This window comes from Mytilus edulis, chromosome 12, assembly GCF_963676685.1.
Source record: "Mytilus edulis chromosome 12, xbMytEdul2.2, whole genome shotgun sequence".
In the NCBI taxonomy this organism is placed as follows: domain Eukaryota; kingdom Metazoa; phylum Mollusca; class Bivalvia; order Mytilida; family Mytilidae; genus Mytilus; species Mytilus edulis.
Genome location: NC_092355.1, coordinates 12,841,750 through 12,913,838, shown reverse-complemented (window position 1 = coordinate 12,913,838; position 72,089 = coordinate 12,841,750). Strand labels below are relative to the sequence as shown.

At 32.6% G+C, this 72,089-nt stretch overlaps 1 protein-coding gene and 1 long non-coding RNA gene across 3 annotated transcripts in view; both read left to right on the top strand.

The window, feature by feature from the left end:
* LOC139498272 (uncharacterized) overlaps nucleotides 1-1,398 on the top strand; it is a 2,274-nt gene extending 876 nt beyond the window's left edge. The window contains exons 2-3 of the long non-coding RNA XR_011657872.1: nucleotides 997-1,056; nucleotides 1,320-1,398. This is a non-coding gene — a long non-coding RNA (uncharacterized lncRNA). The remainder of the gene's footprint in view (nucleotides 1-996; nucleotides 1,057-1,319) is intronic.
* Nucleotides 1,399-14,676: 13,278 nt separating this feature from the next.
* On the top strand, nucleotides 14,677-68,570 carry LOC139497177 (VWFA and cache domain-containing protein 1-like). Of its 2 annotated transcripts, none has more exons than XM_071285268.1 (24): nucleotides 14,677-14,861; nucleotides 17,555-17,732; nucleotides 23,326-23,388; nucleotides 25,294-25,455; nucleotides 29,976-30,184; nucleotides 31,859-32,018; nucleotides 34,408-34,630; nucleotides 42,833-42,958; nucleotides 43,446-43,525; nucleotides 46,631-46,766; nucleotides 47,397-47,676; nucleotides 49,130-49,241; nucleotides 49,993-50,158; nucleotides 51,003-51,142; nucleotides 52,451-52,623; nucleotides 54,562-54,672; nucleotides 55,972-56,091; nucleotides 60,260-60,362; nucleotides 61,654-61,749; nucleotides 62,174-62,299; nucleotides 63,839-63,948; nucleotides 64,792-64,917; nucleotides 65,776-65,918; nucleotides 66,665-68,570. In XM_071285268.1, exons 2-24 carry the CDS (start codon nucleotides 17,583-17,585, stop codon nucleotides 67,075-67,077), a joined length of 3,528 nt encoding a protein of 1,175 aa, XP_071141369.1. In that variant the 5' UTR covers nucleotides 14,677-14,861; nucleotides 17,555-17,582; the 3' UTR covers nucleotides 67,078-68,570. The 2 variants fall into 2 exon arrangements, with proteins under 2 accessions (XP_071141369.1, XP_071141370.1); XM_071285269.1 differs by having other exon boundaries at nucleotides 14,775-14,861; nucleotides 31,893-32,018.
* Nucleotides 68,571-72,089: the final 3,519 nt, after the last annotated feature.

Below are 72,089 nucleotides of genomic sequence, written 5' to 3'. Positions count from 1 at the left end.
GATTTACTCCTTCAAAATCAAAATCAGTACAATTTGCAAACAATAACATACCTTAAATTAACTATTTTTAGTCATTAGGTCGCTGTCTGATTGACTTATATATCTATTATCATGGCTATTTGTTTTGTTCAATCATCGTTGTCAATATAATGGAATTTAATTCGACTGCAGTGAGAGGTTTAGCTAGCTTTTAAACCAGGTTTATTGTACTTTTTTATATCAAAATATCGGTATCAAGTCAGGCACATGACAGTTATTATCTATTCGCTTGAAGTGTTCGAGCTTTTGATTTTGCCATTTGATTAGGGGCTCCCCGTTTTGAATTTTCCTTGGAATTCAGTATATTTGTGACTTTACTTTTCATTATTTTGAGTCAATATGTCGCTGCCTAATTGATGTGTATCGCTTTTTTTCTCTTCGTCATTTGCTTTATCGTTTAATGTATTGCATTTATAAAAAGGAATTGAAATTATTTTTTAACCTGTTACCTTTTGATGGCTATTATTCGTTTGTTTTTCTGTCCTATATTTTCTCCCATTTATCTGTTTATTTATTTTAATCATGTCGTGTAATGTTGTCATGTTAATGTTATAATTAACACTGCCATTAAAGTGGGAGGTTTGGCATGCCACAAAACCAGGTTCAACCCACCATTTTTTCATAAAATGCCTTGTACCAAGTCAGGAAAATGGCCATTGTTACATTATAGTTCGTTTCTGTGTGTGTTATGTTTCGGTGTTGTGTCTCTGTTGTGTCGTAGTTCTCTTATATTTGATACGTTTCCCTCAGTTTTAGTTTGTAACCCGGATTTGTTTTTTCTCTATCGATTTATGAATTTTGAACAGCGGTATACTACTGTTGCCTTTATTTATACTTGTTTGTCTTTATAACTATTTTGATACTAGCGTCACTAAAAAGTCATATGTAGACAAAACGCGTATCAAATTATAAGCCTTGTACCTTTGATAACTAATTATGTTTATCAACATCTTTCAGGAAAAAGGAAATTGTTTCATCATTCAAAATCCTGCTCTCGTGGAAGTCATTCTGGAGCAGGTATGTAACAAAACAGTTTACATTTTGTTTAGATGATTATTAAAAGCATATCAACACATGAGATTCGTTCCAAAATAAAATCCAATTCTTACACATGTACATGTATACGTAAACTTGAGTGATGTAGATTTTTATCCGACTTAGCTTCAATCTAATTGAGTCATTGCGAAAATAGATTGATCAGGTATAAAGAAATGTACGGTAAAATATTTAATGCATAATAAGTTGTTTTAATGTACCAGCTTCATTTCTGTTTATTTTAGACAAAACAACAACATCATCTACCCCAATGTCTACCGGAAGTGAACCGAGTATGACTATAATACCAGTATCAGTACCAGTACAAGTTCCTTGGTAGATACATCATTGGATTCCACTGAATGTTGATTGCAATAAAAATAATCAATTAATAGTTGATGCAGCAAACATAACCATTTCTTATTTAATCAAATATACCTGTACTTGGCAAAACTTTCAGGAATGTTGGCACTCAATGCTCTATAAATTTATACTTTATTTGGCATTTTTAACTTTGTTTGATTCGAACGTCTTTTGTAAACGAAGCACGCGGAGGGTGTAAATATCAGATTTCAATTCATGTATCTATGATAAGTAAAAAATCATGTTGAAAGCAATTCCAATAATGTTTCCCTGTTCACCAAGACATGTAATAAAATCGAGAATGGAAATTGGGAATGTGTCAAAGAGACAACAACCCGACAATATAACAGACAACAGCAGAAGGTCACCAACAGGTCTTCAATGCAGCGAGAAATTCCCGCACCTGGAGGCGTGCCTACTTCTGATTGAAACAAATTTATGACTTCTTGTATTAGGCAGCCATTTAACTTAAATGTGTGTGTGGGGGAAGGGGGGTATGTTTTTTTTTGTCTGAGACCAAATTTTTTCATGCAAAACGCAGTCAATTTTATAAAGTTTTTCAATATTTTTTTCAATATATAACAATATACATGTAAGGTAAGGGGGGAATCTGAATTCACACAATCCATAAGCTATAAAGGACTCTATATGTTAAACAATTCAAACAGAAAAAGGAACGACTAACAGATATACAAACGGAGAAAATTAGACCACATAAACATATGACAAATCCACTGAACAACAGGGTCCCGACTCAGGACATGTGCATAAACATGCTGCGGGGATAGATAGCTTTGTTCCGCGGGCAAACGGTATTGCAGTTGAAAGCAACACTTCTCCGTCTGCATACTTTATTCTAATAATAAACATCCGACAGCAATTTTGTTGACTTTGATAATAAATATGTGTCAATGAAACAGTTCAACGGGTTGCATTTGACGTTGACTAAAATGCTCTTGGGATCGTTTTTATTTTTATTTTTATTGTCTATAATTTATATGTTCCATGACATGTTTATGTTTTGAAAAAGAAAAATTAGAAATTACCAAATTGAATACAAAACTTAAGTTTAAATACTGTATGTGCATCATATTTAGTCAAAATACGGTTGACATGTTTGCACCCTGTACATTTGTCGTTATGATAATCTTAGCACATGACATGGGTAAAATCTCTTTGTTCTTACTGTGCTATAATCTGGATAATGCACAGCCAATGTGTGCATAAACTACCTCAGATATACTACACAGTTGAAATCTATGTTTACCTTCAGGGGCGGTTCCTAGATTTAAAAAGGGGCGTTATTCTATATTTTTTTTTAAAAATCACCGAGTGAAGCGAGACTAAAAACAATATTGACGATATTATGCTAAAGCACGATACTTTTTCCAATCCAAGGGTGACTGAACGACCTATTCGCCCTCACCCCCAAATCCGCCATCTGCCTTAAAATAACGACAAAGTTGAACTTTGTACATCGTAGTTTCAAAATAGGAAAAAAGAATGATTTATCTTCCCTTTTTTTTAAATAAGCTGGGACATCAAATATGTTAGTACATTTTGTGTACAACGTAAATCTTAAATCATGCAGTGTTTAAAAGTCAGAACGATAGTTCTTCTGGTAATTTCTATCAAAAACGAAATGTATCTAAGAATATCCGAATAGATAAAAATTTGATTAGTTTTAGACTGAATGAAATTTATAACGACTATTTGAATATCAATTCCTATAAAGTGACTATATATTTGGATCGAATTTAATGAAGATCATATTTTAGTTTGTTTCAAAATGGGGATTTGGGGGAGGGGGAGCTGCAAATCAATCAGACTTCATTTAGATTGATTGACGTGTCTTAAAAATTAGTGCAGTAGATAAAAAGAAATTGGGGGGATGGTAAAAGATTGGAAAGAGAAACCGTGTTTTCTGTTTATTTAACGTTTTAAATTTCGTTAATATAACATCTTCCTCGGTTCATATTTGTCTAAGCATATCATTGAGGGAAAGAAATTCAAAAGCAATTAAGGAATAACTTTAACAGAAATGATAAAAAAAAATCTACTATTAAATCGCAATTTTAGAATAAGTTTAAATATAAAAAAAGTTATTAATTTAAAACTTAACAAAGTCGTATTTCCCCCTTTCTTTACCCTATAAGAAACTTTGTAGGAGCCGTGGATTTGCGGAATATTGTTTGCATATTTCCATAACGGTTACCTGAATTGATGGCGTCATGTGTTAAAACAGTTATTGGCCAATCAAATCGGAATATTATATTTAATCTGCACGCTCGTGTGACCCTTTAACCCGAACTCCTACGTCGTTCGGGTTAATCAGGGTCGACCAAGCTGTGCAGATTCAATCCAATATACCGACTTGCTCGGTCAATAACTATAACATAATGAAGATATGGGGATAAAACGTATTCAGACATCATCGTGTTTTATGTCCTCCCAAAAATAAATTATTAGAAAGTATATGGTTTCGAGTATGGTTAACCGGCTTTATCTATACATGTTCCATTCATATATCAGGTGTAGGAATAGTGTTACAGAATTACAAACTTACAAACTCATGTTTGCTTGACCTTTATAAATGTGGGATTTCGTCTATGCAATCAACAAAAAACTTGGGTGTTTTTTTCGCTAAACAGTGGAAACTAATTGTACACATAATGTACTGATGATTCGAGTTTATTTAAAAGTGATGTGTGTCGAAGTACGTTAAGTACACATTACGATTAAAGTGTACATTTTTTTACAAAGCAAGACTAATCTCAAGAATTAGTTTTATCTTCACATCGTACACATTGAAAAATTGTTGACATTATTAGATTAAAAATGCGCATGGAAAAGAATAATGCACCAAAGAGACAAGAACCTGATCAAATAGAAGAAAACAGCTGAATTGGTCTTCAACCCAGCACGAAAATCACGCACACGAAGTCGGGCTTCAGTTGGTCCCTGAACGTATGTGTACTAGTTAAGTGAAAATTGACGTCATACCTAACTCCGAAATATAAAAATGAAATAAAATTAAAAATCATACAAGACTTACAAATATTAGAAGTTCCTGAATTTTGACAGGCGCAAAATTGCGGCAGGGTTAAACATGTTTTGTGAGATTTGCCTCTCGCCTATACCTCTAGCGAATGTCGATAACAAACACCAAACATTACATACGGTAAAGCTCAGTTAAAACAAGTCGATGTCCGGTGTAAGAATAGGTAACAAAAGAAACTAAAGAAACTGACAACGATTCATAAATTAACAAAGAACTACTATCAGTTGCTGACATGCCAGCTCCAGACCTCAATTAAACTGATTTAAAAAATATTCCTTTTCCAAAGGAATATCAAGTGAAATCCCTCTCGTTCGGGGTTTAGTATTATATATTCATATACTTTTGTGGTTTGTACATGTTGTTAATGATATGTCATATAAGATTGGATGTGAAATACCTGAACGTATATGATTTTTTTATGGTAAAAATGTCCTTACTTTGTTTAGACAAAGAAACATCGCACGAAACAACCAATGCGTGATGGTGTCGTTAAAATTGACGGAGTGTCATTTTTAATCTGTCCGTCTCATAACTTTGTTGGAACAGTTTTTGCGTTAGGAGCACACTCCTGTATGAAAAGGTCCAAGACTAAACAAGCGTAATTTAGTGATGGTTTAAATGCTTGTCCCTTAATTGAGTTGGAGCTGAAATTAAGTTTTTATCGGAGAAAACCAAGTGTGCTGGTAACCTTGTTACTGATGTTGGTGAAACAATTCATTGTTAAAATACATTTCACTCCATGTTTAGAGTTGTATTTCAGTATCAAAACGAATCATCAAACGCCCACATGAGTTCCATAAAGGTTAAATGCGGACTAGAAAGATCTTTGACGTTGAATGATTCGAATACCAATCGTATGGCATGTTTATCTTTCGACAAGCCAACCGAACGGTATGGACCACCTCGTTACTATAATGTTTACGGGAAGATTGTGTCTTGTTTCATCGAAAACCGAGATATATCTGTCCTGTCTTTGGTATTTCTGTAACTTCTTTCGATAAAAATCTTAGATTCGATTCCCTCTTCTGCAGAAAGCACTGAACAAATTGTTCCATTTGGGACCGGTTCTTACAAAAGGCTAAATCTGGAATTTCGTCTGTAGTCTAAGCTCCAGTTATATATGCCAAGCCTCGGCATGTATGTCATTCATTTGCTGAAACACCCAAAAGCGCTGAAGGTGTTGCACAGTGGTTTTCTACTTTTAAAGAACATATGTTGCCATTGTTTGAAGAACTGAGAATACATTCTTGTAAACTTTCACCAACCTTCGCATTTTGGGATATGTTTCGTCGTGCAGTTGAGATATTGTTACAAAACATTAGGGCTGAACGAAATGGGTTGTGGCTTTTACATTTGAAAATGGTAGCTGCAATGTTGCGATGCTTTTTCATTACCAATCGGACGAACTATGCTAGGTGGACACCAGCCTACATATTGGATATGTTGAATCTGTCCGAAACGGTAAAATCAGTCTTTATGTCAGGTGAGTTTCCAATCAGACATAAACATGGAGCCTTAAATAGTATCTGGAGTGGTATGGCTACAGAGAAAACTAGTATTAAAGATTCTAAAGGTTATAGAGGCATCATAGGACTGACAAGGAAAATAACGCTGTACTTCGATGGGAGCTTACATCCTCACACATTTTAGTTCTGAAATGAGATCAAGATCGGGATTAGCCACAGATGCAGAAATTGAACACAAAGAAAACAAGACAACAGCAATGACACGAGACAAGAAGAATGTCTCTGATTTTATAGGGTATATGCACTCAAATATGACCAATCCATTTAACGTTGCCGATCATCCTTAGCCATTGATAAATACTAGTATTTCTACAGAAATGAAAGCCTCAATAAATGTTCATGATTCTCTTCATAAATCTTTTGAACGTGGCAACCAGATGGTAAAATCTTCTGTGGAAGGCTGCTCTACTGAGTCTGAAACCCATGTCTTCTACAGTTATAGGTCGAGGTCTCCTCTCAATACTTTCGATGATACGACCAAGACCTCAAAACTCAAGTGTATATCAGGTGACTTTGTTAAGGCACATATAAACCCAGTAAAAATAGTTCGTCGTGCTTTAGGTCTTGCTAATGGTCGTGAGTATGAGACTGTATTCAGGATATTGGCATATCTTATTGGTCCCATACCTTCATTGGAAGTGAATGTATCGTCTGATTGTATGATCCGAAGGGAAAGTTCAGGTATCTTCATGATGAGCTAAACCAGCGAAGGGTGGAGTTTGCAGCCACAAAGGATGCCAGTCTTGTGAAAATTCCTTCACCTCTGGAGGTTGCATGCTGTTGAATAGCTCAGAAACAGCTGAGGATGGAGGCTGCACCTGATAACGGAAATGGACCAGCATTGTTACGACGTTTACAAGGTTAATCAATATATGATTCTTGAAGTGCATTTTGTTGATAGACACTATTTTACAGGCTGAAAACTTCCAGGAGATCGTGCTTTGCAACATGTTTGCAATTCTTTTCTAAGTATCATGAATCCAGAATAGTAAAATTATTGACCAAATATGTCAGACAGACATACACCTGTGATAAGGATCAATATCCAAACAACTAGTTGATTCCTTCTACAATTCTGTAATTATAAATAGCGCGACAAATTCCCGCAGATGTATGCTTGTATTCTGCTTGATTTTTATTTTTTTTATTTTACATAACTTTTTAGCATCACCTTTGTGTTTATTTTTACTTTTTGAAACATTTTATATGTTTAATGTCAAGATGTTTCCCGTTGTAGTAGATTTTGCTAGGAATTTTCGAATGCTGATGTTGCGATATGAACAAGACAAAATATACACTTGCATAAAATGTTTCTGAAGTGAGCATATTGAGGAAGTTCACTTGTCATGTTTTGGAATTTTTGTCAGAATTTCGGAATCCTCTGGTTTAATCCATTTGAATGCCTTAACATGTTTTGCCCATTGACCCCCATTTTTCCATTTAAAAATCTTTAACATGCAACATTATAAGCCATCTGTAAAAGTAATATGAAATCGTTGTTATTTTTAACAGTTTTTGAGAACTTTAACTTGTCAATGATAAAACAATGAAAAGTCAAGAGAAAACATTTTTCCGCCAAAATTTTAATGGCTTATCTCGAAACAGGCACATTGACCTATATTTATTTTTTTTCGGCTCTTTTGGTTCCTTTATCAGTCTCCTATCAATATATACTAGTGTTATGAAAAGCTTGTTATTTTGAAACTAAGTAACGAACCTTCTTAAGAGGAAAAATTTATGACGAGAATTCTTTAAACATGTTAAACATAAATATACGAACTTAGCAAAATAAACATTCTGATTTTAAATCAATGTTGTTTGTATTAACAGTTGTTTTGCCAATCATTGTGTTGCCAATTTGAAAATGTAAAACAGAAGAAGTGGTTTGATTGCCAAAAAGACAACTCTCCACCAGAGACCAAATGACACAAGAATTAACAACTATAGGTCACCGTACGGTATTCAACAATGAGCAAATCCCATTGCGCATAGTCAGCTTTAAAAGGCCCCGAAATGACAATGTAAAACAATTCAAAAGAGAAAACTAACGGTCTAATTTATGTATAAAAATGAACAAAAAACAAATAAACACATAAACAAACGACAACCACTGAATCACAGGCTCCTAACATGGGATATGTACATCCATACAGAATTTGGCGGGGTTAAACATGTAAGCAGGATCCCAACCCTCCCTAACCTGGGACAGTGGTATAACATTACAGTACAATGTAAGAACGAACTATCAATATCAGTTGAAAAAGGCTTAACTCATCAGATACATAAAAATACATATACTAAAATTACAATTGAAGGTGGCCTGGTACTTGTATTTCCTAAAAACAAACAAAAAAGACTCTGAGTACAGATCTTATAGTACTCGCAGTACTGACCGCTAGTTCAAAACCACTAACAACTAATGAAAAAGTCATGCATCTAAGAATAAATTATCAATCAGTACACACCCGACATCCAATTGATTTAGTGTAAAGACGTCATAAACAGTCAGAAAAACATGACCTTTTCAATGCCAAGATAAGGGTATCGACAGATTGTAGATTCATGAAATTGTATATGTATATAACATAAAAGTGATATTTAGTTTGCTTTTAATTTGCTGATAACAAAATCGATATTGATACCAATAAAAACAATATACAATGATCTAATTACAGTGTTGATTTGGTAAACTTTTAGAACAAGTTTATTTGACGGATCGATAAGTTTACCAGGATCTTTTCTAAATTTCCGGACACGGTAAAAAATATTTCCGTAAAAAAAGGATCTGCTTTCCCGTTAGAAATAAGTTTCTACAGACACAGCAAAACTTCAAAACCAAATTTTTATATCTATGGAAGAATTAAGTATAGTTAATTTGTGGTAATGAAATCCCTGGCTTAATAATTTTACCAGTAGAACATAAATAGAAAGTTTTAAAACATGTTTTGTCACATAAATCTACAGTTCCATACTAGAAAAGAAAAACAAATTATTATTATCAGCTTCATTAATAACATGTGTTTTTTTTTAGTAACAAGAATGCTTAATCAAATATACGGGGTTATTAGGCTAACTGGACAATAATAGTTCAAAGTTATATTTTGTATTAATAAATACACATTCCCTATCATATCTAATTTGCCCTACAGGGTCAGTGTGAGCTTTTCACAAAAAATTATGTCTGTCGTTTGTAATCCGTGGTCCTCCGCCGTCGACATTTGTTTACTTTTACAAAAGACTTTCCTCAAAAATGAATCGCTCATTAAGATCTACAGTGGCGGATCCAGAATTTTTCCTAAAGGGGGGGGGGGCGCTGACTGACCTAAGGGCGGTCCACTCCAGTCATGCTTCAGTGATTCCCTATATAATCAACCAAATTTTTCACACGAAAGGCGTAAAATAGTTCCTAAAATAACTTTTTCTGTAGATTAAACGTAAAAACAATGTATAAACTTTTTAGACGATCACCTTTCAAAACAAAAGCGATTGAGAAAACTTACATGTGTCGAAAAAGCAGATTTTAACCTCCTTTTTGCTAAATGACTGAGAACTATATTATGTATCAATGTAGGGTGCGCAACTTTGTTGTTAAATAAGGGGGATGGTAGGGTCACCCGACCCCAACTTTGGACCTCCAAAAAAAAAAGTTCCGTAACTTTACCCACCTGGGTATTTGGGTCCAGGCAACCTTAGGCAATGCTTCAAACGCAAGTTTTGATAAACTCTCATATTGCTAAACCAGTTATCATACTTTCCAAAGACTCTGGTTGGTAAGAGGGTAAAAACGGTTTGTTCACGATTTTTTTTTTAGGGACCCATGTCAGTAGATTTCCTTCAAGACTTTGCTTTTACGTATACGAACAAGGGAAAACAGCTTGCAATAACAACTGTGTATGCAACCAACAGAAATCCGCGTATACCAATATTTGTTTATGTGAAGGGTCTGATGGTTGTAGAAATTATTTAACTCACCAAGCAATATTGGAAGAAGACGACCATGAAAACGATGACTGATGTCAGGTTTTCGAAAGATGTCATGCCCTTTGTTTGTTAAAATACCCCATACAACCACTCTTTCTAAGGGGTCCGTCCATGTGTGCTTTTGTTAGGCTAAGGCACATAAAACCTAAAAAGTTCAAAGAGCTAGAATATATGCTGAAACTTAAGTCCATCAATAAACTCATTTGATTTAATTGCCTTGTGAAATATTTGTAACTGTCAATAACTATACATAAAAGTAAAATCAGATTGACTTCGATTCTTTTTATAAATGCCGTAAAATCAGAAATATATCTTTAGAAGTTCATGCAATGCAAAAAAAGAAATGAATTGAGATTCAGTTGTTCCATCTATTTTGTTGCTATTCTGAATTCCCATTAAAATGTGCGTTTGGTGGTTTCATTATTTTCAAATTAAGTTGCAAATGAAGTGGCACAGTTTTTTTCCTTATAAATTTCTTGTTGAGTAACAATTCAGAAATTTTTTGGTGACTTTTTATAACCTCTTGTGAAATAAATTGACAATAGTGAAACACTCTAACCTTTGACCTTATTTTTTTTTTTAAATTGCACCATATTTCATTTTTACGACCAGGCGAAAATTTAAGAATAAACATTTCTCTTTCCAAAAACTCATAATTTAGCCTGCAGGTAGGGTGGTCCATTAAAGTTAAAATTGTTGGCTTGGTCACTCCACTAGTAGTAGATGGTTAGTTTGTACTGTCTCCGTGTCATTGCTCATAATACGTCGGTTAAATATTTCGAAACATGTATACAAATAAAAAAATATTTCATTAAAATAGCAAAAAATTATTCAAACATTTATACATACTAAGAATTATTATAGCTTGTTGTATGCATATCCAATACAATGTATGTAGGCTTATTTGACATTGAATCATATTAAATTTTGTGATTGTACCACTATACCATCGGGAACAATGGACCAATGGATTAGTACATATGGGCGCCAATACAACACACATGGGGAGCTACCATTTGATTTGTATACATAGTTGGTGTGGCTAGGATGACAAATGTTGTCCTGAGTTTATTGTTTAGTTGAAATCTCTTTCCTGCTTTTTTATTTTTGCCCTTTATTCGGTACTGTCGTTTTTTCTGATGAAAACAGTTCCCTTCTCTACTTGGAAATCCCTTTTACGGTAGTTGTCTGTAATCTAAATGTGTCGGGGTAAATAAAATCGACAACAGATTTATTTAGTCCTACCCTATTGCAAGCAAAATCAGTAGAATAAATGACGATCCAGCTCGCGAGTCTTCCCTGATCTATTCACTTTACCATTGGATCGGGTAAATTATTTAATTGTATGTGAGAATAATTTCTAGTATATGAGGGTGTGAAAAACACATAACAGTGGGGTGTTTCGGATGACCAGGTTCATTATTCATTTTTATGCCCCATTTATGGGCATTATGTTTTCTTGTCTGTGCGTCCGTTCGTTCGTCCGACTGTCCGTCCGTTCGTTCGTTCGTCCGTTGCGCTTCAGATTAAAGTTTTTGGTCGAGGTAGTTTTTTTATGAAGTTGAAGTCCAATCAACTTGAAACTTAGTATACATGTTCTCTATGATATGATCTTTCCAATTTTAATGACAAATTAGAGTTTTGACCTCAATGTCATGGTCCACTGAACAAAGAAAATGAAAGTGCAAGTTTCATGTTAAAGTATTTGGTCAAGTTAGTTCTTGGTAAAGTTGAAGTCCAATCAGCTTGAAACTTAGTACACATGTTCCCTATGATATGATCTTTCTAATTTTAATGCAAAATTAGAGTTTTACCACATTTCACGGTCCACTGAACATAGAAAATGATAGTGCGGATGGGTCATTCGTGTACTAGGGACACATTCTTGTTTTCAATTGTAATATATTCAGTGAGTCGGTTTGTAGTTTATACTTTGTCTAAATTTATCTGGATTTACCAGAGGTCTCACATAATTATCCGTTACTGTTATTTTTGGAAAGAACTTAACGTGATTCGTCAAAATCGGTCGATTTTTTTTATCGTCATACAGAAATGTACATTTTATCGTCACGAACCAAAAATTACCGTTAACGTCATTTGACAATATTATTTTACCGTTTTTCGTCATGAAGTGACCCCCATCACAATCGAGCCTTCTCATAGGGTTTCTGATCATGTGATTACTTTGCCATTTTTATTGTGATTATTTGAATACAAGACCAAACATTTGCGATTATGTGACTACTTGGACAGCCTCATTACAATCCATATCGATGGATTGCAATTTCACTAAGATAAAACAGTATTTTTCATCTAACTATAAAATATCAGTGTAAATGCTGTTTTATCCTTTGAATCAAATAAATTATAATTACAAATATTTTATTTTTTAAATGAGGACTCCTGGGGAGGATTATATGCATATATCAAATATGATATTTATAACATATAATATGTGACTACTTAGACACCCCATTACGATCCTCATCAAAGGGTTGCAATTTCTCAAAGATAAAATGTCCATGGATCAGTAGTTTTCATCTTTCTATTAGATATTATTAGTTACATAGTGTGCTAGTGACCTAATACGGTATATATGGGGTCAGTAAATTCCATATGGGGTGAGAGCGAAGCTCGAATCCCCATATGGAATTTACTGACCCCATATATACCGTATTACGTCACTAGCACCCTATGTAACGAATTTATCTTACCGACTATCTGAACGTGTGAAATTAAGACTAGTGATTCTCAAAATGAGCAAGTCTTCAATACTGTTAGCTATAACGAAAATACTTCCATTGATCCTACAAAAGCAGATGCCAACAATAACGACTTGTTAGGTTTAAATGTGTTTTATGATTTTTTTCAATCTTAATCATCAATTTCTTCGTCTGTTGGAACTTTTAAGATTTTTTCTCAGTACCGTTTTGTTTTTATAAAGGGACATAACACCATTACTAACCGTGTATGAAATAAGCCCGGCCCCCTTCTTACCTAATATGGAATATAAAGGGACGTAACTCCACTACTAACCGTGTATGAGATAAGCCCCGCCTCCCTACTAACCTAATATCAAAATACACGGTTTGCACGCGGACGCTTTTAACCAATCACATTCCTGGAAAGGTATAGGAGGTAAGATAATCAGTAGTATGCTGCTTTATCATATTGAATCAAATTAATTATATACATATACGATGTTTAAATTTAGTGTATAGGATAAAACTGGTATATACCTGTTTTATCCTATTGAATCAAATTAATCATATACATACACGATGTTTAGTGTATTATATATTTGTTTTATCCTATTGAATCAAATTAATTATAAACGATATTTTATTTGTCTGAATTAGGTACCCAGAGGGAGGGAGCATATATCAAATATTATCGTTAACAACATACAATATTTTTACCAAACAATAATATAATAAACCTAAATATTTTGATAGACCTATTATTCACACAATCCTCTTTGTGTCTGACGGAGACAACAAATCCACACCATTATATTTATTAGATTTAAAATAACGTACATATCTTATAATAAATGAGAAATATATAAACGGGGTTACGATTTTGGCATGATGTACATTTATGGCTCGTTGTGTGATTTTCAATTGGGAATGTGTTTTGTTTTTTATCTAAGCTGCACATCTGTATCCTATATCCCATATTACTGGATTACTACCCTCTTCCTAATATACTATGTGTAATTTTGTCGTCTACTACAGATTTGAAGATATTTTCAATGAAGATTAAGAACTATTAATTTTAGTTGCTACACTTTGTGGTTGCGTAATTTTAATTCAATCTGCGTTTATGCTACACTGTCCTTTTATGTCACAATTCAGTATTTGTTAAATATTATATGTCTTGTGTTGTCCTGTTTTGTCTGCACGCTTTGTATATAATATGCTTGTTTGTATGTCGGTTTAAAAGCAGCTCGTTCAAACTAATGTAAATTTGCCGATTTGAAAATAAAACTAATTTGATTTAATTTGACTGAAGTTGATATTTTAGATTGAACTAGTTAAGTCAAAACATATGTATGTATAGTGGATTGGGTAACAAATTATTACAACTTATATTAATTCCTTTCCACTTTTCGGGTGCGAGCCCTGCTTTGTAGCGGCATTAACCTGCTCTTTTTCGAAATCTACAAGGATGTCTATAACGTGCATGCGATATTACACTCTCTTAACTAACATGGGGCAGCCAGGAATCTTTGTGGTTGTAGTCCGATGCATTACACCACGGCTATATAAATAGATTGAACTAGATTAGAGAAATGACAGCTCAGTACAAAGACTGATTACAAATTTTAGTTTTAAATCAATGTCATTTGTAGTTGATACTAAGGAATTAGAGACCTTAGATACAAGTATTTATGTCTCTGATATATAAATCATAAACATAACGTTGATTTTTGTTTTTTTTTTATATAAATATACGGTACTATATATATTGGATTCATACTAGTTAATAGTATATCAGTACTTTGATTTATCAATCAGCTCGAATAGAACCTAAAATATACGTACATTTGTTTTGTCTTCATACCGGCTAGAATATGCATGTACTATTTGCCACTGTACATTATCATCCTGTTTTATTTTTTCTTTACCTGAGGTGTCTGCGTGACACGTATCGATTTTTAAAAGCAGATCCTTGATAGCTTGACTGAGTTATTTTCCATTATTGTCATTAATTAATGAAGCCTATCATGGAAAAATTTGTTTACAAATAATTAACATTACATATCCGGGTTGTTCATCAACATGGAAAAACCAAAACATTGGGAAAAAAACATTCATTTATTGCGATATTACAACAAACATAGTCAATCAATGGTATGTACGTATATTGTTACAGAATTTAATTTAGAGGGGGGTGGGCTATGCACGGGTAATTTGAATATGTTGAATTTCTGTACACTTTATATGCTTAAATTTAGTTTTTAATTGAAAATGCAGTTGTAATTGTTTGAATAAAATTTTGTAGTATTTATGAATCGGAACATCAATGATACTATTAAGATCTATTTTGATAAGATTAAAATATATTTTAGTTCGATTTATTCTTACTATAAAGTGCGTATAGGGTCAGGGTAACATATTTCAAAGGATTTGTTTTTCTACTTTTTGAGTGCCTTGATATCTGCAAAAGAAACTGTTTGAGAACGTTAATAAAAACTCTAACGAAAAATCAAAGCTTTCTTAATAAAATTTAATGTCATTCCCCATGCAAAGGTAAACGAAAATATCAGACAAAATTTATGTAATGGTATACAATTAGAGGATGAATATTTCATTGATTTCCTTGATAATCAAAAATTATTTTATATATTAAACCGTGCTTCCTTTAGACATGTAAGAATTATTGGATTTAAAGGTCATTAAAACTGAGAACAGTGTAACATGGATATTATATTAAATATTGCAATATTACAAATTTATCACTTATGTTTGTGTGTCTATTGGATTAACTTTTGCATATCACTTTAATTTTATTTTGTTGTTTATTATTTGTTTAAATTTGTATTGCCACAAACATTGTTAATGTTTAATCACAATTAATAAAATCATAATTATTATATGTAAAGTTTTTTCTGTACAAACTAAATCAATCGGCGTACATAAAATACATGTCTATCATGCTGCAGGGGTGGATCCAGCCATTTTTAAGGGGGGGGGGGGTCCAACACAGTATAAAAGGGGGTACCATTTTATCGTGTCTATGCTGTTACATGTACATGTTATACCAGCAAATTTGTTGACTATATCCATATCATACAATGTACTTGTAAATAGTGCAATTTACAAAAAATCTCAGCAGAAAAAACGTTATTGCTGCATCAAAGGGAGTAGTTATTTTAAAATAGCAATCTTAAATGATGAAATGTGTCTATCATGTTACTGTGGTTACTGTAGGTTCAGAAAGAGGATAGACATTATCTGACTTAAACGTCTTTAAAAGCATATAATTACATAAGATTTGTAACATGATGAAATGGTTATGTATTTTAACTAATTTAAAGGTAACATTTTTATCTCCTCATTTCAGCATTTACGTTCCTGTTACACCCACCCCCCCCCCCCCCCTAAAAAAATGACAAATAATCTACAACAACATGTATCATTGTTTAGAATAAAAGCATATAAAATTTAAAAAAAAATATGCTTTATTTTAATTTATTTCTTCACATTTTAACCTGCGTTGCCAAATGCGGAAGTATGTCTAATTATAGCTGAGGAACCGTCGCTTTTATGTCCTTTTTTTTTTTTTTTTTTTTTTTATCTTTTTAGTATTTGACAGTCTGCAAATAGTCCAAACATACCTAATGGACCTATGAGCTACGGTTCTGCAGTTGGTCTATTTATGGCTGTCAGTCGTCCGTCCGTTTGAAAGAAAGAAAATTTTTATCAAAATTTGCTTGGCTTGTTTGTAACATAGGATGACATAGGAATGATTTAACATTTGGTATGCAGTTTTATATGTTCAGATGTAGTGAATAGGCATTTTTTATATCTCCCGTAAAACAACTTTCTGCTTTTCGATATTCAACATTCATCGTACAAAGAAATTTTTTGGTCAAAGATTTCTTGGCTTTAATGAAAGGAAATAATTTGATATTTGATCTGCATTTTAATAATGTTGAATTGTAGCTAGTAATCAATCTATACATCTGTCGTGTCATCACTTCCTACTTGCCAAAAGTTTGAAATTTTACAACACTCATTATACAAGGAAAAAAATTCGACAAAGTTTTCTTGACTGTATGCTATTGACGTGAATTATTTTAACATTTATAGTCAATGAATGATAAGTTATGCTCCGATATACATGATACCTCAAGTGATGCAATTGTAATGCTCGTCCTGCACGCAATATTTGCCACTGGACGTTAAGCAACAAACAATCAATCAATTGTAACGCAAGGTCCTGTTTGTTATCTGATTGTTAATGTCGCTTTTACACTAAAATCAATAGTATCAACTGGATTTTGATATATAAGGCTTAGACGCATGATTTTTTTAATTATTGTTATTGGCTTTGAACTAGCTTTCAGTTATCTAGGAGTACTCTTGTATTGTATGTTGTGTCTTTTGTACTCGTGTTATCGTTTTAATGTGCGGGTAATCGTTTAGTTGAGTCCATTAAACTGATGTATATAGTTTGTTTGTTTGTCATACCGTTACACCACTGGTCCAGGTTAGGGGGGGGGGGGGTTTGACACCAGCAAGCATGCTTTACCCGACACGTTCAGAATGAGACTGTCCCAAGTAAGGATCCTGTAATTCACGGGTTGTCATTTGTTGTTGTATATTATATTTGACAGTTAGTTTTCACGCTTGAATCTTGGTTTCATATTTTTATTTCGGGGACTTTTATACATTGCTATATTTATTGTATTAGATGCGCTGAGATCAGACATTTATTGTATATATGTATTTCAGAGAATACTAAATAGGTCACCCTAAGTTAGGTACATTTTTGGGGTTGAAAATACAAGTTAAACTAATTTTTTTGTTACTATTTCCAGATAAATAATTCAGCTACATATATACATAATGAAAGTATATGGTTTATACCTGACAAAACACTTGACTATATTAGTGTGTATAAACAGTGTAAGCCATGCAGTAAATGTTGACGGAGGGAGATTTTCACAAGTTCTTACAGACATAGCTAATAACGCTTTAGGAGTTAATAAAATACAGGTGTGTTGATTAATCTTTTTCATTGTTTACTGGGTGGATTGAGTGAGATGCAGATGTGTGCATGCTATATCCATAGTTTAAATTTAAGAAAGGAAAAGGGAATATGCCGAAGAGACAACAACCCGACCAAAGAGCGTTATGTACAGCCGAATGCCAACAATTGGTCTTCAACGTAGCGAGAAAATCTCGAACCCAGAGACGGGCCTCAGCTGTCCCATAAATAAAAATGGACGTCAAATCAAAATCCAAAACACATCAATCAATCAAAATTATTAAACATACAAAACAACACAAAGGCCAGAGACTTCTGACTTGAGACCTGCGCAAAAATGCGGCGGGGTTAAACATATGTTTTGTAAGATCTATCTATTTACATTTTCCTCATGTTGGTCACTACCATCAAATAAAGTATGCATGCATGTGGTTAAGATTGCATGGGAATATGTAATTGCTAAACCCTTGCAATGATATTATAGTATATTTATTTTTTTTTAATTATAAAAAAGATGTGTGGGATGATTTCAAATGAGACAACTCTCCACAAGAGACCAAAATGATACACAAATTAACAACTGTAGGTCACCATGCGACCTTCAACAATGAAAAAAAAACATACCGCATAGTCAGCTATAAACGGCCCCCGAAATGACACTGTAAAACAATTCAAACGAGAAAACTAAAGGCCTTATTTATGTACAAAAAAAGGACGAAAACCAAAAAGGTAATACATAAACAAACGACAACCACTGAATTACAGGCTCCTGACTTGGGACATGCACATACACAATGTGGTGGGGTTAAACATGTTAGCTCTATCCCAACTCTCACCCTAACCTGGGACAGTGGTACAACAGTACAACATAAGAACGAACTATAAAACTCAGTTAAAAAAGGCTTAACTCATCAAATGGACAAAATTACAAGTGAACATGGCCGAGTACATGTACATCCCAACCACAAAAAGACACTAGGTACAGATCTGAGAGTACTCGCAGTTATCTGACAGCTAGTTCAAAGCACTAACAACTAATAAAAAAAAATCATGCATCTAAGACCAAATTATCAATCCGTACACATCCAACATCCAATGGATTTAGTATAAAGACGTCATAAACAGTCAGAGAAAAACACGACCTTGTGCAATGCCATGATACAGGTATCGACAGATTGTAGATCCATGAATGTATATATATATATATATATAACATACTAGTAATATTTAGTTTGCATTTAATTTACTGATAACAAAATCAATATTTATACCAATTAAAACCATATTCAATGATCTTATTACATTGTTGAAATGGTAACCTTTTAGAATAAGTTTAATTAAAGGAGCGATAAGTTTACCAGGATCATTTCTCAATTTCCGGGCACGGTTAACAACATTTCTGTAAAATTGAGGATGTGATATCCAGTTAGCAATAAGGTACAACCAAACTTCAAAACCTAATCTTTATATCTATGGAAAAATTTAGTGAAGGTTTAAAGTAATTCATAGTAATGATATTCCTGGTTTAAAAAGTTACCAATACATAGATTACGTTCGTTAAAATAAAAAAAAAACACGTCACAACATACTAGTAATATTTAGTTTGCATTTAATTTACTGATAACAAAATCAATATTTATACCAATTAAAACCATATTCAATGATCTTATTACATTGTTGAAATGGTAACCTTTTAGAATAAGTTTAATTAAAGGAGCGATAAGTTTACCAGGATCATTTCTCAATTTCCGGGCACGGTTAACAACATTTCTGTAAAATTGAGGATGTGATATCCAGTTAGCAATAAGGTACAACCAAACTTCAAAACCTAATCTTTATATCTATGGAAAAATTTAGTGAAGGTTTAAAGTAATTCATAGTAATGATATTCCTGGTTTAAAAAGTTACCAATACATAGATTACGTTCGTTAAAATAAAAAAAAAACACGTCACAACAGACACAGGCATGGCGAACAAGCTGTGAAATATAAACACCAAGGGCGTAGTGGAAGCACAAACCGAAAGGCGAGGGAGGGGTCTGGTGGCCACAAAAGGCCCACTGTGGGCCCAGGTCAAAGCCTGGTATGAGGGCCAGGGGAGCGAAGCCCCCCGGACGCTACATACATATAGCTTTTTAAAACAGTAATGACCTTATTAAAACTTGTTTATGTTTGTTGTGGGTTCTTTTTTGGTCAATTATTTATTTAACTTCGAAATGTTCGAATCAAATGAACACTTAACACGGTTTTTTTTATGTTTTTTTGTAAAGTAAAGCAAAGTAGATATAAAAATAAGGAGGTGTGGTATGATTGCATGTAGGCTTGGGGTGACATTTACTTCCACACGGTAACATAGCTTTTTTGCTTGTTGCAAATCTTGATTGTGCACGATCCATATGAAGAGTTTAGAAGTATTAAAAGTACTCTGTAACAAAGTGTTAATTACTCCGACCATATGAGTATATGTTCCGGACCATATGAGTATTTGGACCATACGCGTATGGTCATGACCATATGCGTATACTCATATGGTCCGACCATACGCGTATGGTCCGACCGTACGCGTATGGTCGGACCATATGAGTATTATACTCGTTTGGTTATTAACGGGCCGGACCATACGAGTATTTGGACCATATAGGTATTTTTTTTTTTAAATTACATAATAAACGTATCAATACAAAAACTATCTACAAAAGCAATGATGGTTACATGACAATGTATTAATTTTATAACTCAAAGACTACGTAAAAATTAAATATTGATGCCCTAGTTAATTATCATCGCTAATTACATGTACATTCTTGCATGTAGGCTTAAGCTTGAGGTGACAGTTAATTCCACACGGTATCATAGCTTTTTTGCATTTTCTAGTCCTTGTTGTGCACGATCCTTTTCATTAAAATCTTTTGTTTGCGAATGAAAAGTTAGCCCTTTTGTAGCTGCGTACAGTGATACTTAGGTCTTGGGATATTCCGATATATCAACGATGTTTTAAGAAGCTCTAGATCTCAAATATCGTAACACGACTGCAATACACCATATTCACTAGACAACTTGAATAAAATGTGTTACTTTCAATTGACTTCTTGTGTAACAGTTCATGAAGAAATTTTTGGAAATATTTTTTTAAGTGAACATATTGCCATTCACTCGTTATAAAATAAAATCGGTAATAACCATCGGTAATGACCATCGGCAATGACCATTTGTATAAAATGTGTTTATTTATATAATTTTGACAAGTTAATCTTTTATTATTTGAAACTTCTAATTTGTTTTAGCTAATCTTTTTGATATGCTTATATAAATTAAAAAAAATAACCTATATAATAGCGTCTTTTTAATGAACAGTCATACCATATGAAGAGTTGAGACGTATTTAAAGTAAACTGTAACAGAGTGTTAATAACCCCCACCATACGCGTACGGTCGGACCATACGCGTATGGTCGGACCATATGAGTATATACCCATATGGTCATGACCATACGCGTATGGTCCAAATACTCATATGGTCTGGAACATATATACTAGTGTTGTCGAACGACCAAATACCGAATACCAAAAACGCTAACCGGTTAACCGGACTTTTTTTCAATTTTGATAGATTTGATATAAATTTGTATTGAAATCATTAAATAGTTAGGTTTTATTTTAAAATTGTCGTCGTGGTAATTAATTTGACAAATCACTTGTCCAGTAAATTGATTGCTATTGTTAATCCTAATAACATAAAATTAATTAGAACTTGTCTCTCAGCTCGGGGCATGATCTTAAAGACACATAATTAGTTTACATGTTTTTTTAACAGTAACTCTAAATCAGTAATGCGATTAAATTTTACGACTTACTTCATTATTTCGTTTCTGATCTAATATTCTGTAAACCTACATCTAAATGTGCAAACTCCGTCGTGAAGGGCTTAGTCTTACTTAAAAACGAAATGCTAACTCAAAAATTGTAAAATGAAAACCAATGTGAATGTGCACAATGTATACGTGATAGTACGAGTAACATGCCAACAAAGTAAAGAAACAGGCCGTACAGTGACCTATAATAGTTGTTAATTTCTGTGTCATTTTGATCTCTTGTGGAGAATTGTCTCATTGGCAATCATACCACATCTTCTTTTTTTATAATTAATCATTCAAATTGAAACACTCCACATCATTATCGGTGACAACAAGTGAAAAGGAAAGCATAATCAGTTTCAGACATATTCAATTCTACGAGATCAAGCAGTTTTTTTTTTTTTTATTTTTTCAATCTGAAGCTGGTACACACGCTATAGTTGATACGGTGTAGTTGATTATTAAAAGTCAAACTTCGCCAGGAACCCACACAGACAAGCCTTAAAATGCCAAGGGACACACTTCAATTCTAAAAGCGTAACTTTATGACTTGGATGAAAGGTTTTCAAATTGACACTCATACCACATCGTTTATCTATGTGTAGGGTACTATTGATAAGGGCTTTCAAGCACCAATTCAAACTACCGGTTAACCGGTTAATCGGTCGAACGATTATCCGAGTAACTGGTTACTCAAAAGTGTACGATTTGACAACGCTAGTATATACCCATATGGTCATGACTCATGACCATACGCGTATGGTCCAAATACTCATATGGTCCGGAACAAACGCATAAAGGATGGACAGATTAGAAAGTCTTTCTGTATGCATTGTAGAGCGGACATAAGTTTTCACTCTTCTCATAACGCTAAAACTCCCGTCTGCTGTTGCTGCTGTCACCGACATTGTCACTAGAATCAGTTGACAAATGTAAATGTTTGGATATAGGTCACTGTTTGTCACTGGCAGAGTTTCCGAAAGAGTAGATGGCTTTGGGTCCGCTGCTATATCCCACCTTTTAATCCATCGTTGCACCGTAAGATGGTGCAAAAGGAACATCACTATCTAAAAATGAAAAATTAACAATAGGGAACGAAAAATCGTACCTTTTGTCGTAAATGCTAGTGTGGAGTTTCCCGTTTAAAACCGAAATATCTAAATCTAGGAAAGGACATTTATTATTAGTTTGAAGTTTGGCATCATATTCTTGAGAAATATAATTTTGAATTCATTGATTTGATTACTGTGAGTCAGTGTGCTTTGCATATTAATTTTAGAAATATGTTCAAAAAGAAGGTAGCCCGATCAAGATTTTCTCAGACCCTTAGCATCACAATGACGACTTATAAAAATGACTATTGCATAACCCTGACCGAAAAATAAGCATTATGGCAAGCATTTGCAGCAAACTAGCTATAAACTTCCCGCAACCATTTTACCATGCAAATGAAGGTAAGCTGGTAGCAAACTGAAAAATTGCCGCATTTGTTTCCTGTAAATTTGCGGCTATTGTTTCCGCCAAACTTACGGCAATTGTGTCCGGCAAACTTGCGGCAATTGTTTCCGGCAAATTTGCGGCAAACTTGCAGGAGCTACACATATGCAAAGTGTGTTATCCTGTATCATAGAGGAAAACATCATAGGAGTCCGAACATTTGATAAAACTCATTAACCTCATCTAGGTACATCCTTAAATTGTGTACAGGTTTGGTTTTTTTAAGTTCCATTTTTTGTTATATTTATTCAGGAGCATTATAACAATCTACGTTACACGAACTCTTTATTGGATGGAGAAGGACTGGTAACAGAGGTAATCTTCAGTGTTTAAGAAATCATTCAATAATTAAAGGATGTTCGCTTCTCTTGGTTTTTTTTAATGTTTTTCTAGGTATTCGGATTCCTCTGGTTTTATCCATGTAGTGCAATTAAACAAAAACTTCCCTGCTATTTTTCTTTTCATATCTAAATGACAGATAGTTTTAAAAGACATGTTTGAACATTCCTAAAGTCCTTGTTTTTTTTCATATTTTGTTTTTTAGAAAACGGGTGCCATTGTAATTTTAAGAGAGAATTATTTCTATCAAATGTTCAATGGCTTATATCTCGAAAAAAAACACATGGATCCTTAATTTTGTCTGCTTTTTTTAAGTTTTTTTTTATTTGTATACTATCAACTCATAACACTTTTTTTAAATTCGTGTTCTATTGAAACAGAGTAGCGAATATCCTTAAATACTGTAATTTAAAAACCATCTATTTTTTGTGAGCAATGTATTATATTCAACGAAATTCACGGAAAGAAAACTAACATGGCTATACAATGATATGATCGATGTAAAACTTGGATAATTTCTTATGGAATTACACAAAGAAAATACTAAAATGACTTAAACAGATTTCTGCGACAAGAAAATTATAAAATGAAAAAAAAAAAAAAAAAAATTCTCCAGAAAATATTTTACAAAAATTCATTCTACAACACTTTACATACTTTCAACCACGCTCTAAATGCCCGCGATTTCGCGGGTGTGTTCTAGTATTGTTTATGTCTCAATTTCGGAACCTCTTTCGGTTACCTATAAAGTGTTAAGTGTTTCCGTTTAACCACTTGATTGATAGAGGACTTATATGTCAATTACTGAAAAGTAAAAACACAAAAGTACTGAACTCCGAGGAAAATTCAAACAGAAAGTCCCTTTTCAAAAGGCAAAATCAAAAGCTCAAATAATTCAGACGAATAGATAACAACTGTCATATTCCTGATAAACAGATTTCTGCGAAGGATCGAGAAAGTGTTAAAATATCCTTGAAAATAAGTTGGTTTACAGAATCAAATAAAGGCAACAGTAGTATACCGCTGTTCAAAACTCATAAATCTATGGACAAAAAACAAAATCGGGGTAACAAACTAAAACTGAGGGAAACGCATTAAATATAAGAGGATAACAACAGCACAACATTAAAATGTAACACACACAGCAACGGACTAAGCATTAGACAAAATCCGATGAGAATAACCAATATAACATCAAAACCAAATACACGAATTTGGGATAGAAAAGTACCGTGACACGTCTTATAGTAATGTGAATTCACATTCAAAAATAAGAGAAAACAAACGGCACAACGGAAACACAACGTAAAAATGTTACACACACAGAAACGAACTATGATATAACAATGGCCATTTTCCTGACTTGGTACAGGACAATTTTAAAGAAAAAAATGTTGGGTTGAACCTGGTTTTGTGGCATGCCAAACCTCGCACTTTGATGGCATTGTTAAATATAACATTAAAATGACAACATAATAATACAGGACTACAATACAAATAAATAGCAGAACGTATTTGGCAAAGAAACACATGAATGATAGATAACAAAAGGCAATATTCATTACGTCAAAAACGCGCCTCGTCCAAACAAGACTTACCAGTGACGCCCAGATATAAAAGTTCGAAAGTAAAACAAGGGGTATTTTTTTAATCGCTACACATACACAAACACAAACATACACACAAATGTATAGTGTTAAACATCAGGTTTGAATTAAAGGCTTACCATTTTATAACATTTTGTTATTTTTGTAGTAAAATCTTTAAAACTCTCTTCAACAAAAAATTTGCTTTCTTAATAAGAAACCATACTATCCTTATACTTCATTATAATGGTACAAATGTAATGAAAAGTGTAACTAAGTAGTTTATATCTTACAGATCTCGGCTTCCTTAAGTACCAAGTTTGATGGACCGATTCAAGCTTTGATGAGAATTAAACAAGCTGTTGAAGAGGACATAGACAGTTTTCCAAGCTATACATCAATGCCTCAATGCTGTCATGCAACGGGACTTACTAACAGTAGTCAATTTAGAACAAAGGTTTGTGTGATAAAAATGTAATATTTACAGAGATATTCAACGATCTTAAATCATTGTCAATTCCATACGATGGGAATTTCAGCAAATAAGAACTTGGTACTTACAGACTTTTTTTTTTTGGGGGGGGGGGGGGTTGGATTGGCCCTTTATTTTCGCATGAATTTAGGTTAACACTATTCTGGACTCTGGAATTAATGATAATTTTCAAGGGATCAGGAAAAGTAAGTCAAGTATTTATTTTTTTTATTTTTTGGGTAGGATTAAGGATGAAACCACCACCTAATACCCCTCTTTGAAGCTTAAGGTGGTACCTAACACTACAGGGAGATAACTATGTAAAGTTAGCTAAACGTTTTAATTACGTTGTGTTGGAGATGAATATTAAAGGGAAATTCCGCGATTTTTTACTTATCATCTAATTATGTTCATCTTAACATAAAAAACACATTTGCAAAGTTTTAAATTTATATTCCTTCTAATAACGGAGAAAATCAAGTATTTGTAACTTTTTTGGTTGAATTCTCGAGTGGGTCGTGACGTATTAGCCCGATTTATTGAATTCTGGGAAAAAATAAAATCTGTTTAACTCTTATAGCTTATCGACAATATACGTAATTAAAAGCGCACAGCTGACGAATGGTCGTAGTTATTAACCACAATATAAGAATGAACGAAAATGAATATGCATATACCGTTTTGTATTGATTGAATTAAACTCCTATAAAATTATCTCTAGTAAATGATTTTGAATAAATTTAATTAATTATTGTTGAGATTTTTTTCATAAAATATTTATTGAACATTTTTACTGATATTGAACTGAAAATATTTCAGTTCTATTTACCGTTATTGTTTTGATAATCATTTCAATGCAACTAATGTGTGAGCAGAGTGTGTATATTATTTTGTAAAGGTCACTGTATATTTCTCGGCTTGAGGTCAATTCGTTTACCTTGTATCTATTTAGCCGCAGGTGTGAGTTCAAGCGTACACAGGTATAAATGTTGTTATTTGGAAAGGATAAACAGAAAGGATTAGAAAGAGTATGCTGTCACGATGTTAATACACTAAGATTTAATACACGATGAGAATAAAGATACAATAATTAAATTGTGTAAATTAATTGAAAATAAAATTCAAATTCGTAATTCCGAAAGTGTATAAAAATAAAAGGAAACAATTTTTGATTACTTTCTTAGCGGCAATTGGCGTAAAGACTCAAATATGAAGCAAACAATAGTAGTTTTAATCTTTAATAAAAACTAAATGCAATATTACCCAATTTGATATACCATTGTACATCTGTTTGATATCATTGACTTTACCGGAATTTCTTAACTTGTATTCAAATCTGGCTGTGTTTAAATGCTAATAAAACTATTGCAATTTTAAAGTTTTTAATTGACAAAAAAATACAACATACAACATGCATGATTTTTTTTAGTTTCTTTTTAACATTTTATTCTTACATAATTAAATTCATTTGACAATCATTTACACGAACTTTTTGTGAAAAGAATACCAATTATCTAAGCTAAGACATTATTTCTTTTGAGGATTTTTGAGGTTTTTTTTTTTAAAATTCTATGATAATATTTGTGCAATGTTGAACATGATAGCCGTCATTAATCCAAATAAGTAATACAGTAGTTGTAATAAAAGTTATATTTTAGTCATGCATAACTGATATTGACGAATTTAGAATAGTTCGTCCATACATCGTTGTTCTTGAAACAATCATTATTAGTATACATGTAAGTTTCCTGACGTATAAGAGCCATTGAGGATGAGCTCCAGAGAAAGCAGACTAGTAGCGTTTCGTTCGTTTGTTTGTTGGGAAAGGAGAGGAAATGCAACCGCTTGTACAGATAAACGACAGAATTACAATACAAGCATTTATAGTCAACACAATCAGAAAGAGTTCCCATCGTTAGACGTGGAATATGAAGGCTTCCAAGAATGAACAAGTGACATGTCTAACTCTGAACAGTTAGAAAACGGACTATCGACATCGACCGCTTGTTCTTGATATTTGAAACTGTATGCATATATATACGTATATGTTTATGATATAGTGATGAGTTCTTGCGTCTGACAAAAACTAAATCCCTTCATGGTTATATCTTGCCATACGTTTATATTGGTTTGTAAGGTGATTACTCAAAATCGTTATTTGAAAATCCTGTTTGTGAGATGTAGATTCATTTCAATACAGAAATTTCGTCTCAGATATATTTCACAAGTGTATAACACGGAGAAGCTCTGAAGGTCCATTACTCCCATTTTGTTTGGGTGTGAACCATCGATGTTTACAGCAATATCAAAGAATAAGATGATGATGGTAGAAAGAACTATGGGCGTCATGTGGCAAATATTACATGCATATCGGACAATGAGTTGTCAATCTGTATGAAAAGATTTCCAATACAACCATATTATTGAGAAGGAATGTTTACATGCTATACTCTTGTACTAGTATTACAGGGTTCTTGTGGCGTTCACCTTAGACACACATCTCAGTGTTTTAACGATGTTTAAAAAAAAGACAGAACCAATTTAATGTCATATTTCCCTATTTTTTAAATATAACTAAAAGTCTTTTATCTGACAAGAATACCCCTATTTAGCGGACAAGTAATTTATTCTTTTTTTCTGTTATTGAATACCAAGAAAGAAAATAAATCCCGAAATTAATTTGAAACTTTGATACTCAAAAGTTTCCCAGCAAAATATTCACATCCCCTGGGGATAATTAGTGTTCGTCCAGTGGCATAAATAACAATTGTGATGACGAATTCCTTCCTTTGTTCGAGAACAATCTTATTGAAATATAAATCTGTGATTTTACTAGGTCCACAGCTTCAATGAACCAAAGCAAAAGTTATACATCGACCTGTATTTAAATCAAATTGGTTCTCTTCTTTTTCTGGTATACAATAGTCTATCGACATTCGATGATTACATACTGTTGGCATACGTGGACTAGTCTTTTTACAACACTTTTACCCTATTTATTCAAAATGTATGTTTTTTTCTTATGTTCAATGTATACATGTATATATTTTAAATTGCGCTATAGTTCCGTAACTTTCTATCCAGTTGTATAAACGAATCGTCGGCAAGTGCGTACATTTTTTTAAATCAATATTTCTGGTTTGTTCCAATCTGTCCTTCACTATTGACAATGAGTATTTATTACATTTTCCCAAATTCACCCTTGGAAAAAATATTTAAATAGATTTTAATTTCATCAAATCTTATTTTTTGGATATTATTTATATTTTTATGAATAATATTCTTTACACCAGAAATGTTATTTATAAACAAGCGTATGAGTTTAGTAATGACAAGTAAGACCGAGTTGTATATTATCATCGTGACATCTGATAGTTCAAAATGGAAAGTTATAAGTTATATTAAAGTTATCAGCCATGTACACTGATCAATACTTGCAGAAGTGAAACGATGCATGAACTTGCAAGCCCGACAGGAAATCGCTTGAATACCTGGACGTGTCACCGCACACCCCTCACAATACCTTTGGAAGTAATACCTTTAGCCATGCTGGTGATCAGATGAGGCAAAGATTTGTATAGTATACAAATCCTTGGATGAGGGAAGATCAAAATATATTTGAAAAAAGTTTATTACTTTAAAGAATTATGAACAAATTAGATTTTCGAAAACAATTTTCACGGAACACTTATTTATGATTTCAACTTTGACTTTTCACCTAATTCCAATATCAACAGTTTAAAAACAACAGACCATGGTAATTTAAAAAAAATAAGAATATTTTCCGTATCAAGTTAGTTAGTCGGATAAAACAACCGTACGATTGACAAGATATCGACACGCAATTACGACTACATCGGTTACTGTAGTTTTGTTTCTTTGTGGTTTATAGACATATCGTTTTTATTAATCGGGAAAGAACACAAAATGGCTGACCGCTGAGAATTGATACTCTAAATTTAAAATCGATGGTGATCGCTTATCTAGCGGAATAAAACTTTAATATCTATGAATTTGAGCATTTTTATACAGAATGAACATAATATCAATTTTTGATTTTTTTGCGAAGTTTCCCTTTAAGCTTCTCAATGATCGAAATTGGTGTTTGTCAAACTGCTATAAAACCAGTGTAATTTTTCTGTCAAAATTTTGACAAAGCATTTACTTTGACCCTTTTACAAAAAAAATAAAAATTTAAAAAACTTGAACCAACCGTTTTATCAGAAAAATTTCACTGGTTATATAGCAGTTTGACAAACACTTATTTTGATCATTGAGAAGCTTAATATTCCCTTAACAACACAACGTAATTAAAACGTTTAGCTGATTTTACAGAGTTATCTCCCTGTAGTGTTAGGTACCACCTTAATATATGATTACTGTTGATAGTTTAAATCAATGTAAAGAATAAAAGATTTGAAGGGGAGTTATAATCTGCTGATCCCCCCCCCCCCTAATTTTCATTTTTTATTTTTTTTTATTTTTTTTTCTTATTTTTATGACAGGTTAACATGAACCAAGCTTGTGTCACAATATCAGCATATTCCCCACCAGAACGTACATTCCCGACAGCTAAAATACAAGATGTGATGAAAGATAACTACAATCGTAATCCAAACCTTAAATGGCAGTACTTCGGGAAGGAAGATGGAATATATGTAAACTATCCATCCTTAAAGCTAAATGATTGCTCCAATTACGATCCAAGATTCAGGTAATTATGTTTAGATATCATTATATATTTCATATCAGAAATGGGTCTTGAATCAATGAGACAGCTACATTTTGTACCAAACAAAAGATTGAAAATAAGACGCACGTTTGTTTATAATAGTTTTCTCGTGTACACACTAAAAATTACATGTATGGCGTTCATTATCACTGAACAATTTGTTTAGGGGCTAGCTGAAGGACGCCTCCGGGTGCGCGAATTTCTCGCTGCATTGAAGACCTGTTGTTGACCTTCTGCTGTTGTCTGCTCTAAGGTCGGGTTGTTGTCTCTTTGACACATTCCCCATTTCCATTCTCAATTTTATTTGAAGCATAAAAAGAATATAGCTCCTCTTGATTTTGAGCTATTGCCATAATTTCAAAATCCTCTGTTTTATTAGGTCACCTGGCCCTGTAGGCCAAATGAGCTTTGCTCATCACTTGGGTCCGTGGTCGTCGTCCTCCGTGGTCGTCGTCCGTGGTCGTCGTCCGTTAAATTTTACAAAAATCTTCTCCTCTGAAAATACTCAGTAAAATCAAACTAAACTTGGCCTAAATCATTCATAGGGTGTCAAGTTTATAAAATGTATCCGATTACCTTTTCCTTCAACCAAGACGGCCGCCATGGCTAAAAATAGAACATTGGGATACAATGCAATTTGTGTCTTATATCTCTGAAACCAAAGCATTAAGAGCAAATCTGACTTGGGTCAAAAATATTTTATTTATTGGGTTGCTGCCCCTGAATTGGCAATTTTAAAGAAATTTTGCAGATTTTGATTATTATCTTGAACATAATAATAGATAGAGATTAATTGTAAACAGCAATTGTTCAACAAAGTCAGAGCTACAAATAAGTACAACATGAGCAACATTGTCGATTGACCTCATAAGGAGTTATTGCCCTTTAAATTCATTTTTTGGGGGGGTATTTTTTTTGGTATTTTTTATGATCTTTTTACAAAACATTTGTTCTCTGAAACTGCCGGGGCCAAATTAATCCAAATTTGGCCTGAATCATCTTTAGGGTATCTTATCAAAAAACTGTATCCGATAACTCTGTCTTTGCTAAAAATTGAACATGGGGTAACATGCAGTTGGCTTATATCTCTGAAACTAAAGCAGAAAATTATAATAGATAAAGATGTACTTTAAATCACAAAATGATCAGCAGGTTAAGATCTACTAACAATTCAAATTTTGCCGATATAGTTAAGTAGTCTGACTCTTTATAGGAGTGATTTTCCTTGAATGAGGATTTTTTTATCCTCTATTGTGCTTTGAGCAAAAACTAAAGAAGTGAGTGAGAAGCTAAACAAGCTAAATGCAGGTGAATAATTTCGATCTCATCATATTCGTATTCATTCAACCTTCAAATTAACCCATATGCTAGAGAAGGGAAACGTTTTAATAAATAATGATTATCTTATTAATAAAACCGTGATAGAAAAAGATAAACTAGAATATTGTCCAATCTACAATATTGAAGAGTAGCCATTGTTGAAGATGCACGTATACCAAGATGAGCGTCTGGTGGAATAATTTGTAACTAGAAATAAAGACCGCATTTAGACCTGATCAAAACCTTCTACTAATTACATGTATGAAGATGGGCCTATAACTTGAAAGGTTTATATAGATATTATATTTAGGATCTCATTTAATCATTTTAATTTAGACCATTTTATGTTTCCACGGCAACCCCTGTTCAGAAGGATGTAGTGGTTGTTATTGATAAATCTGGATCAATGAGAAACTTGCATGATTCTAAGACATTACTGCAGATAGCCAAAGAAGCGGCCATATCAGTTCTGGAAACACTTAATCCAAATGACAGGGTACGTAATGTAGAAATAATAAGATTAGGAAGAAGTGAATAGAATACATAGAAAAAGAAGAGAAAAGAGAGATAGTTACAAAGAGTTAAAGTTAACCCAAATATTTGTATGCCCAAGCCGTAGCTGAGGGGGCATAACGATTAACCCTTGTCTGTCTACAATTTTGTCTTAAATTGGTTTCCTTCTTTAACTTGCGGTTGCCTCAGCCAAATGTTATGAATGTTATATATAATGCCTGTTACCACAAAACACAGATTAAGATTGATTTTTGGTGGCCTAACTTTTACTGTTACAGAGTTATGACCCTTTACAAATGTAAAATTTGCTTACTTTTTTTTTGTTTCTGGTCTCTGACTTTCCTTTCCCACAACTAAACATGATAAATCTTAAACACAATGGTTATTACCACAATACATAGATCAAGTTGAATTAAGGTAGCATCACTTTTATCACTCTGGAACACCTAATCCAAATGACAGGATAATGTAGAAATAATCTGTAGAGCTTAATCGAAATAGCTATTAATAGTTTGAGAAAGTCAGAGAGAAGGAGTTTCAAAGAGTATCTTTTATTAAAAATGGTAGATCCGAAGGGGATAAAAAAAGTCATATAGGTGTTTGTGATTGTGGCTTCTACATTCATGTCAAATCTAACCTGCCACTTTGGCGGGGGGGGGGCTTCAGTGATTTTTTTATTATTATTATTAAAAGTGACACGAAGTATTTAAGTGACACGAGGTATTTCAAAACATGAACTTGTGATTAAAGGCATGTCCTCCAGCGAATCACTTCATGATTGTTTGACAGGAAATATTAACTGATGTATACTTTTGTTTTTAATATTCTTTATTTGCATATGAAATTATAGAATATCTGAATAAAAACAATTAGCCAAATGAGTAGTGAGGTATACATCAATTAAACAGTTAGTCAGACGTCAACATGTCTTGTTTTTGTTTTGTTTTTTGTTGTTTGTTGTTTTGTTTTGTGTTGTTTTTTTTGGGGGGGGGAGGGGGGCAAATACTTGTTTTGCCATTTAATAATTTCTATATCAAACTTGCAAATAAGTATACATTTTGTTTGTGGTCTCGCATTTGTTTTATATAACCATTTATGAGAAAATACAAATGTATCATAATTTAAATTCATGTTACTTTTATACCTTGCTGAAGCCACCGAAAAATAAACAATAATTTTTGAGTACTTCAATTGACTTTTTACTAGAGTAACTAGATGTCTGGCTTATATATAAGCCCTTAGTTGAGATATCAATATCATGAAATGTTGTATGAAAAAGTAAAATCACAAAAATACTGAACTCCAAGGAAAGGAAAAGGAAAGTCCCCAATCAAATGTCAAAATCAAAAGTTCAAACACCCCAAGCGAATGGATAACAACTGTCATATTCCTGACTTGGTACGGGCATTTTCTAATGTAGAAAATGGTGGATTGAACCTCGTTTTATAGCTAGCTAAACCTCCAGTTGTATGACAGTCGCATCAAATTCCATTATATTGTCACCGATGCGTGAACAAAACAAACAGACACAATCGGTAAAAATGTCAAAAATAGAGGTACAGCAGTCAACATTGTGTTATCATCTTAATCACTATAAAAACAACAAATGTAACGAAGAAGCACAAAAAGGCATACATCAAATTTAACATCCTCATTTTGCTTATATTATATGATTTTATTTATCTATGTTAAATGCACCAATCAAGGATGGAGGGTTTTAAGTACTGGTGTACAATTGCGCGTTTAAAATTCTCACAGGTAGACATGAAATAATTTTGTCATTCAAAGTATGACGGGATACATAAATACAGTCACTGAAAATAGATATAACAAAAACTGACTTAACAGTAAAAGTAATAATAATAAATAAAATGATAGTGTGGTTCAAAGTATGACGGGATACATAAGTACAGAGTCACGTCATATGCATATCACAAAAGACAGATTTAACAGTAGAAGAAATATTAATAAATAAAATAATTTTGTCATTCAAAGTATGACAAGATACATAGGTACAGAGTCATATCATAAAATAATTTTGTCGTTCAAAGTATTGAAATTGTTTTTTATCTGGCATATGTTTGCTTAGTTATTTCAAAATCTACTTCATGTAAGCCATGTAAGCATGTTTGTGCAGGAAACCCATGACATACAGACTTAACAGAGTGCTCAGATAATGCACATATATAAAGGTCAGCTTATCATGGTTAAACAAATTCAATATTATCATGGCATAATGAAAATAGCAAAGGTTAGTACGGAGAAATTGCACCTTTAAAAAAAAATCGTATTATCGACTTTTTCCACTATTGTTATATTTTTCTTCCTATTGTTAAACATGTATTCTAATTTTGAACATTACTTTTTTTCAGTTTGGGATAGTAGCTTTCAGCTCCTCTGCTAACATACCAGGATCTGGCACAGTTGGCAGAGAGTGTCATGGAACAGAATTAGCAAAAGCCACACCCCTTAATATCAAATTCATGAAGAGTCAAGTGAGTGTTATCAGAAGCGGCGGTTCTACTAATTATGAAGCAGCAATGAAAGTAGCCTTCAAGTTTTTTGTAAATACGGTAGACATGGCTGACGATAGAGGTATTCTATAATTTGGCTTATCAAATATTTATTAAAACTTCTTGAGATCTGTAAAATGAATCACTTTCAATATCAAATTGGCTATTTTCTTTAATACACTTTGATCTTTCTTTTGTTAGTTTTTTTTTTTTTTTTTTTCTGGATGGTTTTTCGGCTGCATCGCATCTGAGGGGTGATCTTCTCATCATTTCGTTTTGCATACAATCATAATATCCATACAGACTGAGTTTTGAATTTAATTGGTAATGTATTTAGTGACTTTATGCAAGAAATATACCAATTTCACAATGGGAAAGTAAAAACCGTATCCTTGCACAGTTTTCAAACTGTACAAAGGTGTTTGCAGAATTGACATCCTTTAAATTACCATATGATGACGATTAAAAAGTAGAAGAAAAGAAAAGAACAGTTCACTAATTGTTTTTATTTTTTAAGATTGAGAATATGGGGTATAACACTCAAATTACCTCGTAGCGAACCGTTTTTTTCCGATGACTAATAGAGAACCGTATTCTTGCGTGTGACGTCGTATCCGAGTCCTGCATAATCTGTGAGGACATTATATACAAATAACACATAGGGGAGAGGGCGATAGAGCAGATTGTTACCCCGATAAAACATTGTCAACCGCGGCGAAGCCAAGATGTTCTTATCCCAAGCAGAAAACCTATAAATTAGCCGTATTGGTCAAAACTGTTTGGAACTTTTGGTCTTCAGTGCTCTTCAACTTTGTATTTGTTTTGGCTTTCGAGCTTTTTCATCTGAGCGTCACTGGTTAGTCTTGTGTGGACGAAACACACGTCTGGTGTATTTAAATTTTAGACCTGATACCTTTTGTTAGTTATTATTCGTGTGTTTCTTTGTCCTATATTTTCTCCCATTTATTTGTATTGTTATTTTGTCATGTAATGTTGTCAATTTTAATGTTATATTTAACATTGCCATTAAAGTTGGAGATTTTTGAGAGAGCCGTGGTGGGGTGGTTAGTGCATCGGACTACTAACACAAAGGTTCCTGGTTTTCGGCTTTCCCTTGACACCATTGGCGAGTATGGTCTTGAGGAAACGATGATAGTCCGTCGGAAGGGGACGATAAATGTCTGACCCGTGTTAAGAGAGAGCCATATCTCTTGCACGTTAAAGACACCCTTGTAGATTTCGAAAAAGAGTAGGTTAATGCCGCTACAAGGCAGCCCTCTCAGTTTAAACATATGTATTCATCATCAATACAAATATATCATCATACAAAATACACAATAATAATAGGATTCGGAAACAAGCTATATATAGCTTATATTAATCCGTTTCCTTGAAATACCAACTCCAGTTAACTATTACATAAATATAGCATGCAATGTTACTATGATATGGAACAAGTATAAACTAAGTAACTATATAACAAAAAAAGAAAGGAAAGAAAAAAAAAACTCATTTTAAAATAATGAAAATAAATATAACAAAAGAAGAAAAAAAAGTAATAAAAAGAAAAAAGAAAACTACACCGAAATACTACACACATGTTTAGATGAAATGCAATCACCTAGTGAGAATAGTGAATAACAATTTAACTTGTAAATCTCTTGCACTTTAGTATGAATTTTTGTACTTTTCCAAAAATATCTTTATTTTGGTCTAAATTTAGAGCTTGTGATCCAAATAAAAGTAAATTCGTGTTTAGTGTGACTGGATAATTAATTGAGAAAATAATGTCATTACGCAATTCGTCATATTTTTTACAATGCAATAAGAAATGAGCTGTAGACTCGATCAAACAACACGAGCAGTTTGAAGAATCTACTAGATTTTGCTTGAACAAATGTTCATTTTGAGAACTACTATTCATCCTTAATCTGGCATGTAATACTTGACCCATTCTTGTACCAGTGTAGTAAAAATTTGGGCATTTATTATTTGGATTTTTTATACGACTTTTAAAAATGCTTAAAGACGTAGAATTTCTCGTTTGGTCTGGTAACTTATTCCACAATTTAATAGACGAAGGAAGGAAATAATCGGAGTATAGATTGGTTCTTGTACGAATTTCCGAAGTATTTTGAGTCTGACGAGTGAAATGGTTATGTAAATTAACAATTTGATTTGGTACCAAGTTTTGTAAATAATATGGAGTTTCCTTATTCACCATTTTATAAAACATAGTGAGCTTTTGTTTTTCCATTCTTTCTGAAAGTGTTTCCCAACCCGTTTCCTTATAAAGCATCTGTATCGAAGTTAATTTATTCCCACCTGTTACAATTCTCATAGCTTCAATTTGAACATTTTCCACTTTATTTATCAAGTATTGTGTTTGATTATCCCAAATGACATCCCCGTACTCTAATATTGGTCGAATGTATGAAAAATACATTTTTTCTAAAGTGAACCTATTCAGTACAAAACGCATCTTCCTAAGGATATTTATTCTATTGTATGCACGTTTAACTATATATTCAATGTGAATATTCCATAATCCATTATTTGAAAAAATAATACCCAAATGTTTATGAGTAGAAACTTCTTGAAGATCAGTGTCATTCATTTTTAAGATCGGATGACTAGGTTTTATTGATTTTCTTGAAATAATCATGGTTTCTGTTTTTTGTGAGTTAAAGTTTACAAGCTACTTAGAGGCCCACATATGAATTTTATTCAGATCTCCATTAAGAATTTCAGCAGTATTTTCAGGGGTGTCTACTGTCAAATAAATACTAGTGTCGTCTGCAAATAATTTGATAGTAGCTTTAATATCAGATACTATATCATTAATAAAGATAGGAAAAAGAAGCGGACCTAAAATTGAGCCCTGTGGGACACCTGCATTTATCTGTCTCCATGTTGAATTGCTTCCATTTAAGACCACCCGTTGACTCCTCGCAGATAGATAATCATAAAACCAATTAGGTAAATTTCCAGAAATTCCATATTGTTTAAGTTTTGATAATAACCCTTTATGCCAAACCCGATCAAAAGCTTTGCTGATGTCACAAAAAACCACCCTAATCTCTTTTCCGTTATCTAAAGCTCTACCAAAGTAGTTAGAAATATCTATAAGTTGATTTATGGCAGAATCGCCTTTTGTAAAACCCGATTGATTAGGGGTGATTATCCTATTTTCAATTAGAAAGTTGTGTACATGTTTATAGACACATCGCTCCATGCACTTTGATAATATACTTAACAACGAGATTGGTCTGTAATTTTTTACTTCATTACAAATATTACTCTTAAAAACAGGAGTTACATTTGCTTTTTTCCAATCTGCCGGAAATATAGCTTTAGATAAAGATAAATTAAATAGTTTACAAAGTGGAAATTTTAGCTGTGATACAGCCTCTTTTAATAAAATTGGACTTATCAAGTCTGGACCTGAGGCCTTATTTGGATTTAAAATCTTTAAAACATCTTCGACCTCACTATCTTTAAGTGTAATGTCACTTAGTGTATAGTCTGGAACGGTTAAGTCAGGAATAACAGCTTCGGTATCATCTATGTTTGTCTGCATGGCAAAAAAGTTATTAAATTCATTCGCTTTATCAATATCATTAAAAATCAAGTTATCATCCTTAAACAGGGGAGGAATACCCGAGTGAGTAGGTTTGATACCAGAAATTTGGTTACAAGTTTTCCACCAAGTTCTTGCTGATAGGTTACTATTTGACAATTTTTGTATAAGATTATTTTAATATTGTTCGCGAGCTTGTCTTATTGAAGTGGTCACTTTATTTCTATTTTGTCTAAATTTATTCCAATCGGCGGGTCGGTTAAACCGCTTAGCTTTCGAGTGTAAACGGTTTTTCTTTCTTATGAGTTTTCTTAAATCGTTATTTAACCAAGCAGGGTCAGTTTTACGAAAAGTTACGATTCTATTGGGTATGGAAGTTTCAGCTGCATCAAGGATACGATTTGAAATTTCTGAATTAATTTTATCAACATCATTTAGAGCAAATATTCTATCCCAGTTGGTTTTGGTCAATATGCGTCTATATTCATCAAAATCACCTTGCTTATATAACCTTATTTTTCTTTTAAAAGACAAACAAGCAGGTTTTTGTGCATTAATAAACCCCATAACTGGACAGTGATATCTTATTTGGTCTAAAAGTGGTGGCCCGACTCCACAATACGGTACAAAATCGGAATTATCAGTTATAATTAAGTCAATTAGCGAAGACGATTGTTCCGTAAAATTAGTTGGATCTTCAATAAGTTGTTCTAGACTGTAATTTGTACAAATATTATGTATTTTGGAATTAGCCCCATTTAGCAAGTTATCGTTAAAATCTCCTGTTACAATAATTCGGTCACATTTTACATCATTTACGGCAGACTCAATTGAACTTTCAATTTTTGTCCATATTTCATTATTACTTTTAGGTGGCACGTAGAAGGTTCCGTACAATACATTTTTGTTATTTATTTTTAGCTGAATCCATATAACCTCAACACCGGGCACTTCCAAATCATCACGTCTCTTCGAATGAATATTTTCTTTAACATATACTATTACCCCTCCCCCACTTTTCATGGGACCCCTATCTTTCCTGAATGGTTTCTGGTAGTTTAAAAGTTCATCTGAGTCTGACGAGTTTTTACCGTTCAACCAAGTTTCAGTAAATGACAGTATATCAAAATCTTCGTACTCAGCAAGAATCAGATCAAGTTTTGGAAGTAAGCTTTGCACATTTAAATGTAAAAAGGAAATTGAAGTTGAAAACATTTCACGTATACTGTTACTCTCTGATACACTTTCGAAGCTAATATTATGATCGTCATTATCATCAGATAGCGGATGAGGGCCAGGATTAGTTTCTATTCCACCCATAATAAGAAGTAATTGAAGAACAAGTAACACAAATATAATTTGAACAACGTTATCCGAAGACTGATCTCTATCCCCTAAACAATGCGATTGACTATCATTTTCGATAAAACCGAAATGTGAACAATTTTTTATGCATTTGTTTAAAACAGACAATTCAAGAGAAAACCAAATCATTGTGATAACTCTAAAAGTGTTAACCTTTTCTTTTGAAAAATACAACAAGTAGAAAAGATATACCTCATACGTATTACAAAATAGATTATTTGTTTTACCACATATGTTATGTACAAAAAGACCAACTCTCATTCTATATTGATCGACTCCAATACCCATTATGTAACACCAGAATGGTCAACTAAGTAGTGAGAGTGGTCATACAAAAATACAAGAAGATAACAATATAAGTCTACACTGTCTATAAATAAAAATTGAATAGAATTCAAAACATACAAAACAAATATGTTTAAACTAAAGTTGGAGATTTGGCATGCCACAAAACCAGGTTCAACCCACCATTCTTTTCTTAAAATGTCCTGTACCAAGTCAAGAAAATGGCCATGTTTATATTATAGTTCGTTTCTGTGTGAGCTACATTTTAATTTTGTGTTTCTGTTGTGTCGTAGTTTTCCTCTTATATTTAATGCGTTTCCTACAGTTTTGGTTTGTAACCCGGATTTGTTTGTTATTTTATTTCTCAATCGATTTATGAATTTCGAACAGCGGTATACTACTGCTGCCTTTATTTTTCAACTTGTCATGAAATATATATTTTGACGGTATTTATCCCTGGATCTTTAAAAATCAGCTGTTGAATTATCTTAAACATCTCATGTTTTATCTTTTAAAAATTTATTAATGATTTCTAATTTTTTATCATTGGCTTTCATATTTTACTGTTGACACTTGACGTATAAATGTGAATTGATATTATCCGATTATGTTGTAAAGCGCTTAGGGTAATTTTCATATAATATAATGATTAGTTAAAAATACTCTATGATATCAATAATAATTAATTGTACTTGTTTATATGTTCATAGATTTGTCTTCCGTTGGTTTTGTACACTCCTGATGTGAACACATATTGTATTTTCATACAATTTGATTTGGTTGAAAAAGAGCGCAAATTTAATAACCAAAAATAGTTTAGTTATAACATCAGAAAATTAAACTTCTCTAAAACAAGAGTACAATAAAATAAACAAATAAATATGTGACGTTTCTTCTCTTTGATCGGTACCAAAGTCGTAAAATCCAACCAGAAATGACACCACAATCATTTTAAAAACAAAGTTTTAAATGGTATAAACATGTAGATGTAAAAACACAAAATTGAAAAATACATAGTGCAACACTGCATCGCACCAGTTTCAAAAATACATGACTAGAATGTTCATGGTGATTTACCAACCGAGTGTTTGTGTTTAGTGGACAATTCATTCTTTACAAGAGTTTGGCCTTGGTCGATGACCTGGTGGTCTAAGTAGTTTAACTACGTGTGGCCTTGGTCAGTGACCTGGTGGTCTAAGTAGTTTAACTACGTGTGGCCTTGGTCGATGACCTGGTGGTCTAAGTAGTTTTACTACGTGTGGCCTTGGTCGGTGACCTGGTGGTCTAAGTAGTTTTACTACGTGTGGCCTTGGTCGGTGACCTGGTGGTCTAAGTAGTTTTACTACGTGTGGCCTTGGTCGGTGACCTGGTGGTCTAAGTAGTTTTACTACGTGTGGCCTTGGTCGGTGACCTTGTGGTCTAAGTAGTTTTACTACGTGTGGCCTTGGTCGGTGACCTGGTGGTCTAAGTAGTTTTACTACGTGTGGCCTTGGTCGGTGACATGGTGGTCTAAGTAGTTTAACTACGTGTGGCCTTGGTCGATGACCTGGTGGTCTAAGTAGTTTAACTACGTGTGGCCTTGGTCGATGACCTGGTGGTCTAAGTAGTTTAACTACGTGTGGCCTTGGTCGGTGACCTGGTGGTCTAAGTAGTTTTACTACGTGTGGCCTTGGTCGGTGACCTGGTGGTCTAAGTAGTTTTACTACGTGTGGCCTTGGTCGGTGACCTGGTGGTCTAAGTAGTTTTACTACGTGTGGCCTTGGTCGGTGACCTGGTGGTCTAAGTAGTTTAACTACGTGTGGCCTTGGTCGGTGACCTGGTGGTCTAAGTAGTTTAACTACGGTTTCACTACTCTGTCAACACTAAGGTTTTGAGTTTCAATCCTGCAACTCCCGACTCCAATGTTTATTGACTAGAATTGTCAGTTTTTCTATGGCAGGTCAGTGGACTTCATCACCAACAAAAACTGACCGCTAGGATCTAGAACCATTGTGCTGAAAGATGCCTTAAACACCAATTAATTAGTAAATTATTATATATATACTGTATAAACATTAATTTTCGTGGGGTTAAAATTTCGTGGTTTTGTATTCAAAAATAAGTTCGTGGGGATTAATTTTCGTGGTTTTTAAGTTTAGAAAAAATTATATAAATGTCACTTTATAATTGACAATACTCAATGAAACTGATTTGAACTTTCCCCGATGGGAAAAATCAATAATTGCATGTCATAGTAACAGTGAGCACTAATCAAGGGTTGTAACCTGCACACGCTTATTGGCTTTTACACACCTTTGATGTTTTATCCAAGGTCAATGATTGTGTAATAAATGTATTACGACTTGAGGGCATTACAGACGCATTAGACTATTAAAGGACATTGATTGACAGTTCTTCGTGATTATTAATTACTGTACAAACAAAGGATTAGAATTATCATCTGACTTTAAGAAAACCTTTGAATATCGATGTCTAATCAATTAACCTATTTATTTCAATGTCTGCATTTTTGTTCATCAACTATATAATGTCAATAGGATTTAGTCACATCATAAAATAATGTAAATCTACAGTTAAATTTTCGTTGGGGTTTTAATTTCGTGGATAGTTCTTGTCCACGAAATAAACGAAATTAAATCCCTCACGAAAATTTCTGCTTTTACAGTATACAGGATATTTTGCAAATGTTTGTACCTTGAATTACTTTGGAAAATTACATTTCATTAGAAGAATACATTTAAGGAATGACTGTAATATTTTTTCTGTCTATGAAGAAATAACATAAAAAATTTGGTGCTCACTGAATAACGCGCGTAGCGGGTTATTTACAGTGTGCACCACATTTTTTATGTTATTTCGAATAGACAGAAAAAATATTACAGTCATTTCTTATAATTTAATTCTAAATTACATTTAAAAAAGTAGAAAATCAAGAAAAAACGTTGATGACGTCACGGTCACATGACTTTAAAATACGAGTTGCATTTGTCAAATAGGTATGCTTTTAGTATTGAAAAACGCAAATTTGTAGTTCTTTTAAATTTTATTTTACAGGAAAAGTTATTCTGTTTTTAACTGATGGCGAACAAACTGCTGGAGGAGAACCACTTGATGTTATAAAGGAAGAAAATGGAAAAATGAACAACCGCGTTGTGATATTGACATATGGTCTTGGACAACGTAAGTATTGGCTTAATTTTTCGATTCCTCTTTTTGTGAGTAATGCGAAACTTAACTAGAAGTGTTTTTCTTAATTTAAAAAAAAGAAATATCAGAATTTGAAGAGCAATACCAGTATCTTTTGTTTGATGAAACATTAAGGTTGACAAAACTTTATTTGCAGAAGCATCATGCTGACATTTACTTTGACCTTTAATTTCTGAATTTTCAGAATATAAACGTATCTCAGACTTGTTCCTATGCCAGAAGAATATATTGCAATTTAGTACAAGGCAATACAAAAAAAATTGTATTGATAGATATAAAAAGCAATAAGTTTTTGAATGTCAATAACATACAAAATATGAGTTCCGTAGACTTCTTTACAAATAATAAAAAAATAAACTAATGTAAACTTACAAAAAATGTTATGTTCGCTTTGGCAAAAACACTACAAACATTTTATACAACAATATAATCTATTGCATTGCTTATAATTTTATTTCAGAATTAGATTTTAATGCCATACAGAAGTTGAAAGATATGGCCGCTCAGACAAGGACTGATGCTAGTTATGGTGAAATACAGGTATTATTACAATCGGCTGCATTTGTTTGCATCTTTTCTAAGTCAGGAAAATGTTATTCATTGTTTTTTGTTTGTTGATGTGGCTCATAAGTGTTTTTTTGTTTTCCATTTTTTATATAGATAAGACTGTTAGTTTTACTTTTAGAATTGTTTTACACTCGTCGTTTTGGGCCTGTTTATAGCTTGCTGTTTGCTGTTAAGCGGATTGAATCAATTCTTCGTGTTAAAGACCGTCCTTTGACATATAATTGTAAACTTGAGCATATCGTGACTTGAGAGATGGAGAGTTGTCGTATTGGCACTCATACTTTATCTTCTTAATTTGAATGTGCATTTATACTTATACATTTTAGAGGCCCCTCATGGGGGGTCCTAGTAATCACATAATCACCATTTTTTTGCCAATATAATCACATAATCATTAAATATTTGCTTATCTTTAGTAATCAAATAATCATAAACTAAAAATACAGTCCTAGGTAATCAAATAATCATGAAATAATTGGCTTAATAATCAAATAATCATTAAAAAAACGGCCAAGTAATCACATAATCAAAAACCCCATGAGGGCCCTCATTTTATAGTACTTAATCCAGGGTTCAAATGACTATCTTGTTATTTTTAAAAGTCACAGTACGACCTTCTAAAAACAAGAAAAAAATACAATACCATATACATTTGTAGTCATCTAAGAAAGACACCAAATTGAAAAATATGATACAATTCGATCGGATAAATCTACAGCTAAATTCATAAGAATATAGTGAAGAAAAAGAAAACCAGTTGTCACTGATTGCAGCGATGATGATTAAACATAAGAACGGTATTTGAATACCTGGTAAAGTGCATACTTTAAACAAATTTATATTAATTAAAATTATGAATGTTTAATACGAAACAGACAATGTTATCATGCGATAGCTGGTTCAATTTTCAAAAGAGTGCTTCATGTTAGGTTTTCGTTGTTTACATTTAAGGCAATTTCTACGGGGCGCCGAATGGGACTCTTGTGGTTTTGTACAAAATTCAATTCTGTCATAACAAAATCATTTTTGTCTTACAAAACTATGTGCTACAGACTTGTTTTATGAGAACTTCAATTTTGTGATGACAAAATTCATTTGTGTAGACAAAATTCATTTTTGTCATGACAAAATTCATTTTTGTAGACAAAATTCATATTTGTCATGACAAAAGTCAATTTTGTCTAAAAGGTATGCAAATATAATCATATTTGCATACAAAATTGACTTTTGTTACCTGATATTGAAATTAAATCACAAAAGTCAATTGTGTGAAATAAGATTCAATTTTGTGAGACAAAATTTACTTTAGTGAGACAAAATTGACTTTTGTGAGACAAAATTAACTTTTGTGAGACAAAATTTGATTTGGTCAATTTTGTTGAGACAAAAGTCAATTTTGTTAATTTTGTTGAGACAAAAGTCAATTTTGTCAATGTTGTTGAGACAAAAATTAATTTTGTCAATTTTGTCAATTTTGTTGAGACAAAAATCAATTTTGTCAATTTTGTTGAGACAAAAGTAAATTTTGTCAATTTTGTTGAGACAAAAGTCAATTTTGTGAAGACAAAATGCATTTTTGTGACGACAAAATTCAATTTTGTAAGAACAAAATTGACTTTTATGAGACAAAATTGACTTTCGTGAGACAAAAATCAATTTTGTTGAGACAAAATTCAATTTTGTCAATTTTGTCGAGACAAAATTCAATTTTATCAATTTTGTTGAGACAAAAGTCAATTTTGTCAATTTTGTTGAGACAAAAGTCAATTTTGTTTCACAAAAGTCAATTTTGTTTCACAAAAGTCAATTTTGTCTCACAAAAGTCAATTTTGTCTCACAAAAGTCAATTTTGTCTCACAAAAGTCACTTTTGTCTCACAAAAGTCACTTTTGTCTCACAAAAGTCAATTTTGTGTAACAAAAGTCGATTTTGTATGCAAATTAGGTCACATAATCCAAACTAAACTAATTTGAATACAAAATTGACTTTTGTCGCCCAATTTTCAAATTAGGTAACAAAACTCAAGTCTGTGTAACAAAAATGAATTTTGTCATGACAAAAGTGACTTTTGTCCGCTGATAGATCATTTTGTATGACAAAATTTTAAATTTGTAGTATGATACAAATTTTGTTAAACTGAACTCATTTTTGTTGAACAAAAGTCACTTTTGTCCGTACAAAATTGAATTTCGAGTACAAAACCACAAGAGTCCCATTCGGCGCCCCGTAATTTCAGATCTGAATAAATATATCAGTCTAATAGAGTCAAGTGTGTTATTCAATATAAATAAAGGCAACAGTAGTATACCGCTGTTTGAAAGTCATAAATCGATTGAGACCGAAAAACAAATCAGGTTACAAACTAAAACAGAGGAAAACACATCATCTATAAGAGTTAAATAATAAAACAACTGAAACTCGGAAGTGAACAAAAACAAACAACAATGCAACACACACTTAAACAAACTATAAGATAACAACTGCCATATTCAAGACTTGGTACAGGATATTTCAGGAAAACATGGTGGGTTGAACCTGGTTTTGTTGGTAGCCATACCTCGCATTTTTATGGCAATGTTAAATATACATTGTAACACTAAAATAACACCATTACATGACAGGAATACAGTACAAATAAATGCAAGAACACACAGGACAGCGAAATACACAAATAAACAATACAATAGTTCATTTCGACATGCTTACCATAGAATAAAAACAAACGCGTAAAACAACATAGGATAGCACTTAAAATAGCAAAACAAAAGCACGAACTGTGATGGCATAGGTAAAAATTTAAAATGTGTTCAAAATCAGGTTTGTAACTATGTTATTTGATGTATAAAACAGATTTAAACATAAAGAATTAACATCTACGAAGCCAGGTTAAATCTTTCAACCAGATATTTTAAAAATCTATAATCGTTGACAAAACGTTAAACGAATGGATACATCGGACAAAATGAATTACCTGCGAATATTGAATTGCTCAAATTATACTTAAATAAAAAGCTTTGATTAAGTGCACATGTTATGAGAATTCCAATATCTTTATTTTTTCTTTTCACATGATTTAAGACTGGTGAATTCAAGCACATTTCCAATCCTGACTTTCTCAGATCTTCGATGGCATCATATTACAATCGTTTCAGTAGCAGTGAAGAAATTCAGAATCCTATCTTTTCTGTACCATACCAGGATTTGTTTGGGATAGGTATGTTTATGTTTAAGAGAATTTTTGCCATGTTTAATGTAAGCTTTAAATGATTTTAGTGTCTAGTTGAAAATTTTTCGCAGCAACGTAACAATACTTATGCTTGGTAAATACATTGTAACATGAGATGTTTGAACTTGCCTTTAAAAAACTCAATTGTTAAGACCTAATGCTTTTAAAAAGGTTTTCAGAGGGGTAAAAAGTTTCAACACAATCATGTTTATACTCTTTCAGAACGAAACAAAATATCTAATAAAGTACGAAAATACTTGTATCGTTTATTTTTATGTCCTCTTGTGCCTTACACCCCATAAGAAGATTATTAAAATTTCGCAGGAACAATGTAAGTGCCTAACGCAATGAACGATCTGAAACTTTTTCCAACCTGTTTATTGGAAACTGTTATATGTTCTTGGCATTGTTGCACATATCAGAAGTTTTCCTTTTTATCATACAATTGGGTGTATTTACTTCATTCCTGCGGTGCAAATCGACAAGTTCCAAAAAGAGCTCAATTTAAAATAGAATAGATACGAAATAAATTGGTTTAGACTCACCAAAGTAATAACAATGATAACCTTCCTATTGTATAATTATAATTTTCTATTTTTAATTATAATTTAATTATAGGTTTGATTACATCTATATGCCTGCCTGTCTATAAACCTGGTGGTGGAGAGTTGGTTGGCGTGGCTTGTTCTGATGCGACTGTGAGTGACATTATGTCAGACATTTCATACTTCAGACTAGGAGAGTTATCATATGCATTCATTATTGATGGAACAGGAAGAACTCTCATTCATCCATTGTTACCATTACCTGATAGTGTGAAGGACGACCCAATATATGTAAACATTGAGCATTTAGAACGCTCGTCATCAGCTACCAACGTTATAGAATCAATGAAAATGTAAGTTAAGTCATTTATTGATGTGTGTCATATTTGCTCTTCGTTCATTGCTTTCAAATGGACTGGGTCGTTTGTTTTCTCGTTTGAGTTGTTTTGCATTGGTCATTTCGGGGCCTTCTGTAGCTGGTTGAGGTGTGGGATGTAATATTTGTTGCGGAGGGCCTTACTGTGACCTATAGTTGGTGACGACTTCGGTGTCCTACAGTTTTTTGTGGAGAGTTGTTTCATTGGTATTTCACCTTTCATGCATACTCTAGTTTTATAGCTTATTTTATGATAAAAATACTATCCTGAGTCAGAAGCTTTCCAGTGTGTGATACTTTCCTGTGCCTGATACTATGTTTGGTCAGATTCTCTCTTGTGTCAGATACTAGCTTGTGTCAAATTCTAGCCTGTGTATGATACTATTTAGTGTCAGATACTAGCTTGTGTCTTAATATACTAGCATGTGTCACATACAATCATGTGGCTGAAACTCACCTGTCTCAGATACTATCATGTGGCTGAAACTCACCTGTCTCAGATACTATCATGTGGCTGAAACTCACCTGTCTCAGATACTATCATGTGGCTTAAACTCACCTGTGTCAGATACTATCATGTGGCTGAAACTCATCTGTGTCAGATACTATCATGTGGCTGAAGCTCACCTGTGTCAGGTACTATCCGTTGGTAGATGGTGTACTTTCGGACATTCTTGCCAGGTTTTATATAATGAAAAAAAATCGATTGACTGGGTATTAAAATACTAAGAACTCGCATTCTAAAATCCGATATATATATATCTGTATGCAGATCTTTCTGAAATCGCAGTAACTCCATTTGTGTTTATTCCTTCAAAATTTCAATAATTTATGCACACAAAAATATTATAACATTTATTTCAACGAAGTGAAAAATCAGTGCTGATCAATTCTGTGTATGTCCTTTCAAAGTACAAACTATTGGAAACTGTATTGCTTTATTATTCTGGAAAACAAGTTATTTTCGAGATCGAATTTTTTTTTATTCGTGAATTTCGCGAGGAGACAATTAAGACGAATACAAATCGTCACTAATATGTAAAACATGAATCTTTCCTTAATAAACTTTATCAAGTAAATAAGAAAATCGCGAAATGAAGGATTAAACGTGAAGTTAAGTATCTGCGAAAATAAGTTGGTTAACAGTATTCAATATTAGATTTTCATGAATTTATTTCGATTTTATCTTATTTGCCAATTTTTTGACAATTGAATAACCATCCCATTTTTTCAGAAGTTATGCCCCTTGGAATAAGGATTTTTGTAGTAAATTGCATTATTATTGATCACTCACAAATCTTGTAGGGCATTATGAAAAGTATGAAAAAACCAAATTATTTATAAAGTAGTTAATTCCATTAGAAAGATAAAATATGTCCATTGACAGGGAAAATAAGAATGCTATTGTTTTATTGTAACTATTTTTGTAGTGGAAAAACAGGAAATGAAACATTTTATTCAAAAAGGACAGTTCCACGGGGTAACATGTTGTATGAAGGAATTGAAACTAAAAACATACTGTCACATTATTATTGGAAACCAGTAAGTAACTTAACATATATATGAAGATTTTTTTGTTGGAAATTATTGAAGGAGTCAAATACTTATGTATCAGAATTTTTAATATAGATGACTATAAGAATTCTAAAACAATATTTTTTGTCTTACAGTGGTTTTAATACACTAGTCGATGTTTTCTGGTATACTGATGTCGGTCAACCCCTTAGTCAACACATTGTTCAAAAACTAAAATTTGCTAATCAATTCTCATTGGATTATTTAAAAGCCTGAGAATAGGCAGAAAAAAAATTCCTTTTGTTTTATTTTTAAATTTATAGGCTTTCTTGTTTAAAAGTTACTGGATTTTAACCGTTAAGTGTAAAGGGAACTCTTCCCATATCGCGCACGTTCCATAGTTGTTCTGGATTATTGTCCTGCAATCTTTAACTTATTGTTAAGATTGTAAGACGAAAGCTCCCTAAATTTTAAATGTTCTAGGTTGAGGTTCCAGAGTTATGTGACCTTAATTGTGAGATTTAAGTAAATTTTTCTAATAATGAACCAAAACTTGGGTTTGTTAAGGTTGATTTACTAGAAGCCTTAATTAATTGTTGCAATTGGTAATCATAACAAACTGTTTGATGTAAAAAAAGTTTCTGGTATGACATTTTAGAGTTTGGCGGTCTGATAAATTACAGTCACCTGCTTTGTCATTACATAATGAACTCATATAACCGTTTAATGAAAAAAAAACAGCTTCAAACTTTATGCTCTATTGTTTCTATTGTTGTAGGTCAGTCAGAGTAATTTCTCGGTGTGTATTGTTGTTGGTGATAACGATAAACAGCCTATACTAGATCCCCAGACTGTTACACAAGACAGTTTTGTTTATCATCGATTGGACTATACCACAGTAGAAGGGTCGAACTGTCGTCATTTTACACGATTTGGGACAAAAGGTACTGTTTTATACTGTAAATTGAGATTTTCTCATTTTTCCTTTGCAGGATAAATATAAACCTTAACCTTATGGATCATTGATTATGTTAAGTTCGTGTAAAATTTTTAATGCATGTTTCTGGAAATTCTTTTCAATCCAGATCAAAATTAATAAATTCAAAAAATTAAGAAAGCAGAAGTGCAAAGTCAGTGCACTTTTAAATTCATCAATATTGAGAAAGTCTTCATCTTTTGCCAAAATCACTTATCAAAAGTTGTGCTGGCTGTCTTGAAATGATTTTCAGGAGTTGGTATAATGAAAAAAACGATATTGAAATTAAAATTAGAAACAAAATATTTGATAAGCTAAAAATTAGCTGATTCATAGTTCTGACCATGCTTTGATTTTATTAACTTTAGAGAAAATGGAAATGAACAATGCCAATTTTAGCGACAGTTATGTATTTATACATTTTGAATTAAAATAAAAGTTTTAATATTTTTAAGACAGCACATCATAAAAATATCATGTCCAAAACAATACAGCACCAAAAAAGGAAAAAAATGAACTAAAAACATGAAAAATGTAATTGTCAATTCATGTTCCATTCAACGTATGTAATTTGGATTATTATATACCCATTAATTTTACTGATAATGCATTTGTCTTGTTGTTTCAAATTAAACATGATCCGTTAGATGCTGAAGGTAAATTACAGATAATTAAAATGTCAGTCGTTGGATAAATGATTCTATAAATGCAAATTGTTCTGGCTGAGTAAAATTTCCTATTCATCTAAAATTGCTGATTTATATGTTGTGGAGAAGTAATGAAATACTAATTGAATTAATTTTATTCTACAGATAAATCTGTTGTTATGTTGACTCCTGGTGCATTTCTAGAGCCATTTAATTACTTAGATGTAGATGAAACTAAAGCAATGATTACCAAGTATGAAGATTTTTTAACAGGGAAAAATGTCCTAAATAATCCAGGGTTAAAGGTCAGTATATGTCAAGTCATTTGTGCTTAGATTAAACCAAATGTTTTGGTGGAAACCCCGAAACTATTTGAAAGAAACAGACGAAGGTGGGCTGGCAGGTCTTCAGATCAATTCCATTCAATAGTATTTGAACCTCTCAAATAAACTCATCATAAATACAAGGATTGAAAGTTTGTATTTGTGCCAGACGTGCGTCTCGTCTACTAAAGACTTATCGGTGACGATGATATAAAAATAAGGTATTAAAAAAATGCAAAATAAATTACGAAGAGCATTGAGGACAACAAATTCCTAAAACATTTATTAAATTTTTTTAAATTAAGTATTTTTCTTCCAATGTGAAAAAAATGGCGTCAATATAAAAAAGAAGATGTGGTATGATTGCCAATGAGACAACTCTCCACAAGAGACCAAAATGACACATAAATTAACAACTATAGGTCTTCCTACGGCCTTCAACAATGAACAAAACCCATACCGTAAAGTCAGCTATAAAAGGCCCCGAAATGACACCGTAAAACAGTTGAAACGAAAATCTAAGGCCTTATTTATATACAAAAATATGAACGAAAAACAAATATGTAACACATTAACAAACGACAACCACTGAATTACAGTCTCCTTACTTGTGACAGGCACATACATATGTAATGTGGCGGGGTTAAACCTGTCAGCGGGATCCAAACCCTCCCCATAACCATTGCTAACCTGAGACACTGGTTAATCAGTATAACATAAGAAAGAACTATACAAATCAGTTGAAAAAAGCTTAACTCATCAGATGGACAAAAATACAAGTTGACGTGGCCGGGTACTTGTACATCTTAACAACAAAAAAACACTAGGTACAGATCTGAGAGTAATTGCAGTTTACTGACAGCTAGTTCAAAGCCACTAACAACTAATAAAAACATCATGCATCTAGTTTGATATTATAAAGCTTTTCACATTTGCTATCTTTTTTTGGCGCCGCTGCCTCAGTCATTGTCTATTGACTTAGAAACTTTTGCTTAGTCAACAGGTATTAGTTTGTGATTACATTTAGTTTAGTTATTTGGAATCCACTTGCGGTAGTTCAATGATATTTGATATTAGTTGTATAAGCCTTGGTACATGTCATGGTTCGTTGACTTTCAATATTTGCATTACTTACATGATAAATTATTGCAATTTTGATTTCAACATTAGCAATTTACAATCAAAATAACAAAAAAGCGAGACATATCTCTTTGTTAACAGTTTATATGAAAAGGTAAATCTTCTTGTTCTTTAATGTGAATTATACTTAAGGCATTCGTTATTTTGCAGGAATCCATATTAAATTCGGTTTCCTCGACTTACCCTGCTGAAAGTATCTGGAAGTCTAGTGAAGAGTTATCTGAATTTGTTGTATGGAGATATATCGGTACAGCAGATGGCGTAATGAGGCTATATCCTGGTGTTGAACTACCTAAAAACTATGACCATACAAGAAGGGCATGGTTAGTTGGTATCATTTTAGTTATCATTACATTATATATGTTGTACCTTAGCCGTATTTGACACAACTTTTTGGAATTTCGGATCCTCAATGTTCTTCAACTTTGTACTTGTTTGGCTTTTACATTATTTCGATATGAGCATCACTGATGAGTCTTATGTAGACAAAACGCGCGTCTGGCGTACTAAAGTATAATCCTGGTACCTCTGATAACAATAAACCTTCCTCTACCTGCCTTTTCCTTTCAATTCATTTGATACCTCAAATTTAACAAAAAAAAAGTCGAATATCTGTTGTATACATTTACATGAATGACTAAGTTTACAATAACACATGTGAAATTTCTTTAAAAAACTGCTTTGTTTTATCCACGTCTACACAAAAAAATACTGCTATTGAATTATTGTCCCCATTTCTACTTCCCCGACAGCTTTTCTGTATGAAATGACCTTAATTTGACCATTTCGATCGAAATTCAGTAACCACAGAGTACAAATTCGAAGGGAACAACCGTATTCAGATAAGTTAAACAAACATTGAGTATTGTTGATTCTGAAAGATATATTGAAGCACCAAATCAGTTAACAACTGCATGAAGTGGCAAGGTGTTATCAACAATTTGGAACTCAAAAACTAAATTTAAAAAAAACGAATAGACTTCTCTTTTTTTTTACCTCACTTATTTTTCAACTTTTTCATGAATCTCTGCTGATTGTTTTTTAAGACCACAATTGGCTATCACGTGTAAATAAAGTTTCGCTTGGTTACCGGAGGTAACCAACAGGTTAAAATTTAATGATTGAATTTTCTTTGATTATATGTAATAAATTTGACATTAAAATGTACAGAGTGGACATAGTTAAGTATAAATACAGCAGTGGTTCGATAATTTCCATAACATTATACTCACAAAAACTTGATTTATTTGACTTCAATTGAGAAATTGAACTAAGGTTCTAACTTTCGTAGGCTTCCCGAATCTGAAATTTCCATGGCGATGAAGCAACATTCCAGCATCGCCTGTATACGAAAGATATTTATCGCAGTTCATACGATAGTTCACGGCTTTTGTTTCCGATCATGATATCCTTGATCGAGGGTTACAGCTCACAAGGAATATATTAAACCAAGAGTTCTAATTGGTGAAGTTAAAATCGTCCCTACGTTAATTTTATAGACCTCATCACATATTGGTTAACTGTTATGGAATATCCGTTGCACAGATGACAACGGATATGTTCCAATTGTCGAAACTACAATCCCAGCACCTTTTCCGCGAATGTGACTACCAAATTATACTTATCAACGAGTTTGTACTTACATGAGCAAATCGACGGGTGCCACATATGGGGCAGGGTCTCCTTACCCTCTTCAAAGTTCTTGATATCACCCCCAGTTTTTGGTGGGGTTCTTGATGCTGAGTTTTTTTTTTTTTATGATGTGCTTTTTGTGTACTGCTACTTGTCTGTCTGTCTGTTTGGTTTTGTTTTTTTTTAATCCATGGCGTTTTCAGTTTACATACGACTTAATATGAACTTGAATGACACTTTTGTATCTTTCGCCTCTCTTTGACCTCATATTAATCAAGTTATTATTTTATATCCTTTTCGAGCATATAACTCGTTACGCGTTTAAGTAGCTGTTCATCTATGATTTCTATTTTTTTAACGTTTTGATAAAGGTAAATGCAGACATTTCTATAAACACTACCAACTATATAGGGTTATTTTGATTTTGTTATTTCACTAGTATGATTTGTTTAATAGTTACATATAAAGTAAACCTTCATTTTAATAGTGTTATATTGAATATTGAATTGACATTGTCCCTCTCTCTGTGCATTCACCCAACACGTATTTTTGTCACACTTATCTCTTAAACCTCTGCATGCATGAACAGATCAACATCATGTCCACAGCTTATAATTATCTTATTATAGGTATAAAAGAACTTTAGCTCTTAAAGGACAGATTGTGTTGTCTGCTCCATACCTGGATCTTTGGGGATCTGGTTACCTGATAACCCTCAGTAAAACTATTACAGAAGGGAGGTAAGTCAGTGTAGCTTATAATACCTAACCATAGGTATAAAAGAACTATAGCTCTGAAAAGAAAGAATGTGATGAGAAGAGAAGGGAGAAGAGTCATTGTATATGTACTAAACCACATATTTAAAAGAAGTATGCATCTGAAGGGAAGGGATAAGGTGTCTGCTTCCTATTTGAATCTTTTGAAATCTCGGTATCTGATTACGCTAAGTAAAACTATAATAAAATGGTAAGTCATTGAATCTGTACCAAACCACATGTAAAAACAACAACTGCAGATCTAAAAGAAAGGATTAGGTGTCTGCTACCTACCTGGATCTTTGGATATCTGGTTACCTGATAACACTAAGTAATACTGTTACAGAATGGAGGAAAGTCATTGAATATGTACCAACCACTGGAAAAAAAACCTGCAGCACTAAAAGGCAAGGATTTGGTGACTGCATCCTAATTGGATCTTTGGGGATCTGTGTAAAAGTATTACAGAATGGGTACCCGATTATACTTAGTAAAAATATTACAAAATAGAGATAAGTCATTTTGTCTTTACCATACCACAGGTGAAAATAACTTCAAAATTTGGCAGATAATCCTAATAAAAGGAATTTATCAATTATGTTTAGCAGTTTTTATATTGGATGATTTGATTTTGTTATCTAAAATAAATATTAATATAAAAAAGATATAAGGGGTTGATTTGACAGCAACCCAATGACACAAATAACTATTAGATATCTGGAAATAGTCTTTTAAACCAAGTATGAATCCGGTAATCAGCAGCCATCTTCTACGTTCAATACACATATCATTTTATCACATGCTAAACACAACCAGTTTTTCTCTCAAAACTGTCTAATACGTATTTATAAAAAGAGCTGAAGTGTTATTCATCAATGAAGCAGCAGCCAAACATAATAAATCCAGTCAATACATCTATATGATAACAGTCTCAAACAGATGTTCACGGACGACCTACACCATCGCATACTTGGACATATGTTTGTATTAGAACCCAAGAAAGTACACATTGTGTCTGTAAATTGAACATTAGCATTTCAACATGGGTCACACAAATAACATGAAGAATGCATTATAAAGATAGAATTGTTTGTACTATTTTAGTTTTGATATTTTTCATTGAGCATTGTAGAGGACAGATTATAACTCTTGAGCTAATGTTGCTAAGATCGGAACATACCTTTAAGAATGAAGTCACAAAATAATAGATTTCTTGCTAACATGTTTGAAATAGTTGTTACTGCGCGTATTAGAATGTGAAATTTACATTTACACTTTTTTTAGTGGAAGTGGGGTAGGATCGGGTCAGACTGTAGCAGTGATTGGGACAGATTTTACAATCAACTATTTTTATCAGATGATGCAAAACACTTACTCAGATTGTCAAAATACACAACAGTTCAGGTAAGTCAACATATACAACAGTTCAGGTAAGGCAAAGTACACAAATATACAGGTAAGGCAAACTACAAAACAGTTACAGGTAAATCGGCCTCATATCTTGACTTACATCTAGAAATTGACAATGAGGGTCGGTTGAAAACAAAACTTTACGATAAAAGAGATGATTTCAGATTTCCAATTGTGAACTTTCCATTTCTAAATAGCAACATTCCAGCAGCACCTGCATACGGTGTATATATCTCCCAATTGATACGATATTCCCGTGCTTGCATTTCCTATCATGATTTCCTTGATAGAGGTTTGCTGCTCACAAGGAAGTTATTAAACCAAGAGTTCCAAATGGTGAATTTGAAATCATCACTTCGTAAATTTTACGGACGCCATCACGAGTTGGTTGACCGTTATGGAATAACCGTTTCACAAATGCTATCGGATATGTTCCTCACGTCGTAACTACAAACCCCTTCCCTTTCATGAATGTGACCTACCGGATTTGTAATCACATAAGCAACACGACGGATGCCACATGTCGAGCAGGATCTGCTTACCCTCCCGGAGCACCTGAGATCACCCCTAGTTTTTGGTGGGGTTCGTGTTGTTTATTCTTTAGTTTTCTATGTTATGTCATGTGTACTATTGTGTGTCGGTTCGACTTTTTCATGTTAGCCATGGCGTTGTCAGTTTATTTTCGATTTATGAGTTTGACTGTCCCTTTGGTATCTTTCGTCCCTCTTTCAAATATAAAACAGTACATGTAAGTCAAATATACAATAATACAGGTTAGTCAAATATACAACAGTACAGGTAAGTCAAATATACAATTATACAGGTTAGTCAAATATACAACAGTACAGGTAAGTCAAAAAGCACAACAGTTCATGTAAGTTAAATATACAACAGTATAGGTGAGTGAACATTGAAAAATAAAATGAAAACATGAAAGGGTCTACTTCAGGTCTTTTTCGAATATTGTTTTCGACGGCGGCCTTGGCAGTTTGTGATTAGTTCAGTTTATTGGGAACCATAAGTGATAGGTCAATGATAGTTGGTATGCACTTGTATTACATTAGTGCATCTCACCTCAGTGGAGACCATATCGAAGTCAAAGTTTGTGATTAGGTAACCAGTTATAAGAAGTTGATGGTATTTGGTATACAGTTTTTTTATACGTCCGTCTAAGACGGGACGTATTATGGTATACAGTTGGCCTTCCGTCCATCCGTCCTTCCGTCGTCCACACTTTGGACAATTTAAAAAAAAACGCTTCCACCAACATTTATGAAACTTCGTTGAATTGTTTATATCTATTGACGTAAGCTCCCTTTCGATTTTTATAAATTTCAGATTTTTAGTTTCCATGTTAATGAGCTTTTTCCTTAAAAACAAAATGGTGATTTTTCAGTTTTTGGACAATAACTCAAAAATGCTTCCTTCAACTTTTGAAACTTTAATGAATTGTTTATATCTATTGACGTATGCTCCCTTTCGATTTTTATAAATTTCAGATTTTCGTTTCCATTTTATAAAGTTTTATCCTTAAAAAAGGGGGATTTTCTAGTTTTTGGACAATATCTCAAAAATGCTTCCATCTACTTTAATGATACTTTGGTGAATTGTTTATATCTATTGATTTATGCTCCCTTTCGATTTTTATAAATTTCAGATTTTTACGTTTCCGTGTTATGAATTTGTATACTTAAAAAAGGTTGGATTTTTCAGTTTTCGAACAATCACTCTAACACTTTCTCAAAATTTTATGAAACTTAGGTGAAATGTTTATATCTGTTGACTTAAGCTACCTTTTACAAATTAAAAGAAAATGAACAAATAGAGGTCACCGTATGGCCTTAAACAATGAGCAAAGTCCGTACCACAATGTCAGCTATAAAAGACACTAAAATGACAAATGTAAAACAATTCAAATGAGAAAACTAACAGCCTAACTAATGTGCAAAAAAAATAATCATTTAAAGCATAAAGACAAGCGAAAAGGGCAACGGACATATCATGCGCTTATAGCGCAGCTCTTCATTCAGCATTGACATTTATCATTTCCAATAACTTTATTAGATTCTGCATCTGAGATCATAGTACATGGACTTTGAGTAGTTTGCGTGGTTTATATGTTTAAATATTGACATTTTGATTCAATATTTGCATTTATGCATTGAAAATTACAAAAGGCGAGACATATTTCTTTGTTAACAGTTTATATTTTTTTTTCTTAACTGTTAAGATTCGTAAAATGATTATAATTTTTCAAACTTTCACTAATAGCATGCATGCACTTTTAGACGGGATACGACACTTTTATCGACAAAATTTGAAATCTCCTGTATGAACCAGTTACCTGGGAGACAGTCAAAATATCCCTTTTTTGACAAAAAATCACCTTATTTCCACCCTTTTTATCACTAGATAATACTTTCAATGTATTGCAAAATATCTCATCATGGTTACAATAATTTAAATTTTGTAAGTCAGACACGTATTTCCTCTACAATAGACTCACCAGTGACGCTCGAATTTAAAATGTTAAAAGGGCCAAATAAAGTGCAAGTTGAAGAGCATTGAGGACCCAAAACTCCAAAACGTCTTGCCATATACAGCTAAGGTCATCCAATCATGCTATTCCCGGGGATAGACAATCTTGAGTATTTTGAAAATCAAAATATTTGTTAACAGTTAATTCATAATTATGACCATTATGAATGAAAATTCATGTCTTCACAGAAGTGCAGGCTACTGGGCTGGTGATACTCATGCGCAGAAAATATTCACCATTAGTGGTATCGACCTAGTGAGTGTAAATGAACTCATCATTAATACTATGATCAAAATTGTGATATATTCTAGGTCATCAAATTCTACTATAAAAAATGAAATTTTATCTTTTTTTGCTGGAATGTCAAAATGCTTTGCATCTTGGTTCATTTTGTATGAAAAAAGGAAAAAAAGAGTAATATACCCCTCTTCGACATTCATAAATCGATTGACAAAAAACAAATCCGGGTTACAAACTAAACCGGCCATTTTCCTGACTTGCTACAGGACATTTTAAGAAAAAAAAATGGTAGGTTGAACCTGGTTTTGTGGCTAGCAATACCTCCCACTTGTATGGTAATGTTAAATATAAAATTAAACTGACAACATTACACGACAGGACTACAATACAAGTGCATGGGAGATCAGATAGGACAGAGAAACACAAGAATAATAGCTATCAAAACGTACCAGGTTTATAATTTAATACGCTAGACACGCGTTTCGTCTACATAAGACTCATCAGTGAAAATGAGATCAAAATAGCCAAACAAGTACAAAGTCTTTAGCTCACCTGGTCCAAAAATTTTACAAAACCACCCCTCTGTAACTACTGGGCCAAATTGAACCAAACTTGACCACAATCATTATTGGTGTATCTTGTGTTAACATATGTCCGAGGAACGGGCCCATCCACCAAGATGTCCACCAGAAAATAGAACACAGGGGTAAAATGTAGGTTTTGGCTTTTATCTCTGAAACTAAAGCATTTACAGTAAGTCTGACATGGACTAAATTGTTCATAAGGTCATGTGTTATCTGCCCTAAAATTTTCACACAAATCAGACAACCCGTTGTTGGGTTGCTGCTTCTGAACTCGTAATTTAAAGGAAATTCTGCAGTTTTTGGTTATTTTCATGAATATTATCATAGATACAGATAGAATGTAAACAGCAATTATGTTCAGCAAAGTAGGATCTACAAATAAGTTAACATAATTAAATTGGCAATAGACCCCTTAAGGAGTTAATGCCCTTTATAGTAATTTTTTTAACAATTTTTCGTAAATTTTTGTAATCTTTTACAAAATTCTTCTCCTCTTTAACTACTAAAACGAATTTAACGAAACTTAGACACAACCATCATCAGGGTGTTAAGTTTACAAAATGTGTTCGATGGCGCAGTCCGCCAACCAAGATGGCCGACAAGGCTAAAAATAGAACATAGCGGTAAAATGCAGTTTTAGGTTTATTTCTCTGAAACTAAAGGATTTAGAGCAAATCTGACTGGGTAAAAAGTCACAATCAGCAGTATAGAAAATTATGTCTATAATGTGTGTCCTTTGTCCTTTTGCAAAAGATAGCTGTATTTATCCAAATTATATCCTGATCTTATTACTTTTCAGTTGTTTTGTATTAGACAGCAGTGGTTACATAGTTATACATGAAGACTTTGCTAATCCTGATTCTACCTCACCCGAAATAGAAAATGTCCATGTTATTTATAAGGTAAGCTAATAGGTATAGAACGACTAATTTGGACACAGTCAGAAAAATATTATAAGGAATTCGTACATTTGTTAGACTTAATACATGTAATAGGTCTGCAACTTTGTAAAAAAGTCAACTATTTTGGTAATTTGTATATCAAACTAAACCATAAAGGCTTGAGTTCACTATAGAAACCTTTTTGAAAGTTTCATTTAAAAAATTAATAAAAAAATAATATGAAATTAAAAAATGTATACATGTGTGTAGAGGGCACATGCTGTCTGTTACTTATATTATAATTACAAGTGTTTGTTCTAGGAAACATCTGGGAACCAGTGCCCTCTTATATTGAATATAATACTCCTAAAATTACAATCATCTTGGCAGTCTAACCATTTGTCAGTTCATTTGTCCAAAAAACATTTATGTTTCGTCACACTTTTCTCAGAAATTACTAATGAGAATTACAGTGCAAACTGCCTGATCCGACACCTGAGTATTCAAACATCCTGCTTTAACCGACACATGTTCGTGGTCCCAAAATATGCCTATACTTCCAGAAAAAACCGGAGTATTCCGACACCCTGCTTAATCCGAAATTTTTTTCAGGTCCCCCAGTTTGTCGGATTACACATGTTACACTGGACGTTGTATTTGACCAGCAGCTTAAGTTGTAACATTTGAGATCTTGTCACATCTGTCAGATACTACGATACCTATTGTGTATGCCCCAACTCCGATAGAAGGGGGCGTTATGTTTTCTGTTCTGTGCGTCCGTTCGTTCATCTGTCCCGCTGCAGAGTTAAAGTTTTTGGTCAAGTTAGCTTTTGATGAGTTGAAGTCCAATCATCTTGACACTTAGTACACATGTTCCCTATCATATGATCTTTCTAATTTGAATGCCAAATTAGACTTTTTATCCCAATTTCACTGTCCACTGAACAAAGAAAATGATAGTGCGAATGAGACATCCCTGTACAGGGACACATTCTTGTTATGAAATCAAACTAGTCCTACACTAATTATCAGTAGCATGCCAACACCGAAGTTGTGAGTTCAAATTCCAAATGTGAAAGTTGTATGAGACTCTAATTTTTAATGACAAGGATTATAAGTTTCCCGAAAGGTCGGTGGTTCTGGCTGGACACTCCCGCTTCCTCCATTAATAAACATGGGATGCCAATAAATAGAAGTAAGTGCTGAAAGTTTTGTTTATCATTAATTATTAAAAAGCAGTTAATCTACCTGGCATTTAAGTTTATATTTTGAATACAAATGCATAAATCATTTGTTTGTTGTTCTATTGTAGAAAAGTGCAATAGCTGAAGACCTTATTAACAACAATATGATGAATAAAGCATCATGTATAGATTTTGAAACTATCAAGGAGCAGTTTACATACAGGGTAAATCTTGATTTTCGCCGACCAATATGTTTGCTGAAATGTTCTTTGTATATACAATATAACTTCTCAACAGGAATTCAATGGGAAGGAGACGCGCCACTTATAGAATAATGAAAAGTAGTTGAAAAAAATGACAAATATCTTTAAAATGGACGAAAGTGAATTATACTCCTTTTTCAGGCAATTGCTATTATAATAGCCTGTCAACAATGAGGTTTTCAGTTCGTTCCATCAACTACTGGGGTAGGTGCATTTGACTCTAATTTTAATTGACTATGATTACTAGATTACTATGGTCGGTAGTTCCGGCCTCCATTTATAAAACTTGGATTCCACAAAATAGCAAATATTGCTGAAAGTGAAACCTACTCACAAAAAATCAAACAATCAAGTGTATTACTTTTATACCTATTGTCTTTTTCAGGTTGTAACAAATGATATTGATAGAATGAATTCATATGCTAAATACAAGATAAGTCCAGTTCCTAACAGCAATATATTTATTGTCATAAAACAGAGAGTCTACACAACTGCTACAAGGTGCTGCAGTGTAAGTCATTATAAACACATCTATAGGTCTCCGTACAGCCTCCAACAAAGAGTAATACCTATACAGTCGCACCTTGATCTCTTGAAATTGGAGGGACCTGACATATCTATTTATTAATCCGAGGTCAAAGTCATACGAGTTTGGGAGTTCGTCATTTTCTTCCATTTCAATTGTTTACCTTGTGTTGCAAGAAAGCGAATTTAAAATACCAATCTTTATTCAGTGGTATTACATGCAGTTTAAAAAATAAAGCACTTCATAGAAAATAAAACAGAATAGACAATTCACATCAAAATCAAGTACAATCCTTCCCGTTATATTAGGGATTTAAAATTATACCATCATAAAATATATGAGAAGAACATAATACGTATCATGCCAACAACAGTTTTTGGAATACATGTGTTTATTTACGATGCAAAGACCCTTAGAGTGAATCAATATTATTGAATGTAGGATAGCTATGTCTGGTATTTGCGATTAAAGTCGCAGGCTCGACAAAAATGATGGAAGAAATGCTATATGAGATTTACGCTTTAAAATTCAAATGTAGATAAAAAAAAAGACATATATAAAAATTGGAAAAGTGTTTGAGACAATTATCAACTGAAGGCAAATGATTATACATAACTAAATGAAGCTAGTAAATTAATTCCTCCTTTATGTCCAGTGGCAAATATGGCATGCAAATTCACGACGAGATGAAAAGTAGGTCAACCTGAAGCAAATGATTATAATTTTAGAGTGGCATTTTTTACAATAAGGCAGAGAGTTTGCTAGAAGTAATATATATATGCCGTTATAAAAAAAATTGAACCATGATCTTAAGTCAAAAGTTTAGCAATTAGCCCCCCGTTCCTCTTTTTTCTCCATGGTAGACGAATGCTAATATCAAAAGACATTACTTTACAATCATTAACGGCCACTAAAAATAGATGAGATATGGACTTCTTTAGTAAAATTCCCGGTTCGGGACAGGTTAGTATTTCCTCTAAAATACCGTTTGATTATTGACCGTAGATTTTCAAGCAACCAAAAGCACTTTGAATAAACAAAATTGTAAATTATGGTATCTGGCTGGGTGTCAAGATCCTATTTCGGACTCCCTTAGTTTTTGGGGGCTTATCTAATAAGTCATGCCTTATGAACTTTTAGTAAATTGAATCTCAACTTAAAGACCTACACTGGGTTAACTTCGAGGTACAATAAGTAGACAAAAGAAATCATTTGTGAAATGAGTTCGTCCCAGGTATCTGAGATAATTATTTTGAGTTAACAGAATAACAATGAAAAATGCACGAGCAGGTTGATAAACTTCATATGATGTCACCAGCTCAAGATTGGTAAGTCGTAGCATGTGTGCGCTTTTCAGACCGTTATGTTTATCACACATAGTTTCTTATTTCTTACAATTTGAATTCCATGGCAGTCTATGCTTGGTACAAAAACAGATGCATTCTTGTTTCTGTAGCTATATATCTATTATTTAAGCAAATAGATATATCATGTTGTTATCATGATCGTGTTTAAATTTTATAGATTTACGGAATATCACCTGATTCCCATAAATGCAGCTCCAGATCATGTGACTGTTTGTGTTACAAAGATGCCGATTTTGATTATTGCACTAATGCATATACTCTGTTAGGGTAAGTATACACTAGATCATATCTAACCAGTGATAACATTGCTTGTAATTGCAGATAGACTCAAAAGGAATTCAATTAAGGGAAACAACTGAAAATTCCAAGAGGTAAAACCAGTATTGTGTTTCCTGCTGATCGACCCTTTAACGTACTAGACACCAAGCTAAACCTCTTTTTTTTATTTGAAAAAGTTTTTTTTTTTACTGAATATTTTCATTCGAATTAAGAAATAATTGCAATCAATTAAAAAAATGTTCAAATATTTTATTGTCTTGTTATTCTCATTTTATTTAAAAACAAATGCTTATCCAGAGGCATTCGAAAGGACTGATTGAAAATAACATTGCATCATTTTTTATAAAGCAAAGAAATTTATTTTTAAACAACACAGCCGACATTTAAGTATATAGCCTCTCTCTGATGTTCATTATAATATTAAGAATAAGCCATTCTGAAGTACCATTTGAATAGATACACAATTGATTTCCTTTTCAACCAAGTATTTTGCTCCTTATTCTATTAAAATTATTAGTAAATAACTTATCTTGAGTCATTTGACAGACTGATTAAAAATAACATTGCAAACTTTTTGATAAAACGAAGAAATTTAGGTGATTTTAAACAATTCGAAGAAATGTTTTATCTTTTTTTCTGCTTTCAAATACTTCTGACAGAGCAAAACTAATAATCAAATGATGTGTTGTTTGTTCGCTTGTTGAATATGTGTTCCGTATTTCAATTAGTTTTTGAACAGTTATAATTTTTTTTAAACAATGATTGACAATACATATGTTTTTATATTTAGCAACTCTGATATATAAATTCGTTTTCTACTGCTTTTTGCAGTGATGCTGCACAAACATGTAGTCCTAGAGACCCAGAACTACAGACAGAAAATTTGAATGACGAAGAAAAGATTAAAAATCTTCAATTTTGCTTTGATCCTAAATGCTCCACAAGAACACAAAAATCGTAAGTTTTCTTTTACAAATGACTTATCTTTTACAGTTTTCCTGTACTCTTTTGTGATTCCAATAACTTTGCTTGTTTAATTAACAATTTGGATATGATAATAAAATTTATTTGTTCATTTGTTATTTTACATCGCTGAAATGTATTAGGTGTTTATATTCAATATGCAAAATGAGAAAAGAAACAGAATAAGTTTTTTTTAAAAGGCACTTTTTTATATTTTGATAGAATTCTTTTCCTCTTAATTTTTAATAATCTCTCATTTTTTTCAATTGTATGTAAATCTCAAAAATGCTGGTTAAATGTTGGAATTTACCGAAATAACACTCTGAAATATATTTAAACTGAAACCAATGTAAAGCAGTCATCGGGTTTTTTTTTCTCTTGAATTCAAGTATTTAAGGTCAATCGTCTGTACATATTTCCTCAGATAGAATATTTTTAATATTTTGCAGAATTGAATATTTTGCCATGTGTTTATATAATTTCATAAAAAAAATACTTATTTTTACATTGATTATTAATGGAAAAAAAATTATTTGAAGTTAATGTGATAGAATTTCACATCAAAAAGTTGCGGATCCATATATTTTCGTGGATTATAAACAACTACGGAAGAAAATTCTTTTTTAATCAAACTATTGGTGAAAAAATATCGCTTTTTTATTTAAAAATTAGTAGGCTTTCAACTAAACATGTTCAATGATCAAACTAATTTAAAAATTTGAAAGATATACCTCTTTGCAGTGGACACCACTGTTGTCTTCCTGTGTTTTGGTAGAGAGTCCTTGCGAACATAGTACACAATAACTTTAAGTGTTTTTAACATTGGATGTTTGTTTATTATACGTATTCTAGGGATTGTTTTGGTGTGGCAGGGTGCAGTTGGTGTGTTAGAGGTTCTAAAGACCAGGATCTAGAGCAGCCATATTGTGCCTTACAGAGTGTCTGTTACTTTGGACAAGTTGGATCTGAAGACCCATATGGAAATAATGTTGGATGTAATATTGTCTGTTGTGTCGAAGTTGTTTATTGTTATTAAAAACGGCGACTATGACATGTATGATTTACAGGTATTACAACACGCTAATTGACATTGCATGTATGACACTTATAAAAGGGAAAACATGTTTTAATAATTATGGAAAGGTTGTTGTGATTAAAGTGATTGTCCTATTTATCTTGTCATGTAAGGTGACGAAAAGTCATGTGCATTATGTGCATTATGTTTAGCTTGGATAACTTAAAAACGATGAATGTTCAAACAAACAAAGTATTTGCCACATTAAAAAAGTTATCAAATTCATCAAACTGTTTTATTTCATAAATTTACACAGCAACAATGTTGACCAATATACAGAAGTTATAATAAATTCATGAACCAACTGAAAGATCATCAAACTTCCTTTTACTTCGTACTTTGCATGACCTTTTTAACTTTTTTTATTCGAGCAGCACTGATGAGTCTTTTATAGACAAAAGACATGTCGCGCGCAAACACAAAATTCAATCCTGGTATATATGTGGAATTTATTTATGTATAATTAAAAAAGTTAACAAAAATGCTAAAACAGTATATGAACATCTGTTTCGTCAGTATTTAGTAAACCAGAGTTGTCTGTGTAAGTAAAATCACCATTATATGTAATAATACAATAACATACATGAACTTAACTCTAACATACATGTATAAATTAATTTTTACAGTAAAAGCAGGGCCTTATATTCTTGTAATATTTGTTTTAAGATAACAGTAACACGGATGAAGCTGGAGGCATAAAAGTTGGAGCGATAGCTGGTATTGTCATCGGTGTACTGATTGTTGTCATTATTGCCGGTTGTGTCTATAGTCATATCAGAACCAAGTCCAGTATATCATCATCCAATGGAAGTCCAGCTTTCAACACAGAATCAACACAACAGACAAATGCTCATGACAACCAAGCATTTAGATCACAAAATCAAAGTTCATCAGAAAGACCCTCATTTCAGCACCAATCGTCAATAAACAATCGGGGAAATCTCATGTTTCACCCTCAAAATCAAAGTGCTGAGTACACTTTTCCCACAGCTCCTGTAGAAAACCCTCCACCGTATTCTGCAGTGGTTTCTTACGGTAGTCAGACAAAGCATGGTTATCCAAATAAATCCTATTTGTAAATGGATAAAAAAGATCATACATGTAATAAATCTAGAATTTGTATCACAACATAAATTATGTATCAACTATTTTTTTTTATATTTGAATGGACAAATATTTGAATTATGTACAATTATTTACCTACATGGAGTTATTTTCTTTCAGAACGAAAGGTCATTCTTTCGAAGAACTAACCCGGACGATACCATGTTTCAATGAAATATGCTTCAAGGCATAAAATAATCAGCATACGTTCGGTCTTTTGTTTGAACAATCCTGACACCCCTCTGTGTGCTTTACGATAAGAAAAACCCTAAATATGCGTTATCTATAACTTATTGGCTTTTGATTTTAGGTTATGTAATTGACACTTCTCTAATAATTCCGAACAGGAGTGTACATTGATTCCACTGTACACTTGCCGCTATTAGGGGATGGGGTGCTTCAATTACCGTAGGAATCTCAGTTCATTTATGCAATTGCATGGTGATCGTTATTTTCATTTGAATTAACTCATCATAGATACCAGCTGGATTAAATTTTGTATTTACGTCAATCGCATGTTTTGTCTACAAAGGACTCATTAGTGACGCTCGAATCCCAAAAAGTTCAAAAGGCCAAATAAAGTACAAAGAGGAAGAGCATTGAGGACCAAATAAAGTAGTTCAAATTGTGATAGTACTCTGAATACAGCTTTACACTGTGCATGATTTTTGTCTCGCCTTAACGGGGTCAAAAAGCGAGACATAGGTTTTCTGTTTAATGTGTCGTTGGGCATATGTAGTGGTGGTGGCGGCGGTGTCGTAAACAATGTATTAGTTTTTGATTAGGTCAGTTTATAGGTTAATGGTATTTGGTATGCCATTGTATTAGCATTAGCACATCTCATATTTTGAGAGATGTTTTGTCCCTGTCCCCTCAGTCATGGTTTATTGAATTTGAATATTTTGCATGTTTAAAGGTTTATGTGAATTGCTATTTTAATTTCAACATTTGCATTTTACTATTGATAAAAAAGGCGATATATATCTCTGTGTTAGTAATTAATTATCAAAAGTACCAGGATTATAATTTAGTACGTCAGACGCGCGTTTCGTCTACACATGACTAATCAGTGACACTCATATCAAAATATTTATAAAGCACAAGTAAAAAGTTGAAGAGCATTGAGGACCCAAAATTCCAAAAAGTGGTGCCAAATACGGCTAAGGTAATCAATGCCTGGGATAGGAAAATCCGTAGTTTTTTTGAAAAATTCAAAGTTTGGTTAACCAGAAATTTATAGAAATGACCACATTATTGATATTCATGTCAACACCGGAGTGTTAGCAGTTTACTATTGTATTTGTAGACAAGTAATTTATATGATTTGATATATATTGTTGTGATGCAAAGTTAAATAAAATACGTGATATTCACATATTCTTTAAAAATAGTTATTATAAGTTGATATTATTATATTTATTGTTATTATTATCTAAATTAAAAAGTTCAACTTCAAGTTCAAGTTTCATAGATATGTTTTTTGGTTTTTTTTTTACAGTTGTACGTATGTGCTGTCATTTAGGCGACTTTTTATAATATTAACTTCGTCATAACTGTGGGTACATATCATTTTTGTGGGTTCCAATTTTTCTTGTATTGAGTAAAAGTTGTATGTTCGTGGGTATATGTTTTTCTTTTTGTTTAATCAAAGTCTGTATTCAAACCTACACATGATTGGCAGATTGGCACTTGTTGAACATTTACATTCCTGGTTGACCAATACCCCAAAAAATCCATAAAAATTGGTATTACAAGAATATTAATAAATCCAAAATATACAGCCTTGTGACACAACTGTGGTTACACTTGTATATTTAAGGTAGATAGGGTGTCTTCCTCCATGTGTGATTTTGAAATACCAGAAAACATCGGTCTAGTTCTTTGATAGAATGTGCAAATTTTGAGAGTACATGTGTAAGAATTTTGAGAGTACATGTGTAAGAATTTTGAGAGTACATGTGTAAGAATTTTGAGAGTACATGTGTAAAATTTTGAGAGTACATGTGTAAGAATTTTCATTTTAATACATTTTAATATGTAAAATGAGATGTTTTATCATATTTATGGTTGTATTTTACAAAAAATAAGAAACTTTTGTTTTATTCATTTTTTTTCAAACTTTGACATATAAGGGAAGGCAACTCAAATGTAAGGGCAGATAATTCAGACAAAGGTACTTTTACAATAGAGTGTGTAAGGAATTTCTCTATATTATTATTTAGCAAGAAAACAGGTCTAGTAACCTCATTTTTTTCTTTTTCTTATCTGAAAGCATATTATTAAAGCTATCTTCTCATATTTTATCTCAAAACTTTAGGGTGCAGTTTTCGTTTTATAGCATATATTTATATATTATAATATTTATATACATAATCTATACAAAATCTGGCTTATTTTTTGTATGAAAATAAGCCCAGTGACTCATTATTTTTATTTTTATTTTTTAAAAAGCATGATATAAACTACATTTTGGCAAATTATTAAAATATTCTATGAATTATAATTTAGACAACCCATCTACCTTAAATGTTACTTAATTTTATATATTAATTGATATAAGGTTTTCCATTTTTAATTTATGATAATAGTTGTTAATGCATAATTGATCACATGACCTGCTTCATACATTAAATCTTGAATTATTCATCTTTGTACCAAAGAAAGCCCATTAATCATATTCTAATTTAAAATTTTAAATGTTCCTTAGGTTTGACTGAAATTCAATACTTATTTAAGAATCAGAACTGGATGGCGAGTTATCCATTTGAAAGATTTCTATATAAAAAAGAAGATGAGGTATGATTGCCGATGAGACAACTGTACATGTCCACAAGAGACCAAAATGACACAGACATTAACAACTATAGGTCACCGTACGTATATTTTACATATGTGTTTGTCTCTGCTGTCATATGTTTCTCATACAAGTTTAGTACCATATTAATATTATCTTGAAGGTAAACAGATTGGCCATAAAACGTACATGTATTTGTTAGAAAGAAAAAAACGTGTGTGCCATATTATTTTAGTTGGATCATTCATTTTGCAAACATGACAATGTTTATGGATTGATGTTTACCTACTGTTCAAGACAACTTCTCTCAGTTTACCAATACTGGTTTGTTTATGCATTCAGTCCTCGACCAGTTCCTAAACCGGAGTGTAGATAATGTGATATGTGTATCTTATTAATGAGGGGCCTGATTGGGGGGGGGGGGGTGTGTCTCATCACGATTCACGAGTTGATTTTTTTGTCAATTCACAGAAAATATATTTCTATGATCACGGATCACAGTTATGACAGGACAGATCATGTGGGATGAACGATTCCCGGAAGAGGTTTGCAACGAGTGGGAATCTTGGAGAACGTGACTCTTTGATTTGGAAAAACTAAAATTCAAAAGGATGTTTGTATCTACTTCATTTAGTTCAGCGAAAACAAGGAAGATTCACATTTATTCCGACTCATCAGAGAAGGCAATAGCCGCAGTTGGTTACATACAACTAGATGACGATAAGAATTTTTTTTTTGTTATGGGGAAGGCAAAGGTTGCACCCAATCACGGTCACACACTTCCACGCTTAGAACTATGTGGAGTATTGCTAGCAACAGAAATAGGACATACAATATCCGACCAGTTAGATATACCTTTGTCTGATATTCAGTATTATACCGATAGTAAAGTTGTACATCTTCAATTCATCAAGAAGATTTTACAATTATCACTAGTAACCCGAATTTAGCTTGAACGGACAAAAACGTGTTAACGCTATTTTAATGAGATTGATTGTCATTTGATAAAGATTGACAAAAATTCAAAAATAATTTCAATTCATTTCAATTCATTTCAATTCATTTTAACGCCAGTCAAATAGATTTCTTTGCGGTGAATCAATTGAAATCAAGTTAGTGGTAATGTACGTCAAACTAATAGGCCACGCCCCCGTTAAACTATTTCAAACTGGCATCAATTCGTTTTAAACATCGTTGAGACCAGAGCTTTGTACAGGAAATCACTCAAGCAAAACAACTTTGATTGATGTCGTTTATTTTTTTCAAATTTTATCGAATTTAGTTAAATGCGTATATTATAAGTAAAGTCGCATGTTTCACAATTTTTAACAAATGAATGAACAAAACACGTGACATTTAAGAAATTTATATAAAACATTAAAATATTGATGCACGGTTTAAGAAATGTGAAGCGTAGCTTTTACTTGAAAAATCAGAACGTTACGAGATCTACAATTTAATCAACACCAAGTTTTACGATCGAAAATAAGTTTGGTTAAATGTGATCAACTATTAAGAGTCATTCTCTGTAAAAACCAAAGAAATTCATGGGACTGTTCACACCAATGTCACAGATTTTCAATATCTTTTCAATATTAAGCCCATATGATGCCCTGATAACAAAAATAACTTTCATTTTTGTTTTTGGGGTTATTGTTGCCATGGTTACAGGTCCCATATATTTAAGCCCAGTAACAGAGCAGCAAAATCTCAAAATGCATCATTTTTCAACTTTCATTATTTTTAACAAATACACATTTTTAGCCTAAATCATAGGTATACTGAACAAATAAAGGTCTGGAATAACACATTAAAGTAAACAGACATTGTCTTGAACCCATTCAAAACATTAAAACTTGTATCTGAAAAGTGCCGATTTTGCAATTTTTCAAACTGCTGAAAAAGGCATTTTTTTAGTAAATTTCAAAATGATTTAATTTTTTTTCCCAACGTCACATTTTATTGTTATGCCTCCAAAATGATCTTCATATATCACTCTTTTACCAAGAAAAAAATTGGGTGTGTGTTTTTTGTTGTTCAAAAAAAAAAATTGTTCAAAATTTTCTGAAATTTGGCAAAACTTGAAATTGCATTGTGCAGATTAAAAGAAAGTAGTGGTTATATTCGTCAATTTCAAAGTTTTTCTTATTTAACTTTAGAAAACCATACTGATTAGGAATTGTTTTGATACAC

Bases quoted from the DNA above. Each gene is read 5' to 3' on its own strand.
- LOC139497177 (XM_071285268.1), top strand. From the start codon at position 17,583: ATGAAAGTATATGGTTTATACCTGACAAAACACTTGACTATATTAGTG. The intron at 30,185-31,858 runs GTAATTATGTTT...ATTTTAATTTAG, and splicing joins AATTACGATCCAAGATTCAG to ACCATTTTATGTTTCCACGG. The intron at 51,143-52,450 runs GTCAGTATATGT...GTTATTTTGCAG, and splicing joins TAAATAATCCAGGGTTAAAG to GAATCCATATTAAATTCGGT.